Source organism: Dysidea avara, chromosome 1, assembly GCF_963678975.1.
Source record: "Dysidea avara chromosome 1, odDysAvar1.4, whole genome shotgun sequence".
NCBI lineage: Eukaryota > Metazoa > Porifera > Demospongiae > Dictyoceratida > Dysideidae > Dysidea > Dysidea avara.
In genome coordinates this window covers 44602046-44674134 of record NC_089272.1, presented here as the reverse complement: position 1 = coordinate 44674134, position 72089 = coordinate 44602046, and the positions used below count along the sequence as shown (strand labels likewise).

The window sequence follows — 72089 nt, the reverse complement described above, 5'->3', positions numbered from 1 at the left end:
CAATGTACGTAACTACACTCACTAATATAGAGAACATGCAATGCAGTTATAAGTAGGGCTCAGCTTTCAAGTGCATTATTATTTATACAACATTGGATATTCAAATAATATGATATTCAGGATGCTGTTCAACATTCTACTACTAAATCATTTATAATCATTAAGTGAATGCAGTACGTAGGACTAAACAGTATATAAATCTATGGGCTGCTCACTGGCAGCTCCACCTTACAATCAAAACTGCATAGTGAGGCTTTGCTGAAAACATAACATCATCCATAGCAGTGTTGTTTTAGTAAGGAATTTTAGTTTTAGTTATAGTCATGGCCAGTTTCGTCAATTTATTTTAGGTATAGTTTTAGTAATCTTTCCTAATTCCTTTTAGTTATTGATTTAGTTAAGGTTAGCTATATTTCTGTGTCATTTTAGTTTTAGTTAAAAGATGTGAAAATCTTTTAATTATAGTTTTAGTAAAATTATAAAAACCCAATTATAGTTTTAGCTGTACATAAGAAAATCTTTTGGTTTTAGTTATCTTAATTCTTTTTAGTTTTAGATTTAGTACTGGTAAATTATTCTGTTGCGTTTTAGCTATAGATTTAGAGTTTTAGTTTAATTAATATATTATGAAGTTGCTTTTAGTTTTGATTAACTAAAACACATATATATATATGTCTTACTAAAAGTACTTCAGGTTTAGTCATAGTTAACTAAAACAACACTAATCCTTAGATATCCATCGGAAACCCTCAGTCTCCACCACATCTGGAGTTTGCATTCTTACAGCAAGGTATCAAGACACACGGTAGTGTGTCGTGCGGCCCAAGAAGCCGGCGCGTAACACCCGTGAGTATATTGACAGGAAGAAAGAAAACGCAATTTTCGCACCTCTGTAGCTCTGTGCTTCCTTGATGAAACAAGACGATTTTTGCTGTGGACATGCCCCCCAACTGCAGCACTCTACATTCCAAATTTGAGCGAAATCGCTTCGCGCGTTCCCGAGATATGCGACTTCAAAAATTGGCTCAGTTTCTTGGTTGTTTTTTTCTTCTTATTTTTCTTTTTCTTGTCGCACACTTACAAAAACTGCTATAAAACTCGCACGCCATATCCGATTGCCTTGAAATTTGGCACACAGAAGGGGGATATAAAGGCGCATCTCGGTACCAACTTTGGCTGGAATACGATAAACAGGCAAAGAGTTATGAGCGATTATTCACGAAAATTAACACCAATATGTTGTCACGCCTACAGGGTAAACCGCGTATGGGAAGAAGCTGAAAATCGGTGGGTGAATAGGTTAACTATTGAACCTCAAACCTTTTGTGGTTTGAAAGAAATCGAGCTAAAAACCAGGAAGATACAACGAAAAAACCAACAGTGTGTAACAATTACGCAATCGAGATTAGCTAATAAAAAACGACTGCTTGCCACGCCTACCAGGTAAACCGCTTGGGGTAATGCTTTGAAAATCGCTGTACAGATGGAGTTATCATCTTAGAAAGGCTCTTCAATGGTGTAGAAGAATCAGACTTAAAACCACGGAGTTATAACACGAAATCCAACTTAGTGTAGCGAGATCGAGATACTCTAATAGAGCAGTCATCCTAATAGAGCAGTTATCCTAATAGAGCAGTCACCCGAAGAGAATTCAAGAGATCAGCTAGAAACAAGTAACCTGTATAGAGATCAGCTACAAACAAGCCACCCTGTAGAGAGATCAGCCACAAACAATTCACCCTGTAGAGAGATCAGCTAGAAGAAGTTACCTTGTAGGGAATTCATGCAACTATAGAAAGAGATAATTCAGCTAGAAGAAATCACCTTGTAGAGTTCAGCTACAAAGAAACCACAATGTAGAGAGTTCAGATACAAAGAAACCACCATGTAGAGAATTCGTTTACAAACAAGTCACCCTATAGAAAGATCAGCTAGAAGAAGTTACCTCGTAGAGAGTTCAGTTACAAAGAAACCACCATGTAGAGAATTCATTTACAAACTAGTGACCCTGTAGAGACATCAGCTAGAAGAAGTTACCTTGTAAAGAGTTCAGCTACATAGAAACCATTCTGTAAAGAGCTCAGCTGCAAACAAATCACCTGTACAGAATTCAGCTACAAACAAATCACCCTGTAGAGAGATCAGCTAGAAGAAGTTACCTTGTTGATAGTTCAGCTACAAAGAAACCATCATGTAGAGAGTTCAGCTACAAACAAATCTCCCTGTAGAGAGATCAGCTAGAAGAAGTTACCTTGTAGAGAGTTCAGCTTCAAACAAATCACCCTGTAGAAAGATCAGCTACAAACAAATCTCCCTGTAGGGAGATTAGCTAGAAGTTATCTTGTAGAGAGTTCAGCTACAAAGAAACCATCATGTAGAGAGTTCAGCTACAAACAAATCTCCCTGTAGAGAGATCAGCTAGAAGAAGTTACCTTGTAGAGAGTTCAGCTTCAAACAAATCACCCTGTAGAAAGATCAGCTAGAAGAGGTCACCTTGTAGAGAGTTCAGTTACAAAAAAACCACCATGTAGAGAGCTCAGCTACAAACCAGTGACCTTGTAGAGACTTCAGCTAGAAGAAGTTACCTTGTAGATAGTTCAGCTACAAAGAAACCATTCTTTAAAGAGCTCAGCTGCAAACAAATCACCTGTAAAGAATTCAGCTACAAATAAATCACCCTGTAGAAAGATGAGCTAGAAAAAGTTACCTTGTAGAGAGTTCAGTTACAAAGAAACCACCATGTAGAGAATTCAGCTACAAACTAGTGACCCTGTAAAGACATCAGCTAGAAGAAGTTACCTTGAGAGAGTTCAGCTACAAAGAAACCATTATTTAAAGAGCTCAGCTGCAAACAAATCACCTATATAGAATTCAGCTACAAACAAATCACCATGTAGAGAGATCAGCTAGAAGAAGTTAACTTGTAGAGAGTTCAGCTACAAACAAATCACCCTGTATAGAGATCAGCTAGAAGAAGTTACCTTGTAGAGAGTTCAGCTACAAAGAAACCACCATGTAGAGAGTTCAGCTGCAAAGAAATCACCCTGTATAAAATTCTGCCACGAACAAATTGCCCTGTAGAAAGATCAGTTAGAAGAAGTTACCTTGTAGAGAGTTCAGCTACAAAGAAACCACCATGTAGAGAGTTCAGCTGCAAAGAAATCACCCTGTAGAAAATTCTGCCACGAACAAATTGCCCTGTAGAAAGATCAGTTAGAAGAAGTTACCTTGTAGAGAGTTCAGCTACAAAGAAACCACCATGTAGAGAGTTCAGCTGCAAACAAATCACCCTGTAGAAAATACAGCCACAAACAAATTGCCCTGTAGAAAGATCAGTTAGATGAAGTTACCTTTTAGAGAGTTCAGCTACAAAGAAACCACCCTGTAGAGAGATCAGCTAGAAGAAATTACCTTGTAGATCGTTCAGCTACAAACAAATCACCCTGTAGAGAGATCAGCTAGAAGAAGTTACCTTGTAGAGAGTTCAGCTACAAAGAAACCACCATGTAGAGAGTTCAGCTGCAAAGAAATCACCCTGTAGAAAATTCTGCCACAAACAAATTGCCCTGTATAGAGAGATCAGTTAGAAGAAGTTACCTTTTAGAGAGTTCAGCTACAAAGAAACCATTCTGTAAAGAGCTCAGCTGCAAACAAATCACCTGTACAGAATTCAGCTACAAACAAATCACCCTGTAGAGAGATCAGCTAGAAGAAATTACCTTGTAGAGAGTGAAGCTACAAACAAATCACCCTATTGAAAAATCAGCTTGTAGAAGTCACCTTGTAGAAAGTTCAGTTACAAAGAAACCATTCTGTAAAGAGCTCAGCTGCAAACAAATCACTCTGTATGAGAGATCAGCTAGAAGAAGTTAACTTGTAGAGAGTTCAGCTACAAAGAAACCATCATTTAGAAAGTTCAGCTTCAAACAAATCACCTGTAGAGAGTTCAGCTACAAACAAATCTCCCTGTAGAGAGATCAGCTAGAAGAAGTTACCTTGTAGAGAGTGAAGCTACAAACAAATCACCCTATTGAAAAATCAGCTAGAAGAAGTCACCTTGTAGAAAGTTCAGTTACAAAGAAATCACCATGTAGAGAGTTCAGCTACAAACTAGCCACCTTGTAGAGACATCAGCTAGAAAAGTTACCTTGTAGAGAGTTCAGCTACAAAGAAACCATTCTGTAAAGAGCTCAGCTGCAAACAAATCACCTGTACAGAATTCAGCTACAAACAAATCACCCTGTAGAGAGATCAGCTAGAAGAAGTTAACTTGTAGAGAGTTCAGCTACAAAGAAACCATCATTTAGAAAGTTCAGCTTCAAACAAATCACCTGTAGAGAGTTCAGCTACAAACAAATCTCCCTGTAGAGAGATCAGCTAGAAGAAGTTACCTTGTAGAGAGTAAAGCTACAAACAAATCACCCTATTGAAAAATCAGATAGAAGAAGTCACCTTGTAGAAAGTTCAGTTACAAAGAAACCACCATGTAGAGAGTTCAGCTACTAACTAGCCACCTTGTAGAGACATCAGCTAGAAAAGTTACCTTTTAGAGAGTTCAGCTACAAAGAAACCACCCTGTAGAGAGATCAGCTAGAAGAAGTTACCTTGTAGATCGTTCAGCTACAAACAAATCACCCTGTAGAGAGATCAGCTAGAAGAAGTTACCTTGTAGAGAGTTCAGCTACAAAGAAACCACCATGTAGAGAGTTCAGCTGCAAAGAAATCACCCTGTAGAAAATTCTGCCACAAACAAATTGCCCTGTATAGAGAGATCAGTTAGAAGAAGTTACCTTTTAGAGAGTTCAGCTACAAAGAAACCATTCTGTAAAGAGCTCAGCTGCAAACAAATCACCTGTACAGAATTCAGCTACAAACAAATCACCCTGTAGAGAGATCAGCTAGAAGAAATTACCTTGTAGATAGTTCAGCTACAAACAAATCACCCTGTAGAAAGATCAGTTAGAAGAAGTTACTTTGTAGAGAGTTCAGCTACAAAGAAACCATTCTGTAAAGAGCTCAGCTGCAAACAAATCACCTGTACAGAATTCAGCTACAAAAAAATCACCCTGTAGAGAGATCAGCTAGAAGAAATTACATTGTAGATAGTTCAGCTACAAACAAATCACCCTGTAGAAAGATCAGTTAGAAGAAGTTACTTTGTAGAGAGTTCAGCTACAAAGAAACCATTTTGTAAAGAGCTCAGCTGCAAACAAATCACCTGTACAGAATTCAGCTACGAACAAATCACCCTGTAGAGAGATCAGCTAGAAGAAGTTACCTTGTAGATAGTTCAGCTACAAACAAATCTCCCTGTAGAGAGATCAGCTAGAAGAAATTATCTTGTAGAGAGTTCAGCTACAAAGAAATCATCATGTGGAGAGTTCAGCTGCAAAGAAATCACCACTGCCCAAATTTCAAGGCAATAGCTCTTTCCATTCTGAAGTTATCAATTGTCAAAGTTGGCAAATTGGATGTGTATGGAAGGCCCCTTTTCGCAAATCCGGTCCCATATGTATTATATATATAATTTGTACATTTACTGATAAAATATTTAAAGTACATCTACTTCATCTTTTCTTCTTCCTGTAGTAAAGAAAAAAAACATAGGTTAAAAAAGTCCCAAAGCTGGCCATAGGCCGGCTTTGGGGTATACAAATACAAAAAGAAATGAAATCTAATCCAAAACAACCAAGCTGTAAAAAAAGTGTGCGGCCCTCAGAAAGGCTATGGTGAAAAAAGATGTGAAATCCAAGGTGGCGGCCAAGAAATGGCTGTGATGGTAGGTTAATGGTAAAAATTTTAATAATGACAATTCAGGTAAATTTTGTGAAGCGGCACAAAAATTCACCTGAATTGTCGTTATTAAAATTTTTACCATTAACCTACCATCACAGCCATTTCTTGGCCGCCACCTTGGATTTCACATCTTTTTTCACCATAGCCTTTCTGAGGGCCGCACACTTTTTTTACAGCTTGGCTGTTTTGGATTAGATATTATTTACTCTAATAAAGCAGTCACATTGAAATGAAATACTCTAGTACAGCAACCATCTAAAGAATTAAAGACTATTTTTGAAGCTTAAACATCATTGAAAATGGCATGATACAGCAATAAACTGGCATTATTAACCAATTACGGTGGCATATTTTTGGGAATAATGGGCAATTCTCAAAAACATAATAGGTGATTTTCTGAGCACTGCTCAAAAGCATAATGCTCAATTTTTGGAGCATAATAGCCTCATGCCTATTTGTGTATAGGTTAACCATCATAGCTTAAACCTTTTGTGATTTAAAAGAAACCACTTTGACAACTATAGAGTTACAAGGCAAAAACCAAACAACTGTAAATCATGGGGTCAAAATACTCTAATAGAATAGTCACTGCAGAATAAAATAGTGCATGAAAAAGTCCAAAAAAACTTACCAGCATTTGAACCAGGGACCTCAATACTGAACACCCAAATCCTTAAGCATCAAGCTGCTGCTTTCATGGCTGTCACTTCACTTAATTTCTACTCTATAAATGAACATTCTGGCTAAAATCTACTCAATAGTAAAAGTTAATAATTTCATAGATCTACCAATGAAAATCTAGATTGTTCTATTAGAAATCCTCAAAAGTAATCAAACAAACTCTGCAATACAGTACCATTATAACTTTTCCAGTATTTCATTGAATCATAGCCGATATCATAGCCATTTTGGTACAGATCGGCGGAGTAGTACACTACGAACTATTAAGACCTACTACTGCCAATCATTATAATCATCATAGTAAGTGCTGTGCTGGTAAAACGTGTGACAACAGGTTGGAAATTGCGTAGAAGGTGCAGGGTTTTCTTTGTTAAAAATTGAGAAACTGCAACTTATCACGTTTGCATATGAGATACTCTAATAGAACAGTCACTGCAAAATCCTAATAGACAAATAGCTAGTACAATCATGCATGCCTAACTTGGAAATTTGTTTTGTTATAAAACACTATTGCAAATAAGTACAGGCACTATATTATAACTTGTATTATCGGCCACCATGAGTTTTCGGATGTCATATTTCCTACAAGAGCAATGAGAGAACATCATTGATGGCACTACTATGACTACAATCCCCATGTATAATATTTGAAAAAGATTTGGTTATATTGAGTGGCTGCAGTGACCTTCGAAAGCCACTGTCCAAAAAGTATCAATGCTTGGACAAAGTAATGTTCGTTGGGAGTCTTCATCTCTACCCTTTCAATGTGACTTATATGTCATTGTGTGGTAGTGATTGGTAGAGCTATCCTTGAGCTATCCCATGATATAAAGTAGTTCAGGTATTCTAGACCACCACACACATTTTTGGATGCAATATTTCCTAGGAGACGGGACACCATTATGTATGACTTTACATCATGTAATAGCCATGACAATCTCCAAGAAATATTGGAAATCGTGTGAAAATAATAGACTTCCGGAAGTGTGAATTTTTGTAGCTTGACTTCAGCAGTAGTTGTTAGAGATTTTTTAAAAAACAGTGAAGGATGGATGTTTGTCAGTATGCTTACTATGGTAAACAAAGATTATCGAAGAAAAGTTATGGACTAAGTATGTTTTTGTCACCAAGAAGCTTTTGGCCAAATGCTAAATTCGTCCCACCAGCCACAGTTAAGCAGCTTTAGCCATTATACTCCACAGACAATATGGGCATAGAGTGATTAACAACATATTCATTCAGTAGCCAATTCACACTGGTAGTTTTCGAGATGTTAATATAACGCCACATGTTTTATACATCCATAGTGACCTACTGTAGGTTCCGTAAAACATCATGGCTATTACATGACATACGTAAGTTCAGACATAATGGCTTTCCATAAATATACGTGTTTTTGGATTCTTTTAATAACCTCTATAGAACAGTCACTGAGGAAATAAGCAATGGCAACCTTCTATACATTGTTGTGGTACCTCCCACATCTCAAATATATAATTATAAGATTATTGAATTTGAGATACTTATGCAGTAGTATTAGCCTAATGTATTGTAGCTACACACTGTAAGTAACTACTATCTCCATCTTTAATTGATGAAAATTACTCTATACAGATGCCTAAATAGCTGTTTTCGAATGTTCCTAACCTTGTGCTATACTTAAATTAAAATATGCTAAAATAATTATAAGAGGTTACTGCATCCAGAATTTTATAATTGCAATTTGGTGTCCAATGATTCATCAAGTTACGACGTCTGGGAAACAGGCAATATCTGCAATTCTATAGTGCTAGTTGATAAAAATCTAACCTGCTTATATCACAGGATAGCACAAGGATAGCTCTAATCACTACCACACAATAGCATATGGACATTACTTTGTCTGAGCACCGATCTTTTGGACAGCAGCTTTCAAAGGTCACTGTAGCCACATTGTAGCTATAACCAAACCCTTTCAAATTTTATACATGGAGATTATAGTCGTAGTTCCTCAAAATAATGCCATAAATGATCGGCCCTCATTACTCTTCTAGGAAATATTGCATCTGAATACTCATGGTGGTTGATAATACCTGAGCTGCTCTAGCCATGAACAAGCAAGCACAAAAGTATGAAGCAATTATCAGTATTAATACATATATCCTTTGACTTTGGTATTGAATAGGTAGGTATTTTTTTGTATTGGTAGAGCACTAATTTGCTTTGCATCATCATCATTGCATCTGTAGATAAGAAGAACAATGAATGACTGGCGTAAAAACAAATCCAACTACAGTGGAACCTCAGTTATCCGGACCCCACTTATCCGGATTCTTGGTTAACCGAACTACGGAAATGACTGCTCTATTAGAGTAGTGACTGTTCTATTAGGGTAGTTGATAATATTGATATTTAAAAAAATGTTTTATGCTATTTTAAAGTTATTTATACACAGTTTCAGAGATACGAACTTTTCATGCTTATGGACCACCCCTGGTCCCAAGGGGTTCGGATAACTGAGGTTCCACTGTACTTGCTCTGACTTCTTTCTATCATATTGATATCCTTTTGTGTGTTGGTGCCCAAAATTAATAATAGTTATAGGCTTTACCATCGCTTTGTAACAATTACTTTTAATTTCAAGTGGACAGTTATGCAAGTTACATTGCAGCAAACCTTTGGTTCTGTTAGCCTTGTTGGTAATTTGCTTTATATGTGACTGTCTCTGGGAAAACTGGTCTGATCGCCCATTTAAAAGTATTGAGAAAAGTTGGTTTTAAATATTGTAGCTGGCCAATGGCGGTAGGTACGCATACAATATTTTGACAAGTTTTACACTAATTGGTTACCTTCCAGATAATCCACTGAAGAAGTAGTAAACAGCCAAGTTTCTTGCCATTCAGTTTAGATAGTTTTTAAACATGTATCAGGTGAGCTCCAAAAAGGGTGGGAAGTGGGGGCCCTGGACGGTGGGCAAGATTGTGTTCAAAAATTGAAAAGGAACATGTTGGGATGAATTAGGCCAAGTTATGGGCCATTCAGGGCTCAGAACTGGCTAAAATGAAAGGACATTTACAGCACAGGCCATTGTCCAACACCACAGAGCTGTACAGCCATACACAGCCATCTCCTGGTTGGCCAGGGTTCCATCAAGACCCCAGACCACTCATACGGCTTGCCATTGTGCTTTAAAAAGCAGCCAGCAATAGCAGACCACTTTGCTCTGGTCGACTGTGACAGTAAAATTTGATAGTGCATTCATTAAGCTTTGTGTTTGTGTGAAAAAAATCAAACTTCTTGTCTTGGGCGATTAAACTGAGATCCAGTCACATTATGTTCAGTCCAAGTAAGATTATGACTTATTGCTACATCTAAGTACTAAACATAGGCAACTTCCTTAATTTCTTTTGTACTTGGTTACAAAAGCACAAATACAATCAAACTAACCCCACCAGTGGATAGCTACACTATCGTACTACTAGTTTTGACACTCAGTACTACTCAAAGTACTCAAGGCTGGTTTTAACAGACGTCTTTTTTGGGTGGTGGGAAGAGCTTGTATGGCAGTTTCAGGCCTTGTGATTTTTTTTTTGTTGATTTTGCTGCATATCAGCCACTAAGAAACCAGCATAGCCCTGTAATCTTGTGTCTGGACTACAATCTTAGTGTGCCTCCATTTTGAAGTCTATCTCTTTCCCAACCCGTCACCCCTCACTCTCTTCCCCTTTGTGAGCACTTTTGATACTACTTCATTCGTACAACTGCTCAGATTTTCTATCTTATTTGGTGGGAAACTCTACAAGTAGCTACAAGTACTTGATCTGAAAGGTAATAGGCTGATGCATATCTTGTGGAAATTTTATATTTTTTATATCTTTGGCAAGTTATGCTGACTTGGATTCTTTAAGTGTTTATCTTGAAACTTCTAATGTGCAACGTTTTTCAAAAATTCAGTCAGTATTGCACTTCCACAGAGGATGGGTTGGTGGCATTTCCCCATCCTGTATCTGCCATTAGTCATTAAACAATGGTCATGTAATTTTCAGCGCTAATCAAATCTTAACCATTTTCCTTGGCTTTATTTATAATAAATTAACAGAATGCAGAAAATCTATCCCAATACTGAGATACTGTATGACCTGTTAAATATGTGACATGGTGTGGCCTGTGCTCACATGTCCTGTTTTTGCAGGCCTGGTCCTTAGGTCCAGTCAGAGAATCATGACAAATTAAAGATACTTGCAGCTTGTATTCATTAGTATCAAACTTAAAAATGATTTTTCAACTAGCATTAAATCTTCACTATTGTCATCAGTACATATGTAACATTTATTTCAGGTAGAGGGTGTGCAGGGATGGATATAGGATTTATGGGGGAGGGAAGGGGTAAGTTAGGAGCATCTACCAGTGTGAAAAGCACGCTCAGCATGAGGAGCACGTTTATCTAGGGGGTCTACAGGCATGCCCTCACAAGAATATTTTTGCAAATTTAGCTTTCTGAGATTGATAATATTGACTGAACTTAATTGAATAGCATTATGAGTCACTTTAACTAAGTGAAATCATAGAAATGATAACTAAAGGGCACTACCTTAATGATTAATGTTCTATTAGAGTAGTTAACTGTTTTATATGACTATTTCAATGTTTAGCACCTTTTAAAGCAGTTTTACTCCATTTGATCCCCTCTTGTAGATTCTTAGAAGAGATTAGCTCTTCTCTTCTCACTCTTTCCACGGTTTCATTGCTCATGTATGCTTTAGATGCAACTGCACCTGTACTGTAGCTTCTACTATCTTTCTAGCTAGCAAATAGTAAAAATTTGGAGGGGTGCTTTGGACCCCATGCACCCCCATAAATCCACGTGTATATCATTGCAATGAGGGTGATTATCAGGCTACTTAAACTGGTTAATAATGTTTCTGGTCCTATGAAATTCAGTTTTAAATGTGTGGCTGGAATACAGCAACATCACAGCAATGAAATGACTGCTCCTTGGATTGGTTTACTGACTGTTCTGTTAGAATATACTTACAGTTTTATCATACCAATTTCTTACATATTTTAACTGATAAAACAAGCCTATTATGACACTCGGTAAACAGTAAAATTTAGATACTTTTTACAGCTCAATGATGTGTATTTCTGAAACATCAAGCCAGATTTGATTTTTTCATGCATGTATTACTGAAACTTCAAATTCTCAGAGAAGGATGTAGGCAGTGGAACAGAAACATGATTACCAAATGGAATGGCTGTATGCATTGTACTGCACATCAAAGTGTTGCATATACATAAAAATTCTAAATACAAACCAACTTGACACACCTTTACCCCACAGTAGAGGATGTTGATTAAGTTCATACAGTGCAGTGTAGTTAGCCTTGTACCATCCACTGTCTTCCAGCAGGGCAATAGTGAGCTCACTCAATATACTATAGTCACTGTGCATTATATGATAATAAAAATTGTGTACGTATATTCTTAATACGCCATATTTACGCTATACAAAGTACACTTACGGTGATAATAATCCATTCATCACTTCATGATAAAGTGTTCTCATTTCCCAGTGAGAGCTAGATAAGAAATGGACAACAGAATCTACCAACATTCAAGGATTTCGTCCCAAGGGGTGCTAAGCTAGGGTCATCTATAGTGGGAACTAAGAAAAGTGGTAACTGGTTGATACAACTAGTAGCTAGAGTTAGTACTGTGTGGAGCATGGGGACATGCCTACATGGGAATTTTTTTGCAAAATTAGTTGATAATTTTGACTAAACTTTATTGAATCATACAGTGCAGTAGTAGTACTGTATATTAGGGATCATACAGAACTGGGCTTTTCTAGCCAAAAGTATCACCCTAAAACCAGCCTCAGTTTCCCTTCAACAACTTGGCAGCATTAGTTAGGTACAGCCAAGCCGAAAAATGTCTTCAGACCAACCGCTAACCCTTCCAAAAAGTTTCTATGGAATTTTAAAATTTATCTATTTACAGAATTTTATTCTACCTAATTAACTAACTGATGCCTTCATCCAAGAATATCTTGACAATGGATATACAATAGCTATGGGCTTGATGTCTTCACTGTCTGACATCACTCAACCTGAGATGTGCCTTTTCACCAACTGCAGTACATACAATACACGCATCATGGACTTGCCTTTGTCCTCCACAAGGTGTTGATTCGCGATAGCACGATGCAGCTTCCCTATGGCTGTGTTAGTATCTCGCCCATAGTGACTGGATTAATTGCAGAGATGCTTCTTACAGTGTTCTTCGGTTGTAGCATTGTGTAATGGACCGAAATAGGTGAAAGCCAAGTGTAATGGCCACCATTCATTTTTGAGGAGCTAGTTGGGGCTTGCGAATTGTCTTTTTTCATGGTGACTGGATTGATTACAGAGGTGCTTTTCCTACTGTTCTTCATTTATAGCACTGTATAATGGGGTGAACATAGCTGATACCGAAGCATAATGGCTACTTCACTTTCGAGTCAGTAATTGATACCCGGGGCACGTGTTCAGATGAAACATTATCTCTGGCACCATCCCTTCTTCTGATGTGGTACGCGTGGGTTCACCAGTCACAATAATGTTACAAAAGAAGTAAACAAACAAGTATAAGGAAAAATTAGGAATGTTATGTTCATAGAAATAAAAGTAGGGAAACAAGGGAGGTTGCCTACACCTGCAGACATACTAGTGGACATTTAATCCCTGGTTCAGTCATGGGTATAGGCTGAAGTAGGGATTAATAATGTCCACTAGATATCTGCAGGTGTAGGCAACCTCCCTTGTTTCCCTAATTTTTATTCTATGATCCCTAATCAAACTAAATTTTTCCTTATACGTACTTGTACCACTTTTAGCTAAATTAATCAACAATATTTTTCTAGCTGGTAGTGGTATATTACTAGCAATATAAATGGCACAGCATAAATGCTGTAGTGCAGTTGGAGTGAATTTCAAGGGGTCTAGCAGAAACTTAATTATATATTATATTAATTTAACATTAAGTAGAGATCCAAACAGTAAAAGGTAGTGAAACAAGAGATGAATGATGGTATTACAGCACAGCTCTGTGAGACAATCTCTACACTGGCATGATAGCGATTGTTTTGTTGAATGCCAAAGTAGGGATTTTCCCACTGAGCTATGCTGCAATACCATCATTCATGCCTTGTTTCACTACTTTTTATTTCTTAGATCCCTACTTCATGTCAAGTTAATGTATAGCTTGTTCAGTTTGTCTTTGTTATAGCATACAGCATAACACATGTGACTGTTCTATTAGGGTGACTGCTGTGTTAGAACATCACAAGTCTGGCACTATTATTATACTAAACCAATAAGGGTGTGATTATTGTGTTCGATATGTTTGAGACCATGCCCATTAATGATCTTGGTTGATTAATAACAAGACAACTGCACTCCTCTTAACAATCTATTTCTCATGAAGTTACAGCATCTACCGGGTGTCCAGTATCTTTTACAGTAGTGTATAATGTGCTTTGAATAATTTTTTGGTACCTAAACATACTGCTCAAGGAAAGTGTTAATACAGAAAATTAACACCTGCATTATGGTTTCATTACATGAAGAACACAACTAAGGAAATACAAGGTGCAGCTATGCAGAGGGAGCACACTTGTCAGAACACCAAAAGGTACTTCCCACTAGTCAGTTTGTTATCGTGACATGTATATACGCTGCTTCATTTGGCCTCCAGTCTTGCAACTGTGGTCAGGAAGGCAGACAGGCAGGCAGACAAAATTTGAATTTGGGAAATTTTTTTTTGAATTCTATATCCAGCCATCTGTAAGTGTTTTCTTGATTGTAATGCTGTGTTAAATGGGTAATATTATTTCGTGAAGGTGATTTTCCTCATGTAAGATGTTTCTAGGATCATTTTTATGGAATTTTAGGCAGGGTGCATCATTTTAGGAGAATGTAGTAGCCTACATTGATGTTAATAAGTAATACCACTAAAAGATGAAATCACAACCAGTGAAAATGTATCTTGCACCTGCTTCTCAAAGAGTTTTCAATTTATTTCATCAGGGTAAGTGAATTTGTAGTTGGAAATTTCTGATAGTTATAGTAAAACATCTCTCCTTTGAATAGTAGATGACGATCTACTTTTTTGTTTATATTGATATTAATAATACTTTACTAGCTACTGTATCATACAATACTATAGTAGAACAACAAAGGTGTGGGCATGGCCTGTGATAAATATCACCTAAAGACCTGCCTCAATTTCTCCTCATGATGACGTGACAGTATTGGTTGGGTAAAATATAGTCCAAAATGCCTTCAGATCGACCAACTCACAATATTTTTGTCAAGTTGCTACAGAATTTAAGACATATATTTAATGGGATTTTTTTATTGCCTGCCTGCCTGATGCATTGAGTCAAGCGTAGCAGAAAAGTGGCTACAGCTATGGCCCTACTTCTTTCACAGAAACACTTTGAATTCACTTAAGAAGAAACCATATTGATAGCCAAACAGTGCATGCACTATTGGCTTACTCTTATCCTTCCTGGCAGCCATAGCACAGTTATGGTTTTCATCTCCGGATATGCATCTTTCACAATGTTATTGCACCAACAGAATTATTGGAATACATGCATGTATATCAGTTCCAGACGGGTGGCCATGAAGCTGGAATGACCGCAAACCTTGTGTATAATTATCCCTGAATTATGCAATCATTCCCAGTGGAAAGACGAAAAAGCATAGTCTTACACAAATAATAAAGTACAAGCTAAACTACAAAGGAAAAGTTGGCTACATATAATTACATACTTCAATTATGCTACAACTATACATAACTAGCTACTAATACAGTACATACAGGGAGAATACTATAACTAGGGTAGAGTAGAGGAAATGTTCATCATCATCACTATCCTGAAGAGCTCAATACCTCAAGATCATCTTTGAGTTACTTTCCACAGTGCAACGAAAAGTTGTTGGAGCAAATTCTTTCTTGCCAGCTTGGGAGTGACACTACTTCAAGGGGTAGTAATTGGATTATTAGATTCATGATTGCTGCAGATCATGACCTCACTCATGATTATGATTAAAACTAGAATCGTATTACATAATTATGTGAGGGTAGTTAGCTATTCAATAGTGATCATGAATTGACAAAAAAATAGTTCACAAACAAGTATAAGAAAAACATTAAACTAGAGTAGGGACAATGTAGTACCATTGCAATAAAGAGTACTGAAACAAGTTTGATCAGAGTAGTAATATTCAGATACAGTAAAACAATAAGAAGTTAATGTTCCTACTTTGCATTTTGATTGTGGAATATCTCTGCAGAACAGTAGGGATATTCACTTCCTATACACAGCAAAATAGAAAGGTAGAAACAACTTCAATAGTAGCAACTACCTAGATATACTACTAATATGTACACACAAAGCACCAAAGTCTGGCATATCCACCAGACTACACTTGTAATTCACCTACATGCAGCTAAGCCGGACTAATTCATTTACAACAGTAGTCTACTTTCATACATACGCTTTGTGCATATGCGCTTTGTGCATACCATTCTACAAGCAGTCCATTCCTGGTGGCAGGCAACATCTTGTCTACAACAGAGGACAGCTCACTTTCTATTCTACAAGCATTCTACTGTACCTCCTAGTGGCAGGCAACTTCTCATTTACAATGGAGCACAGCTCACTGAGCATGTAATTGCAACATTTAGTGGGTTAAATCTACTTTCCTATATATGTGTTTTGTGTATACTTTTTACCATAAAACCTTTTTGGCATTGTTTAATTTATAGATTTATTTTACTTGATTTTTAGTTATTTCTACCTACAAAATTTTAGTTACCGTACTGTACTTGAGTTTCCACCATTATTGGGTTACATAAATCTTCCTATTATTTTTTACTGTGTAGCTTTACAGTATCTGGACATGATCATTTGCATTAGCCATGAAATTCTATAAAGCTATCTGCTCTTTTGTAATTTACACCCCAACGACAGATAAATAAGAATTTTTTGACTAATAAAAGTGATCATAACTTTTATGAGCTAGAATGAGCTATTTACTTCAAACACATGTCAAGTTGTTTCTTAGTTCAACATCTTTAATTTGGACAATGTTTAATAGTGTAAAATAATGCCTAAGGGAGACCGACAATTTTTTAGTATAAAAATGATTGCAAAGGTCACCAAAGGTTAAATCTGTGATGGCACTGTATCAAAAATGAATGCCATTAGGAGTACAAATGATATGGAAAGTTTCTCACAAATGATGCAACTTTCACACTACTACGTATGAAGAAGAAGAGGTGAATTTTCAGCATACACACTAGTCTTAGTTCCTCATAAGTAGCTTACAGGTATTATCTCTGCAATATAATTTTAACCCCTTTTGCTGATTTCTAGAAGAGATTAGCTCCTCCCTTCTTGTTATTTCCGTCTTTCCTTTGTCCATGTATGCTTCAGGTGCAATTGCACCTGTGTATTGCTAGTACATAGTAAAATTTTGGAAGGGCTTGTTTCAGCATCCCATGGCAATCCCCCTCCATAAATTCACTCTTGTGCCATCAAGCACATCCACCATAAATGGTTATAATAAGCATCATTTATATCCAGTATAAACTGTATATATGATGCTTAAAGAGTATTGTTAACTTTAACTATGACTAACCTAGCTGTGAGATCACCTCCTTCATTTTCCAAGTATACAGCTTCCAGAGAATCGCATGCATAGTATGATCTTGCAAATTCTAGGGTCTAAAAAAAAATATCAGCAAAGTGTAGAGATTGTGTGGTCAAATGTCATTACCTTTAGACCAGCAAATGCACCTGTATATCCATAAGGACTAGAAATAATCTTAATTGGATTATAGCTAGTGCCATTGATGTCAACAAACCTACATGAATGATTTCTGATGTACAAAATATGTATTCTAACACAAACTTACCATGGAAATAAACTTCTAGAAAAGCCAATAGCATGAAGTATTTCATGCAAAAGCAACCTATAAGCAGTTTCACTGTTGTCAGCTGAGTAATTCAACCCCTGTGCATGACAAAATTTATAACCTATGCAACAATTGTACAACTTAAATATATTAAATTAACAAAATGATAATGGTGGTCGGTGTGTAGCTACAAAACATCTGCACTATTTCAGCACACAGTGTGTATACAGTATAGGTGACCTGGTCTGCAAAAAAGGGGTCTTTTAGCCTTTTCAATTGCATGTACTTGGCAACCTGTAACTTGATTTATGATTATGGTATCACCCTGAAATGTGGTACCCGTATACCCCTAACACAGCACTGTGGATTTGTGTAATATGAAGGTGATACGTAGGTTGAAAACATGAGGAGTTATGATTAGTCAAACTTGACAATTTGGATAGGCTATAAGACCCCTTTTCGCAGACTGGGTCTCAGGTAACCTTGGCTACTAGATGTAATTATATGACCCAGTGTGTATATATACTGTACTCAGTGTATGTATGTACTCTCTTACCAATGGACAAATATTAATAAATCCTGCCACAGGTCTATTATTATCACTCACATCCAACATGCAAGTGGAAGCAAATGCCAAAACATTTCCAGTACAAAATTCTAATAAAATGAAAAACACAACTTAAATTAAACTCATTAAGCATACATGATCAGCATAGATATTGTATTCTAGGTTATAAGGAACAAGTTGCGTTTGAAGGAATGAGGCTATTATGCTCACAAAGTTCAGCATTATGCTTTTGAGCTGTATTCAAAATAATCACCTACAGTATTACCTTTCAAGAAATGCCCATAATACCCAAAATTTTGCCACCAGTTTGCTGTGTTATACAATTACAATGATGCATCAGCAATTATCTTCCATTCTTTCTGCTAGTTGCTATATTAAAGTATTTCATAATTCTACGTGACTGCCTTGCTGGAGTGCTACAATTGTGTGACTGTTCTATTAGAATTTCTGACAACTCTATTAAAGTCAATTTTCTCACCATTAACTTCAAAATGCCAGCATAATTCCAAATTCCACACATATCCATTAGTCCTGAAATAATGATAAAATTGTTGCATCCCTAGTTTAATGCTTCACCAAAAATTTTACAATGACAAGTGCTACAATTGGAGCCATGTGGATGAAATAGATAGCTCAAAAGAACTAAATATTACAACTCTGTGTTTAATGGACTTCACTTCTGCAGACAATGACAATGAGGCATTTAGAACTTTGAAAAGCCACATGTTGATCCTTTATACGCACAAGTCTCTGTAACCAGATCATTATTGTCTGCATGGTACCATATTTCTATAAATATAAGCTGCGAGAAATTTCACGAGTTAAATTTTCGTGCGTTTCCTCAAGCGACGAAAAATGTTTAACAGTGAATTACGTGTATGTAGCCTTATTATATTAATTCGTTAGGATTGTACTGTCCTTTTTGTATATAGGAGAAGCAGAATAACAAGCAGAGTGAAACTTAAGTGTGCCATCTCCGTTCCATGGAGGCTGCACCCCAGATTGAGCCTCAGACAGTTGTTGTATTGTATTGTATTGTGTACTGTGCAGGAATCATGTATGATTATAATGCACAAGTGTAATTATAAAAGTGTCCAAATTATTACAAAACTCAGTGTATGTGGGAGCATTAACAATGTTCTGGGGTAGATTATTCCATAGTTTAATCACTGAAGGGAAGAAGGAAAATTTAAAACTGTCCACTCTAGTATTTATTTGATTAAAATAGCCACTTCATAGAAAGGAGGGAATGGGAGTTAAACAATCATCTGGAATATCAGCTAAATGATGAATGATTTATACAGCATTTGTAATTTTCCTTCTGCTCTACAGGGTGGGTAGATCGAGATCAGCTATCATTGTGGAAACACTAGAGAATCTAGAAAAGTCTTTATAACACATTCAGAGTTGTCCGTCACGAACTCAAGCAGTGAATGTGGAATTGCTGTAGTTAGAAGCTCATTCCATGCAATTTGCATATTTGTATACATACTTCATTTAATGTGTCCTGTCATATGGCATGGAATCATTGCCACTGAACGCTATCGCTGGCGGTGAAATAGACGAGGACAGCTATCTCCTGGGATCCACTCATGATTTATATATTAAAATACTGAAACAAATACATACTCTTGAAATGCCAACGGCTAAGCTTCGATCCAGGTGGCCAGAAAGCAGTTAACTGAATTCATTCAACTTCTCTAATATTACGTTGGCAAAAAAAATTTTGCATGATTAATTTTCGTCAGATACTAGCTTCGACAAAATATTTTTAACAGTTTATAAATATAGAAACATGATACTTAACTCCAAACATTTGTATAATAAGGTAGCGTAGTGTACTAAGCTTAAAATTGAGTATAATACAAAATGTATCAGGATGCTAGTTTGATTCTAATTTAATCCTTCAATGAAAGATCCTAATTTTCAAGTACTGTAAATAACTTGCTGCTACATGCAATGGTTGCAAAATTAGTTTGCAGTGGTCATGGTAAGAAAACTGTACCTTGAGTTAAACACAGAACATTGTTGCTACTTGTATCGTACCTGTAATACAATATGTAGGAAAGCTCTGCCCTAACATGTAAGAGACAAGTGCATGCCACACTTCATCCAGGTAACTAAGTAAACTTTAATACACAGTACAGTAGTACTATTATACTGCTTTAAAATGAATAGATAAAACTCATCAACATGTACAGTTCAAGAAATACTGTAAGCTTACCAGAAGATATTGTAGACACAAACAACAAATAGTCAGTATTTGGAATTCCAGTACCATTAGGGCCTTGTAGAGTACATGATGTTGTTGAATTAGGTGATGTGCAAACTTCTCTGACACCAATGTATGATGGAGGAATTGCATCAAGAAAGTCTCTACATCTATAGTCACTCTGAGTTGGTAAAGGTGATTTACATTTACCCTCATTGACTCCAGAAGTGTATTCAGTACACATTGGTGGTATGATGAAGTTGCCCTGCACAGGATGTACCATTAAAATACTCTCTAGAGTTTTAATACTGCGAAACAGTATTCTATCTGTTCCTTGTAAAATTGTGGTAGCTGAAGGAGTAACATTTACAAATTCTGGATGTATTCTGATACTGGAGTGGTTCATTGTTGAAGTCTGTCTCTTATTCAATCCTCCATACTGATTGGAAAGGTCCACAATGTATGGATCTGTTTCAGCAATCTGCAGTGGATAAATATTTTTCCCTATTACTTTCTAAACTTGTAGATGGTGTGTTTAAGGCAGTGCAAACAATTTTTTCAATTGTTAGGTGTAATTCTGTTCTGTAAATGCTATCCCACTAGGGACCCATGAGAAGGTGTAAAGCCTGTGAATACAGGGAGTCAGAAACATGTGACTAAAATACAGAAAAACTTTCCAGACCCAATGGTGACTTGGTCCCCAGCAACATGCAGCCACAACTTTATTCACATGATTTTCAAAATTATAAACTCAATTGTTGTATACTATACCATAATATTATTACAGTACATATTAATCTATAGTGGCACATTATTCCTCAAAAGCCACTCAAGATTTGGTTCCAGAAGCTAAACATAAGCTGTAGATTCAGAAACAGCTGAAATAATAACATTTTCATAGCAGTCTCAAAATAATTTTTAGCAAATATTACCAGAATTCTACTATGTCGCAAAATCCTGCTTAATGCCCATCACATGGTCATCTAATTTTCAAATGGCACTTGTCCCCTTTTGCCGCTGACACCTTCAATTGTAAATTGAAGATACTGTTACTTTAAGATATATACAGTAGTTGCGGATAGTGTTCCTTTCTTTTGAACCTCCCCTGGATCCGGCACCCTTGCCCTGATATTGAGGTGGGACTTCAATTCGGTCTATCTAGCCTACTTTCAACTATGCAAGCAACTTAGCTTAATAACTTTCATTAAACACAATGAGATTATGGAATTAGAGGTAAAAACGTGCAAAGCTAGGGCGAGAGAGACAAACAATAAGTGGCCTTAGCTAGTAGCTATACTGGTATGCATAGTACACACATGTGAACATTGTGTGCTAGTATCTACGCAATTTTTTAAAGCAAGCATGTAACAAGATGATTGATACACTTTCATATAGCTTATGCATAGGGATAAAAGGAAGATGAAATCCACTGGAATCTGTAACTTGTTAATTATCTCTGAAGCCCGGGGGGTTACTCACTGAGTCATGGAAAGCTATTTTCACACTTTGATAACAAATTGTCTATTAGCTAGAACTGTACCTCGTCATGTATACAAGTAGGCTTCTCGTCTAATTCCTCCTCTCCACAGTTCAGTGTAACTCCACTAACAAGGATCAACAGCTGAATAGTAGATAGGCTAAACATAGTTTCCTTAACCCTTCACTCTCGCTCACTCTTCACACTATAGGCTCAGTAGAACAACTATACAGTATAATGCACACGTCTCGCAACACTAACTAGCCACTTGCATCACGAGGTAGCTAGCTAACTATAGACGTAGCTACTCGCAGTCGGTTTAGCTAATTGCTCAGCTACGCATTTGTAGCTACCGCTCACAAGTGTAAACAATTTAGTTAATACCGTTGTCACCACAAGCACTAATTGTTATCACTTTTACACTCATTGACGCCTGTGGCTACACTGAACAGAACCCGGTAATTTACTAAAATGGGATTTGTAGTCGGGTCGATCGACGATTCATCTGTTAGTAAACTGTAAACAGATATTCTCCGTACGGCTAAACTAGCAGGCAAATGGTACAAACTGGTCGTTGGCTTAATAGTGCAGAGTATATTCGGTGTGTGACTAAAAAAAACTCGACTGATTGCTTGGTAATTTACAGTGTTGGGCAAGTTACTTTGTAAAAGTAACTAGTTACATATTACATATTACTTGCAACTGAACTATTTAGTTACAGTTACATATTACCCATAAAATAAAGTAACTGTAATAATATTACATATTATATTACTTTGTGTCCACAGCCTTAAGCTGTCACGTGTGAAACTACCACCTTATCAGGTGACATGATTGCGTTGTTGGACAATATGCAAATTTTGGTTATAAGTAAGAAGCTGGTGAATAAGCTTCATTCAGTAGGCCTCGTTACTTCGTTGTGGCTAGGCGTTACTCAGAGGATAACTAACGAGATTAGTAACTTCGTTACTTGTAGTAATAATATTACGTAATATTAGACTCGTTACAGTAACTATATTACTTAGGTAACGCGTTACATTTGTAAGCAAAGTAGCTTGCGTTATATTACCTGTTTTTATAGCGTATTTCGTTATATTACTTTGTTACCACATAAGTAATAATATTACGTAACGCGTTACATGCGTTACTCCCAACACTGGTAATTTAATAATTTAATGGACCGAAACGAATCTAATTCAAGATTTCTAAATGTATAATGGATTTCTCACCTAGTGCGAGCGAGAACACGCGATACTGACACCACATGCCTTCAGTAGGGAATATATAATCTATGTCAAAACGATCTTCTCACTCTGAAAACTTCAGCAGGCGCATAGAAAAGGAAATTAAGTTTAATTAACCCTCAATCAAATCACTCTGAAAATTGGGCGCATGCATGCATCATGGCATGGCTATAACTCGATACGTAAAACATTGTTAGCTACCAAATTTATGGTCAAATATATATATTATATAATATTCCCACACTGTCATTTTCATTGCTTCGGTCAAATATGGTCAAATTTATGGTCAAATATATAATAATGTTCCCACACTGTCATTTTCATTGCTTCGTTCTGCTAGCTACAATGTGCATCCGGGGAGCACGATCCATCCTTCATTGTTCCAACAATGCTTCCCCGGAAATGGGCCATATTGCTGGCCCTAGGGACTTTTAGTTGTCTCCTTTCAGTTGTCCAGCACACTTAAGCTTGCTCCTTGGTGCTGGGGGTGGTAGGCAAGGGCAGTACATCCAGCCCGGGGGAAAATATATATATATATATATATACGGTTCATGCTGCCCGTAAGTTTTTGTCATCAAGTACTCACAGTCATCCACTAGTTCTACTCAAGGTGGACTACCGCAGTGCTTTCAATAGCGTCAGGCGTGACCGCTTTCTTCACGTTGTGAGGGAGAAGTTTAGTTGTTTATTTCCCTTTGTCTGGCTTGCTTATCGTACCTCAGCTCACCTGTTTTTTGGTGATTCCATCATTCCATCTGCTACTGGTGTGCAGCAAGGTGACCCCTTGGGTCCAGTTCTTTTCAGTCTAGCCATCCATTCCTTGGCTAGTGAGCTTGTATCAACTTTTAATGTTTGCTATCTTGATGATGGCACTCTCGGCGGCTCACCACAGTCTGTTCTAGCAGATTTCACAAATATTCTGGAACAATCTTCTTCCCTGGGACTCTCCTTGAACCTTTCCAAATGTGAAGTATGCATTGCAGGTGCATCTTCCACCCCCTTTATTGATGAACTACAATCTGTTGCACCTGGGGTCCGTTCCCTTGGTTCTTCAGAGGTGACTTTGTTGGGTTCCCCTATTACTCTTGATGCACTACCTTCAAGTTTCGAATCCAAGTTTGGATGTATTCAGACTCTTAGTTCACGTCTGGAGACTTTATTTGCTCATGATGCCTTTTATCAGCTGCGTCATTGTTTTGCCATCCCCAAACTCCTTTATCTCCTGCGCCAGCGTTGAAACCGGGTCGGGTCATCCGGGTCACATTTTCTCCGGGTCATCCGGGTCTGACCCGGTTTACAAATTATCAGGGTCTGACCTAGTCTCGCGTAGCCAGACCCTATTTCTCCGCACGGCGCTTATCGATTGGAAATTATAAGCGCCTGCTCCGCTTATCGATTGGAAATTATAAGCGCCTGCTTTCGGAGCAGGCGCTTATAATTTCCAATCGATAAGCGACGTGCGGAGAAATAGGGTCTGGCTACGCGAGACTAGGTCTGACCCGGATTGGATCACGTGAGAAACGAAATTGATCGTTTGACGACGTGGAACTTATAAACGCTAGTCGCTTAGCTCTTTCGTGAGCCACGCCCACTTATCACGTTACAAACATATGCTCAGCCACGCCCATTTATTAGTAAGTACAGTCTGTAGCATGAACTGTGTCCGTTTCTGTCTGCAAGCTTACGTGGGGCCACGCCCACTAATCGATTAATGTATGAGTTGTATATAGTCTAGGTCTAGTCTTGCAGCAGGATAATTACTTTTGTGAGCCACACCCATTTTAATATATTGGGAAATTGCAATACTAAGTATGTACGAAGCCACACCCAATTGCTGTCTGTAAACTCACAGTAGCTACGTGGAACCAAACCCACTGACTGATTTTAAATTATAAACTTACCGGCTTAGTTATAACATAACTACTCGTTTACTCAACACGAATCGAACGCTCAAAACGTAGTCTCGCCGCCTGAGTCGCTCGAGAATACCCGAAACATAGCTCTTATTGCGCGCCTCGGCTTAATTTAATCCGGGTCACATCCGGGTCAAATCCGGATCATGCTCAGCAGTAGTGACCCGGTTTCAACGCTGTCCTGCGCGCTTCTCCATCCTGGAGGGTTCCTGGACTTTTAGAGAAGTTTGATGAGTTAATCCGCACTTCCCTCCAGACTATTACCAACATAAACATCAGTTCTTCTGTGTGGGCTCAGTCTATTCTCCCTGCTGCCAAAGGAGGTTTGGGAATCCGTAGTGCTATTGATTTAAGTCTGCCCAGTTATCTTTTTTCCCTTCATAGTACCTCCGAACTAGTTTCTTCCATCTTGACTCCTTCCGGTTTAACTTTTGAATCTTCTCTCCTCCACGAGGCTCTTGACCAATGGTCTGCTGAATATCCTATGGCTCCTGAAGACCGCAGACATTATCAACATAGTTGGGACGAACTGCTTTACGAACACCATTTTTCATCTCTTTTGGACTCTGCCTCTGATGTTAGAACAAAGGCTCAACTACTGTCAGTTTCCTCCTCAGAGTCTGGTGCATGGCTTGGTGCTCTACCTGTACCTTCCTTGGGCACTAAGCTGGACAATGAGTCTTTGAGGACTGCTCTTGGTCTACGTCTCGGTGTTCCCATCGTTGTCGAGCATACGTGTGTTTGTGGCAGTAAAGTTGATGTTTTTGGAACTCACGGTTTGTCATGCAGGCTAGTAGAGGCCGTATTCCTCGGCATGCTGCAGTGAATGAAACTATTCGTCGTGCTCTGGTGTCTGGAGGTGTTCCTGCTGTTTTGGAGCCAGTCGGTGTGTGTCATATGGTAAGAGGCCAGATGGCATGTCATTGATTCCTTGGTCATGGGGCTTACCCTTGCTCTGGGACTTTACTACCTGTTCAGACACCCTGGCCCATCTAATTTATCTACTTTTGCAAGTGGTGCCAGCTGGCTGGCAAACTCTGCAGAGTCAGCTAAGTGCAGAAAGTATTCTTCTCTGATTCCATCATTTCACTTCTCCCCTTTATGTGTTGAGACCTTGGGTGCTTGGGGATCATGTGCACACTCATTAGTGAGGCGGATAGGTTCCCGGGTGATGGAACAGCCTGGTGATAATAGGGCCACCCAATTTTTGATTCAGAAGGTTGCCATTGATGTTCAACGTGGCAATGCTACTTCTGTAATGGCAAAAATACCATCATTCCAGGACTGGTTGCCTCTCTGCCCACTGTTTAAGTGTTTATTTATATTATCATTGTCTCTCAATATATATATATATATATGATTAGGCCTACTTCAGGGGCGGATCCAGAGTTTGGAAAGAGGGGGGCACCTTGCTGAAAAACAGTTGAAGACAAAAAAAAAAAAAAAAAGGTCACTACAATAATAGCTAGTGATCCTTTACCAAATATATCACGTCTGTTATGTAAAATAAAATCCTATTTATAGCTTCATAGGTAAGCTACACTGCCTCATGAACATTGTGACTGCTTTATTAGAGTAACTGACTGCTCTATTAGAGTATCTCGATCTTGTATGCAATTTCTTGAAGGGGGGGGGGGGGGGGGGGCATTTGCCCCAAATGCCCCATCCTGGATCCGCCATTGTACTTTATTCCACGGACTGGACTGGACTCGCGGACTAAGCTGGAAACAGCTTTAAACAATAGACAATATGCATACCGAAAACATTCTAATAAGCACGTGATCTTTTGACGGTGAATTAAGTGCGAATTGATTCATAGCGTGGCAGTATCAGCGATTCTTACAGAGCGGTGACTTCTTCTACCCAGGAGATAGTATAACTGGCGAGCGAAAGGTTTCCCGTAGCATTAGTGGTGAGTTATAGTCCTAGCGAAGTTATCAGCGTTTCTTACGGAGAGGTGATTTCTTCTATCTAGGAGGTAACACACCTGGCGAGAGAAAGCCTGCCTGTAGCATTAGTGGTGAGTTATAGTCTGAGCCGCATTAGCTACCCATACTTATGTATAGTCTCGCGTGCCAGACGGTTTTTGTGGGGGCGGTAAATAAACCGTCTGGTCACTGTTGCACACTTTCCGTGAACTCACTGGAATGCAATTAGATTACATCACGGCATTGTTTTGCGCCAAGGATGATGCAATAATCGTTCCAATCACCTCTTTGAGCAGACTAAGACAATAATTGTACTGGTAATGTCCTGGTGACGTATTCGAAACATTACTGAACGTCTTCCTCGACAATTCTGTCGTTTCACAAATCCGTAGCGAACCACGATCGTTCTTATAGACGGGTTGCCTTTTTAAGGCGTGGTCGTTTTACCGTAAATTTTCCACATACTTTCCGAGTTCGCTAAGTCAAAAATGTATTACGGCTATTGGAGAAAATGAACGTTTCGGTTAACTTTAGCAAGCAGGAGTTAGCCAGCCTTCAGAACAGAAAGTATGTTATAGAGAAAGGTTCGAGCTATAACATATCAAGCGTGTAAGGTGAAGGCTGAACGAGAAGATGATTTTCTCTCAATCTCGGGTTTTTGGAAAGCGATAAAACTCGCTGAAAACATTCTTTGTAAGACTTTGCTACTACTTAGAATGATAGACTGGATGATTTTAACTTACCTTGTACCTTTGAAGAACCAAAAACGTTTGCCTAACTATTTTAAAAAATGGGTTTTTTGTTGACTTCTTGACCAACATTGTAATCATGCGTAAAACGGAAAGTCGCGTTTGTTCGAGTTACACAAGGGACACGCCCTAAATAGGCAACCCGTCTATACGAACGCTTTTAAGAGCCCTGTACTAGGGAAACAAAGATCCTAAGCCCATGGCGTTGTTAAACTTTCGAAAAAGTGATCTGTAGCCGAGATTCAGTTCTTTATTACACTAAGAATTTGAATTATTAGTGGTTGTTTCGTCACAGAGTGCGCGAAGCGATCTGATTGGTTCTGCCAACATTCCGGCAGTGGTCCCGGAATGTGTGCAACAGTGACCAGACGGTTTATTTGCCGCCCCCACACAAACCGTCTGGCACGCGAGACTAACTTATGTATGGGATTTTCACAAAATTTCGGTAGTCGTTCACCGTCAACTTTTTTTGGAAAGCGTCGCCGCACTACTGTAATTGATCATTTTTCTTTCGAATAATATAGCACGCATATCCTCTATAATCCAGGCATTATCCATCTCTTGCATCACTGGAGACACTACAATCGAGCTACAACTGCTGGTACTGCTCTTCCTTACAAGTCAGATGACACTAGCGTATGCACTAATCAATTAGAATACACTTACGATACACGTGTACTCCGCCTCGTACTGCTCTTCCTTACAAGTCAGATGACACTAGCGTATGCACTAATCAATTAGAATACACTTACGATACACGTGTACTCGCAGTGATAAAGCGTGACAGAGGCTATTGTTGTAGCGTACATGTTTTCCTTTGTTGCTTCAGTACTTAACACTAGCGTTAGGGTTGTAGTGATGAGCCAGATTATTTGCATAGCCCCAGCACCTCGCCCCGTGGTGCCACCTCGCTACCTGCTAAGAATAATTACTGGCTCATCTCTACAGCTGTAACACTAGTGCTAAAACAATAAAGGAAAAGATCTACGCTACAAGAATAGCCTTTATCACGCTGTATCACTGCTAGTACGGCATATATCGTAAGTGTATTCTAATTAATTAGTGCATGCGCTAGTGTCTTGATTTGTAAGGAAGAGCCAGCAGTAGCAGTTGTAGCTCGATAGTGGTGTCTCCAATGTTGCAAGAGATGGATAATTCCTGGATTATTGTTTAAAAGCTGTTTCCAGTCCAGTCCAGTCCAGTCCGTGGAGTAAAAGTAATCCATTTGATTATGAGTTTTTACAGGCTTTTTCCTTCTTAACTGTAACTTACACCCAATAATAATAACAACGAAGCGGATATTTAACCAGTCACCGGTCATGGTGCAAATATTTATTTATTTATTCATTTGTTGTAGAAACATTACTGGAATTTGACCCTACAGTTAAGAAACACAGATTAGGAACAGCACCCTTTTGATTAGGAACAGCACTCCTAGGATTAGGAAAAATGCTTGGCCGGCATCTGGATTCAGTGGAATGGAATTGTGGACTGGAATGGAATGGTAATTAAGAAATTTCACGTAGTGTTCACTTCACCTCTTTATAAGACCACCTTCTAACAACAACCTCTTTGTGAAGACCATTTTATTTTAGTGTCTAAATTGTTGTTTTAGGGTGTATCCCCATAGGATGGTCTTATCAATGTATTGTGTGCCACATGTCATGCCTAGAAAAACCTGAGTAATATCTGATTTAAACAGCTTGGCTGTACAAAAAGATTTGTCCACAAAACTAAAAGAAACTGGCAGCTAAAGGAGCTAATGTCTGGTGAGGCCCAGAAATTAATGAATGTTAATACTGGCAACTATGTACCTATAATCAAAAATCTATATAACATTGATTTTTTGTCATTGACTTGTGCAGTCTGACTGCATTCCTCAATTTGGTTAGTACCTTTTTCAATAGTCATTGTAGAGGAGAAAAACTGTGGCCAAATTGCTTGCCAATTAGTCTGAAAGATCCAGAGAATTAATTAGAAATGCAGCAAGACTGCACGAATCAATGATAAAGGACCAAATTTTTATAAATTATATAATAGTTAGTTGCCAGTATTAACATTCATTTCTTGGTCTTACCAGATATTAGCAGTAGTGTAGCCAGACCCGGGCAAGCCAGCATACCAAATGAAAAAGAAAGAAAAAAGAGGTCTGGCTATGCGAGACTACTATAAACCCCAAGATATATCTATGGCCAGACGAATTCATGTACTACGCAATGTTCAAATTAATTATAACACACGTGCAATCGACTGTACTATAAGCGCTCCATGCTTTCATTCAAATTCCCTGCTAGTCTGGTATTAAGGCACATTATAATTAGCTAGTGGTTGCAATATAGTATAAGGTCATAAGCTTACAGTTAGTGTAGGTAGAATATATATACGTAGGTAGTGATGCACAGCACATTTTAAAATGTCTATTCAGTGTTATCCATATGAAGATGGACAAGTGTATGTGTGTTGCACAGAGTTGAATGGCCTGGCTTGCCCGCCTAGTGCTCGGGCATGGCAAAAAGTCTGGCTATGCCACTGGATATTAGCTCCTTTAGTCATCAGTTACTTTTAGTTTCATGGACATGTTGTTTTTTGTATGGGGCTGTATTACAAATCAGATAACACTTTGACTTTTCTAACAGGTGGCACACAACTGATCAATAAGACCATCCTATGGGGATACACTCTAAAACAACAAGATAGCAGCAATTTAAACATTAAAGTAAATGGTCTTTATAAAGAAGTGCTGTTTGTTAGAAGGTGGACTTTATAAAGAGGTGAGTACTGGGTGAAATTATTTATTACTGTTCCATTCCAGTTCACCATTCCATTCCACCATTCCAGTCCACCATTCCACTGAATCCAGACATCCTAGGATTAGAAACAGTGCTTCTAGGATTAGGAACAGTGCTTCTAAGATTAGGAACAGTGCTCTTAGGATTAGGAAGACACGCAACTAGCCGATTAGGGTACAGTTTTTAGCCATTAGGTAGGGTTAGGCTATATAGTACAGTATTTTGTAACATTAGATAGTACTAAAACAAGAGAAGTAGCCGGGCAGCAAGCACCAGTGGTACAGCGGTAAGGCATGGGTACTGGTCCAGGACATCCTGGTTCTTTTTTTCTTTGTTTCTTATACCTTTTCATGTCACGGTTTTTTTAATAGCAATGACCAGCTAAATATCAACAGCCAAATAATAAATGAATTTATTGATTTATACATCTTATGGTTCAAGACAAATGTACAGAAAATTGTACATTGTTTTACTGGAGCTGTGATATTTTAGCTCCCCAAGATACTATCAGCAACAAGCTGCCTATACCTGTTACAAATCAATCAATCAAGGAAACCAGCAAAATAAATCAGCCAAGTACCTAGGAATTATAACTGATGAACATCTAACATAGAAAGAACACGTCAACGAAGTATATGTAAAGCCATTATAACAAAAGCATTTTTACAGCAAAAGTTTTTTAGGTGCCCTAGATCAGTTAAATCCAACTGTATTATATCTCTTGGTAGGCCTATACTAGAATACACAGCTACTGTGTGGTCACCACATTTACAGTATCAGATAAACCAGATAGGAAAAGTGCAATGGAGTTCTGCTCACTTTATTATGAATTTTTTCTACTACAGCAGTATAACTAACATGTTATAAACTTACGTGGCCATTACTTGACCAAAGAACACTTTTAAAGCTAACAATGTTCTTCAAAATATTACATGGACTTGCTGGGACCTCTACACACTGTCAGTAGCTATAGCAGCCGGTTGGCTATCCCAACCTTGGTTATCAAATACTTATGATCAACAGCTACAGAACTCACTGTGATTCAATGTGTTATTACTGTAAAAACCATTCCTTAATCTACAACTACAAGAAAGTATGCACAACATCATTAACAATCACAAGGTAAGGTTATCCCAAGGAATAATAAGTACAGAAAACCATAACTACAGTATGTTATGTAAATGTATGTACTGTTATTATGACATCTAGAACTTTCATTAGGTTACAATTAGCTAATGTATACTAAACTTTAGTGGTACGCTTTCCAATCAGACTGTCTTGATAACGTGAGGATCAATTCATGGAGGTACACTTTGCTGTGACTTAACAAAATATTAAATCCTAACTATTATATGTACTGTATAATTATCAGTATAATATCAATAATCAAATCAAATTTAATATAGAGTATACATGCATACATACAGTCAATAGTTATACAGTATTAAATACATTGGTCTTCTTAGTGCTCAGTTTGTAGCTACTCCTTACAAAAATGACTTTGCAAACTTGCTTGCAAATTTAACAGTATGTACAGCATCATCAGCAGTGATGTTAGGCATTTGTGCTGGCACACTTGGCTGTTCATTCATTATCACAGTCATAGATGGCAGTGATCCATTTGAGATTGGATGCTTTCTTCTTTTAGACCTACAACAAAACATAGAGAATAGCAACCCAAATTTAATATGCATGCAGCTAACATGTAATGGCTATTGTGGCTATATTAGTGTACATCATAATAAATTATTAATATTTCCTTAGCAATATACTTTTGATTGCTGAAAATTAGACACCAATCTATGCTATAATAAACAGTTGAGTTAGTAGTCTAAGAGTGCCTAACTCACATGTGGGTATTGTGGATAAGTCATGGGTTCAAATCCTGCCAATAGCATAAGTTTTTCATTACTATAGCACACCATTTAGTGCATACTTTTTTTAAAAGTTGGACTTTTTGGTTACAGGTACTGTAAGTGCATAATATCCTGGTACAGGGCTTAAGATAAGAATTTAAATGTCAGGTCAAATTTCCTGACAAACTTACAAATGATCAGACAAACATAAAGTTGACTGGACACACCAATACGCTGTTAGTGCTGTACTAATACCTGTTGTGCTGACAAGTAGTTGTTTGTCACAGCCATAAAACTGCTGCATAGCTACTTTATGTGGTTTCAGCACAGCAGAGGGGTTGGCATTGGTATATTTGTGGTCCCTCCTTGGTTTGCAAGAATGTAGCAACCAGCTGGTAGTTATTGTTAGTAGTAATGCACAGCTCAGACACTTACACTTTGAAAGGAAGGCCAAATCCAATATTATGGTCAGAATATGGGAAATTTGTTAGGAATTTGTCAGTTGTCAGACTATTATCATAGGCCCTGCTGGTACAGCATATGGTTTCTTAGGAACACATTTTCTTGGTGTTAAAATCTTTCTTTTGACATACATTTTCACAGGCCTATCATGCAAAGGCATAGCAACCTTGGGGGCTGCAGCTCCCCTATAGATTTTTTTGATACTTGTAAAATGATCGAAATATTCTAATACAACAGTCAGTTTTTCTAATAGAGCAGTCAGATGAGTCAGTGTGGAAAAGTTCCCTCTGAAGGCTAAAATTTCAAAACTTACCTGTGGAGGGCATGCCCCCATACCCCTTAGAGAGATAATACTTTGCATGCTGAGTATGCTTTACACACTGCTGGAACAGAGCCCCCTACAGTGTATCTAAAAATATGTTGCTATGCCTATGCTATCATGGTAGCATTGTGTTTGATTTATCAGGGCATCTATTCATAATTATGCTCCAAGAATAATTGTTGGTGAATTTTTTCAATCTAAATCTGATTCCCCTGTGTGATGATGCAACTTTAAATTGTCTTCTGGTCATATTTTCTATATTATGCCTGAGTGTATGTATCAGTGATACTAATATAAGTTTAAGTATAATGCAAATTAAAAACAAAGCTACTGTGAAACGCAATCACACACACACACACACATACACACACACACACAAAGTAAAAAAGCAAGCCTTTGGTTACCTAGCTAGCAAGGCCACCTACCCAGTGAACCAGCACTGTGATACTTGTATGATACCCACTGACAGGTGCTGTGAACCAGTATAGGCAAACCTCTTGGGGAAGGGCTAGTAACTTGCGGGAGACTGCACCACATCCCACAGGTCAACTCTCACCCATTATGTAATACATGGACAGGTGGTACAGGCTTCCCTGGTAACTGTCAATTACCCATTGATGTTACAGCTGAGAAGACAACTTTTGTTTTACTGTTGTAAAATGATGATTTGTTGAGTATTTATGCAGGTGGAAATGTGCAGTGCTAAAACAAGCACAAATAAAAATGAAATTGAACTATTTTTATTAGCAATGCAAACTTTGTTTGTGAGCAACTTTATCGAGCTTAAAATTCTTGTTTCTGATACACTTCAACAAATAATTACATGTATGAACAACCCATCAGTATTTCAGCAACTTCCAGTTATAATTGTGTAGACTGTACATTCCTTACAGCCGTAGTACAGTATATAGAGAGACACACATATTAAAGCACACAATACCTTCTGCAACAGCATCCACAACATATCAAGCAGCAAATTATTAGAATGGTAAATATAACACCTCCAGCACCTCCACCAATTATAGGAATTCTAAAAAACAATGAGCTAGTGTCATCTCCACAACTACCATCTCCACCAGAACTCACAGCTTTAAAAAAAAGCAATTTGAATTATTACAGTATTATGTATTGGGCTATTAAAACATGATTGTATAAAGCTTTGATTATTGCTCATAAAACAACTGCATTATAAACTGTATGGGTAAATACTTACCTACAGGTGTGCTAACTTCGTATATATACACTCCTGGTATTCCCACATTACTGGTCTCTGCAATATTTATGATGTTAGATGTTCTTGAGCCAGTAATAGTTTCAGAAGTTACTCCATTACCAACATTGATTCCTGCTAGAGCTTCAGTTCCACCAAGTCCAAAAAGTCCATCCGATGCATCACCAGTAGTCCATTGTATTCTCCCATGAGCATATAGGAATATTACAAATGACTCAACTCCATCAGTGGCTAGTACACACTGGAATGTGTTGGTCTAATGATGTGAAACATGTTCAAAATGACAAATTTGTCCTTGTATACACTTTAATAATTAAACTTACTTTATCAATATTAAGGGAAAAATAACCAACAGCATCCCATGTTGCAATCACTAAATTTGTAATTGTAACATTTATAGATCTAGGAAAAGCTGCTCTTATTTCACTGGTTGCTCTAGCAAGGAGACTAGGATCAGTGGTCTGACGATAAAATACATTTCCAGTTCCTCGGGTGTCAACATCAGCCCAGTATGGTGCAACCATCCGTGTTGAACAGAAATCTCCTTGTAATGGTAATGCAACTGGAGTATGTTCTTCATCAAAACTGCTACCAAAGCTGATTATTCCATTATCATTGATCTGTATGTGTTTAAATACTTAAACTTAATTCATAAAAATATCCAACATACATATGCAACTGTAAAATTGCGACCATAAAAGTTGAAGACTTCAGACATAGAGATAAATGAACTTCCATCCCCACGTATAATATCAGATGGTACTGTCCTGTCATTTACTGATAACCCAAACTCATAAAACTGCATAAACAAAAATATTAAAACATTATAACAACCTTTATATAAAACAAAAACATACAAAAGTAAGATTATGAATAAATATCAGACAATATCTTACCTCTGATAAACATGTATGATTTCTTGGTATGCAGGCAGCTGAAAGTAACAACAAAATGTTAAACAAGGAAATTGAAAACAGAATTATTATGTGCATGACTTAAGTTGACACCACTTCGAAAATAATGATTTGTCCTGTGAGTATGTTAGCAACTTGAAGCTTTGCAAACTTAGAGCACGATGATGGGGACAAAGTTCAAGAAGATTAGCTAATAAATGGAAAGTTTACAGATATCAATATTGAATATCTAGAATCCAGATACTCAATTTTGATAACTGCCGGGAAAGACTGTACTGATTTTGTCATACCAGGTCACATATTAAAACAGTGAGGTGAGACCAAGTGCAGACAAATTGTCAATAAAACACTTAGGGTTATTATTTAGTTTGTGTTTGTTACTAGCTACATGAACATGGATGACAAACACTTATACAAACGTAATAAACATCAGGTGTTTCGGAAAAGTTACATGTACTGCTGTCTAGTAAAACAAACTACAGTGAAACATGTCTAATCTATTTGTATCTCAAAATGTATCATTTGTGTACAATACACAACCTGTCTTCAAATAATGAGCCACTATCAGAAAACCTGTTGTTATTACAGTATTTGTATAGAAACAAATTACTCCATGCAGTGTAGGGTGATTGTACATACACTGTACATACAGAAAGAAGCAAATACGTACACAGTGTAGCCATAATGGTTGTATCTACTATATACACACATACTGATGTGCATATAATTACCTGGATCAACTCTGTATATATACACTCCTGGTATTCCAACATTACTGGTCTCAGCAATATTAATGATGTCAGGTGTTCTTGAGCCAGAAATGGTGATGAAAGTCATCCCATCACCAGCATTGATTCCTGCTAGGGCTTCAGTTCCCAAAAGTCCGAGAAATCCATCCGATGCATCACCGGTAGTCCATTCTATTCTCCCATGCGCATATAGAAATATTACAAATGACTCTACTCCATTAGTGGCTAGTACACACTGAAATGAGTTAGTCTATAAGGATATGAAAACATGCATATCAAAATTATATCAAACTCCGTGTGTCTATAGAAAGCAACACGGGTGTAACTAATCACTGGACTGGACTACTGGACTGGAACACTGGACTGGACTACTGGACTGACATATTTTTGGTTTTTACACATTCTGAGGTTGGTTTTATTGAGTCTTGCTAGCCAAGTGCCTTCAGAAAACTTGCAGTCTGGTACTAAAATGATGAGTGTGAGGAGTGGAATAAGCAAAAACTTACTACTACATCTATTATGTTCTTCTACAGTACATACTATACTCCTTATCAGTATGCTGCAGGGAATGTGCTAGTTACGGTTAACCAACGATAGAGATAGTAGCAAGCTTGTACAATGCTAATAAATTTGGTCACATATTATAGTACACCAACCAGCACATGTAAGAACTAATCACGATAGCAGAAAAACCCTACAGTTGTGCAATGAGTTTGTATATTGCATGTAGGGATGAATTTAACTACAATAGATTATCCTAGGAAGGATAGGTTGTGTCCAGGGGACTGAGCTATTTAGTTCAAGGATTCATAGGTAGCACAAATATAGTAAAATGATTTTTGGTCAGCTATTGCTATATATGTTACAATCTCCAAAACACAATACTAAGAAGTGTATAAATGTTGTAGAGCATAACAAGTAGTGGGAAGTCAGTTTTAGCTTACTCCACTCCTCACACTCATCATTTTAGTAGCAGACTGCAAGTTTTCTGAAGGCCCTTAGCTAGCAAGGCTCAACACTTTAAACCAACCTCAGAATGTGTAAAAACCAAAAATATATCAGTCCAGTGTTCCAGTCCAGCAGCCCAGTCCAGTGATTAGTTATACCCAAGCAACACTGTGGCAAATCTGGTTTGATGAATAATGAGTTTCTTCACAAATAGGAAAGTCTTAACCTTAGAAAACATTGTAGTAGTTAAAAGCTTGACGATTTGCAACAACTCATAAAGTTGAAGCATCCCCAGAGTTGAGTTTAATTATTATTATTTTTCTATTGTGTGGGGGATGTTGATGGTGTTGTAGTAAACGTATGAAGTGAATTTATTTAAGCTGTTAGCTGTTGAATACACTAAATCCATTACAATGGAGATTTTTGCCTCTGGCTAACATATGCACAATAGATCTCATTACCAAAGTTACAACACAAACACTTCATTATCAAAATTATGTACTTTAGAGTATAACTTACTTTATCATCATTTATTTCAAAGTAGCCAACAGCATCCCATGTTGCAATCACCAAATTGGTAATTGTAATGTTGTTCTGAAAAGCTGTTCTTATTTCACTGGTTGCTCTAGCAAGGAGACTAGAATTAGTGGTCTGACGGTAAAACACATTTCCAGTTCCTCTGGTGTCAACATCAGCCCAGTACGGTGCAACTATCCGTGTTGTACGTAGAGATCCTTGTAATGGTAACGCAAGTGGAGTATGCTCTTCATCAAAGCTCCTACCAAAGCTGATTATTCCATTATCGTTGATCTGTATGTGTTAAAACTTCTAACATATAAACCTATACAATATGCACCCTACATACATATGCTGTTGTGGCATTGTAGCCATAAAAGTTGAAGACTTCAGACATGAAGATGGATGAACTTTCATCCCCATTTATAACATCAGATGGTACTGTTCTGTCATTTTGTGAAAACCCAAACTCATAAAACTGCATAGACAAGAATATTAAAAGAATAAAACAACCTTTATATAAACATATAAAAGCAAAATAAATTATGAATAAATATCAGATAATATATCTAAGTTACCTCTGATAAACATGTATGAATTCTTGGTACGCAGGCAGCTGAAAGCAACAACAAAGTTTTAAACAAGGAAATTGAAAATAGAACTGTACGTAACCTGGTCTGACAAAAAACCATCTCCATTTGTACCACTTGGCAAAATATAATAACTTGCAATTGTCTGTAGCATTTTAAACTTAAAACCATTCCATAGCACATGCAGTGATGGGAACAAAGTTCAGTTACTTTTTTAAGACATGGAAAGTTCTCAGTTACCAAACTCGGATATCTGAAAAGGCAATAAAACTGGTTTTGTCATACCGGGTCACATACAGTATTAAGAAGCTTAACTAAAATAAAAGGTGAGACATAGTGCAGACAAATTGTCACAAAGTGTATTATTTGCATACAAAACAACCTGTCTAATGCTGTTACTAAAATAATGATTCAGAACCATTATCAGAACTGCTGTTATTATTGCAGTATTTGTAATTATTACATGTGGTATAGGATCATTGTACATATTAATTTATCAGTGGATAACAACAAAATTTTAAGTGAGAGAGCTAAGAAAGTAGTTGGTGCAATTAGCATAGCTTGCATACACACTCAGCATACAAAGCATATATCTAGGAGGATCTGGGGATATGCCATCATAGACAGTTTTTGAAAAATTAGCCTACTGAAATTGAATTTGGTTACAGTTTTATTTGAAATTGCAACTGAAGGTTTTATTTGAGTACATGACTTCCCGATTAGAGTAGCCCCAGGAATTATAGTAGAGCATGTAGCTACTATGAGAGTAGCTACTATGCGAGTAGCTACTATGAGAGTAGCTACTATGAGAGTAATTAGAGTAGTTCTACTAGAGTAGCTCCAAGCTGAAGGGAAGTTCCAGAAATTTGGGTGACAGGTTTCCAAGTTTCTGTTAAATACATCTAGGGACTCTGGGTGCATGCTCCCCAGAAGAATTATGCAATTCAGCTGAGATTGAATCTGGTAACAATTTTCTCCAAAAAGCTTTAAAGCTGCATTATACTTAGTAACTGATTGATACAGGTTGCTTTTGCTTACATACTTTATGTTGGAGTAGGCTAAAGAGTTGAGAGATGGAGCTACGTGAGGTTTTAAACATACAACTAACATGGATGGGATATTTCAGGTCTTACACACTATTTTTACTGTGTTGGTACAGATGACTTTTAAAAACATGAAATGTGACTGCACATTCACTTACGGCAGGTGACTGCTCTATTAGAGTATTTTGGTCTGAAACTTTGAAAAAATTAAAAATCCAAAACAAAAAGGAATGGAAAACAGAATTATATCTAGAACAGTAACTAAATAAGAGGCGAGAGATGTACATTATAGAGCTAGATTGCTCTGATTGCACTTAGCTATATTAGTATAGTTCCACATTTCAGAGTATAGTATATCACATGTGTGTGTGTGTGTGTGTGCGTGTGTGTGTGCGTGTGTGTGTGTGTGTGTGTGTGTGTGTACGTGTGTGTGTGTGTATGTGTGTGTGTGTGTATGTGTGTGTGTGGTGCATACGTGCACATGCTATGTATGTGTGTACATGTGTGAGTATGTGAGTGTGTGCGTTGCAATTCTGTTCTGATTAAGATATACAGCAAATTTAACTTTATGAAGCCCACCTTGACCACTTTTGAGAATCCACATTCCTGGAATATCAACATTACTAGTTTGAGTTATATTAATGATGCTGGGAGTTAGTGATCCAGGAATGGTAGTAGAGTTAGCACCATCACCAGCATTAATTCCTGCTAGGGCTTCATTTCCACCAAATCCATCAATTCCACCAGAGTTATCACCAACACAATCTAAAGTGAAGTGGGAAAATCTATTATCTATTTTTGCACTTGCAAAAATAGGGCAAAATGCCACAGATTTGCAATACCATGATAATGAAGTACAAAAACATACAGATTTTGCAACCAACACATTTTAAATGAATCCATTTTCTGCCAATACAAATAATGCATATTAAATGTACAGTGATATCATGCTGTTTGTAGTTACGTCGATTCTTGCTGTGTAATTTGATCATCTTCTGTTTTCTTTCCTAGCACATCCACACAGGAGATCTTTCCATGAATGTACCGGATACTGGAATTTTCGACCGTCATACAGTTCCTTCCCATCTCCAAACTAGCAATAATAGGTGTTCCTGAAATGAAAACAAAAAGAGATGAAAACTGCAGTTGATTATATACAAAAGTAAGAAACAAGGTTCTGAAATTTCAGAACAAAAGAATTTTAAAATTTCAGAACAAAAAGAGCTCTGAAATTTCAGAAAATATTAGTTTAAGGTTTCTGAAAATTGAGAGCAATTTCAAGACAAAAAGAGTTCTGATATAAAACAAAAAGGCAAAACTTCAAAACAAAACAAGCTCTGAAATTTCAAAACAAAATGATTCTGAAATTTCAGAACACAAAAGATTTTTGAAATTGCAGAACACAAAAGATTTCTGAAATTTCAGAACACAAAGATTTCTCTGAAATTTCAGCACACAAAGATTTCTCTGAAATTTCAGAACAAAAAGATTTCTGAAAATTCAGAACAAAATGATTTCTGATTTCAGAGCTCTGAAATCTTGGACAACAAAAATGGCACTGAAATTTCAGAACAATAAGATTTCTGAATTTTCAGAAGAAAAAGAACTGGGCTTAGAAATTTTGTGAACAAAAAAATTGAAATTGATCAAAAGTTTCTGAAATTTCAGATGAAATACAGCTTTGAAATCCTGGACAACTAGATGGGCTCTGGAATTTCAGAACAATAAGATTTTTGAAATTTCAGAAGAAAAGGCTGAGCTGTGAAGTTTGTCAGCAAAAACAGCTTTTGAAATTTAACCAAAAGTTTCTGAAATTTCAGATTAAAAAAGAGCTCTGAAATCTTGGAAAAGGGGATCTTGAATTTCAGAACAATAACATTTCTGAAATTTCAGAAGAAAAAAGCTGGACATTCTGAACTTTGTGGGCAAAAAAAGCTTCTGAAATTTAACAAAAATTTTCTGAAATTTCAGATTAAAAAAGCTCTGGAATCTTAAGACAACAAAAAGGGCTCTGAAATTTCAGAACATTAAGATTTCTGAAATTTCAAAGGAAAATGATCTGGGCTCTAAAAATTTCACAGCACAATATATGAATTTTGAAAAGTTTCTGAAATTTCAGGTTAAAAACGATTTCTGAAATATCAGAAGTAAAAGAGCTCTGAAATCTTGGGACTAAAGAGCCTTGAATTTCAGAGCAAAATGATTCCGAAAATACAATGCCATGAATGTCTTTTTCAGTAGGACTCAAAGGCTGATAACACTTTGTAAAACCGAGCCTTGTCTTGACAGCATCAGGCAGTCAAGTTAGTAGAAAATTTAGTTAAGTGGAAAACTTTAATGTGTTGGAATGGTTTGGAGTCAGGCTGAAGACAGATTTAGGCTTGGTTATGCCTAATCAATACTGCCAAGCTATCATGAAGGAAAGTGAAGCCGGTTTCTGGATAATATTCGTGGCCTGAACTAAACTTTCATGATCCCTAATATACGATACTACTGTACTGTATGATAAAAAGCAGTAAAACAAGGGAGGTCAAGCTATACTAGTGCTCATTTAAGTTTTACTTGGATAGCATACAGCCTGTTAATAGTGTACTGTAACCATAACTGAAGTAGTTCACTAGTATAGCTATACAAGTGTAAATGACCTCCTTTGTTTCACTGTCTTTTATTTCTATATGATTCCTACTTCAATCACTTTGTCCAACCTTTATTTTCAGCAACCTGACTGATATCGATGGCTGGTGAACTGACACATACTGGACCAAAGGAAAGAATGAAGCACTGGCAAGACACATTATAAAAATCAAGGCTGGCTATTAGGTGATAATTTTCAGAAAAATACAAACCTTCATGATCCTTTTTTACAGCACTATCATACTGTATGCATGATAGTTTAACACTGGGAAGTTGAAACCCTCCTCAGTTGTCACTGTATATGTAAAAAGCCTGTATAGCTTACCTTGTAGAGACTTGTGCTATGCACACAGGTTCGTAAATACAAAACTATACATACACTATCTATGCATCTAATCATACATCATGCAACAGCCATCTCATTGAGGTACGTTCATACATTTAAGTGTGCAGCAAGATAGCATTCTATTCACAAATGTGCAACCACATAGAGAGAAAATTTTGCAGCTTCTGAACTGAGCAGACTGTTGTGAAACTCAGACATCGCTCTAATGACTACCACATATGGCAAAATTTAAAGCCGAAAGCACATGTGAGGTATCTGCTTTATAATGTAATTTATTGTAACATCCATTGCACTGCTGACTCACTAGTGTGGGGCTCGCTCAAGCTCACTCCAACAACAACATTGTAGTGCAGTAAAATGAAACTTGATACATGTGTAAACATCATGAGCGCATATTTCTAAATGCACACAATAATAATTTTATGTATCTGCATGCTGCCTTTTTTCATTGTGGTGCCGATCCGATACCGATATACCAAAAACAACAAACTGATATATGATTGTCAGTGCAGCATTATTGTATACTAGATAATTCAATATACGTTTTCCTTCACTGTTTACTGAAATGATTAAAACATACATGAAATGATTTACATAGCATACAGTTTTTACCTGATGTACTTCAATGGAATTTATCACAAAAACAGATTTATGCAAACAAGTCAGGTTTCACTCAGTGGGTCACAATTCAAAATGGCTTAGACCACAAAGTGGTTGTAAGCTATTTAAAATTGTACGAAGTGGATGAAGTTGAACTAATCATTGTTCCTACCCTTCTACCCAAACTAATGCATTGGTTCTCAAGCTACTCATAGACCGAGGTGGGATCGATGGTTCTTTCTATATTACTGTACCAGAGTGTGCAATAATAAGAGCTGTGAAAATTAGCTGTTTGAGAATGGAACTGGCCATACACCATTGATATGCTTCACCCTCTTCATACAATTCTAAATAGCTTGCAACCACTTCATGGTCTCAGCCATTTATAAACTAAACAGCACAGCAGCATGTATATACAGCTGTCAGCTAAACAAATAAGTACCACCATCGAGTTAAGACATGTGCAGCCTATGTGGTGCTAATAGTACCTGTCCTGTCATGCTAGAACTGAAACATGGTCAACAAAGAGAAATGAATCAGTACAACTGCCATATAGTACTATATACAGCAGTCCATATGCTGTGAAGCAATATCAGCATGCTGACTTACTATGAGCAAACGTAGATGCAATGGCACCTATCTATGTGCAGAACCATTTCAGATTACACAGAGCTTGTTATGGTCAGACATCTGCCACTTTCCAACCATTTTTGGCTAATGTCTAAACAATTTTTGTACAGTACTATTAAGTATGTCTGACCACATAACAGGATTGGTTAGATCATTTCCAAAACGTAATTTCAGGCCCTGAATCAATGTATTGGAAATGAAGCATTACAGATCATTATACTAAAGTGTAGCATGTATGGTCATAGTTTTATAGCTTTAATTTTTTTAATCTATCAGCCTAATAGTAAAATGATGGACAACTAAACAGCAGAATGAATCATGTGTAATCTAAAGCAAAAATTATGATCAATGATCAACACATGTCCAAACTATGTGGCTGTTGTAGTACATACAAAACTGTAGAATGGTCAATTGCTATATTACAAGCAAAGATTGACTTAACATACTTCCTGACACCCAGGTTAAGTAATTTTAAACCTGCTCACCTGGTTTACTGAAATTCTTTTCATAAAAGTGTGTGTGTATGTGTGTATGTGTGTATGTGTGTGTGTGTGTGTGTGTGTGTGTGTGTGTGTGTGTGTGTGTGTGTGTGTGTGTGTGTGTGTGTGTGTGTGTGTGTGTGTGTATCTACCTATCTATGTTAGTCCATATTCACCCACATGAGCAAAATCGTTAAATGGTAAAAAGCAACCAGGATGTAAGAATTAAAAGCTAAATTAAGTTTTTATTAACCTTCCATACACATAAACTTTGTTCCGCAGGGTTTCAACTCGGAGGTCTGAAATACAGGAATGGCGACTCTTCGTGAACAGTCTTCCCTTTTGGTTTTATAGACATTTAATAACTTCAACATTGAAGGCCTCTTAGGCTACCAGAGATAGTGTTTCCTTGGAGTTGAAAGGAGGGAGTTACGTACCCTTACTTACACAAATGAAAATGAAAGGTAGCCTCAAGGCTTTCTCTAAATAATTAGCATGAGAAAGCATAAGACACACTATAAAGCTGTTGAAAAGATACTCCTGTGCATGAGTTGTGGTTTAACATGGTTATGCTTCGTTAGTAATGTATAGAAATGTAATTACAGATTACAAAATAATTTACAACTTACAAATGTACTGAATTACAGTATTTACAAATCCAATTATCTAGCTGAATTAATAATAGCAATAGCATGAATAAAATCTACATGATTGATTCCTTGCCTATTTAGCTAGAATTGGAAAGTATTAATTGCATGGCCACCTGGCTTTTACAAGTAGCATAACATCACCTTGTTATAATTTAGGCAAGCAGTTCATGTCATCAAGTTACAAAAGAGATGGTACTTACTCTAATAGAACACAAGGACAAACATACACACAGACAAATCAACATGCACCCAATTCTCCAGCCCAATACCAATACTTTTCCAACAGTCTATATGCTATGAAACAATACCACAACGCTATGAACGTAGTATTACGAACAAACAAAAAAAAGTTAAACTAGAAGAAGCATGCACCAAAAAGGTAAAGCTATGCCTGTGATATTAACCTGCAGCCTATACGCTGCCAGTAACCACAACAACTTCAGGGAAGTGCTATATCAGCCCATCCAGCTGAGCTGGTTGTCCTGTGGTTTGCATGGAATGCAGCTGAATTTTCCATTACATCATGGCCTTCAACATGCTATAGTGGACTAAGGAAAGCATGTAAAAGCTTGAATTAAACTTTGTGACATAGTGTAATGATGAGCATTTTATTTCATGTTGATATGTGTACATATTAATGAGTAAGCATCGTCAACAGCTGACATAATTACAAGTGAAGGTATACAAAATGGGAGGACAACTAATAGAAAAAGATGACGGAAAGCCAGTTGTAAAATATAATGTTATCAGTGTAAATAATGTTCACATCGCACAACATTTTCAACATATTGATTGATAAAGCATAGCCAATAGGTGATAATTTAGCATCTGTAAAACTTAATTGTTAGTTCACAAATACTGCACAGGAGCAACATGCAAGTGACCACATAATCTTTCTACTACCAACACATATAAACTGATGTTGATCCACAAGTTCATGATCAATTGAGAAATGATCGTGGACTCTATAGGTTTCATCAGTTTAGTAATTCCCATACGTATTTATACTTTTTAACCTTGCTATTGACAGATATGTGAAAAAACTGAAAATGTTGGTGGGCTAGATATATATATGCGCCAACGTTAATAATAGTGGGACCAGCTAGTGAGAAATATAATATGTTAAATAAATTATAATGTACAGTATACGGGGAAGGTAGATAAAAAGTGAAAGTCTAATGTGCAGTTGGTGTAGCTCAGAACAGTAATGTATCCTTGGCCCTTTGGGGCTATTTAGTTCTTTATCTGATGCATACATATAATGGCGCAATATAATTGATAAAGCGCATAAGATGTGTAATATCTACTGAACAAAAACTAAATCACATGGACCACTCTATCTCACTAGTAACAAGGATTGATAATATATTTTACCATTTTGGTGGAGGTTTCAGCTGTTACAAAGAGTAACAATACTTGTGCAACTAGTTAACACATCGGTATCCATGGTAATGAAACTTTGAAAGGATAAAGCAGTAGTTGAATGTGAATAAAGTTTCAAAGCCTAGAACCACTGTTACAGGTCATGCTTCTGTTTAAAAAGAACAGACAACAGCAAAGGTGGATATACCATTGTTACAGGTCATGCTGATGGGACCTTCTTTTTGAAAAGAACAGACAAACAGTAAAGGTGGACTAGTATGCATCAGTGCACACCTGCCTTTTGTAAAACAACAAAAGTCCATGTACAGCTAGATTTGATTTAGTTTTACATCATGCAGTATCTACTTGAAACACAGTAATAACTTGTGTATAGAAGCCTACCAGAGATAGTTAGTAGTCTTATTCTGCTCTTGTGCTGGTTAAAGGGACTGTAAACAAACAGTAGTGTCTCAGTTTATTTCTTGGATAGGTTTAGTAGCCCAGTACAGCAAATAGAGGTAGAGAAAAATGAGGAAAAACAAATGCGATGGTGCAACTGGTATGCACAAGATATTATCTCTGTTAGGTGGAGAAGTGACTCAGGGAAAATGTAACAGCTATACCATTGTTTGTTTCATGGTACTGCTAAACCAGCTTTTGTAAACAAACTTACTTCAGAGAAGCTTTGATAGCGGAAAGCATGCACTACAGGCTGAGCTACAGACAGCAATTCAACTATTGTTCTATTGTTTTCCAGCAGAAATTTCCAGCAATCTTGGAACACTACGACATTGAAAGGAGAACAGCTTGGTATTTATGAGCATGATGGTTACTAAACTGTTTAGTTTCCATTGTTCTTGGCATCTAAACACACTACAATATTTTCAAAGTACACTGAGATCAACAGCCATGACAAGATTATGGCAAAAGAGTATTAAAGAGTTTCTTAGTTTCTGGTGTTGAAGTTCATACTGTACCGACAAAAAATAAGTATTTAGCAGCTGGGCAACCAATATAATACTATAGCTAGGTTATCAGAAGTTTGCTAAATGCCTATCTCATTTTAAACATTTAACAATTCAAGTGATTACCTATTTTGCAGAATGCAGTAAGTGTACCAGCAGTGGTACGGTAAGACCAATGAACTTGTTCATGCACAAAATGCTGAAGTGTCGAATATAAGACATAGATAGGCATGAAGTATTGTAGTGGCTTTTTCTGTACTGTAATTTTTACTCACACATCCACTGAGGCAACACAGGTCATGTGTAAATGAATAAGTGACTTATGCAGTCAACCCCTAAACGACCTGTACTATAATCTAAACTAATCTAAATACTATACATAAATATTATTTAAATTATCAACATACCTGCATATATTAAAAGTGACACTTGCATCCATTGTCGACAACTTTCCAATGTTGGGTCAATGAGGAGAAGTTCTACATAATTACATACGTATATGCATAGTAGTGAAACATATACACTTACATACATGCACAGAATATATAGCATATTAATTGTGTATATAAAAGTAGCCCTTTGAACATGATATCAGATTATTGGATACAACAATCTGTACTACTTAGGTCCTTCAAGTCCATTGTAAACTAATCCTTTTTGGCAAGCACATGTTTGGAACTTTCTTACCACCTATTTGTAGTTGCATTACACACTACATGCAGGATTTTGAAAACTAAAAGCAAAGCAAAAACATTATACTGATACCCTTCCATTCAAAACTTAAACTGAAACCTGTTTTAGTTGCCATTTGTTCTCACTTTAAAGGCCAACTTAAAAGAATATGCTTAGTACAGATGCCAATCCACCTGTCTAAAACAGCAAAGGCAAAAATTAGCCTGTTTACATACAAACAGGTTCCATTGCTAGGCTTGGGATGAAGTACATTGGTACTTGTCTTGAGTGCACTTAAGCACACCCTTTAGAGTGCAATGAAGCCCTTTCATATATGTGCATATACATGTGAAATGCAGAAGCTGACATTGGAATTAATGGTCAAAGTGCAATAAGGTCTGACCTTAGTCCCTTTACTTCTGAGGCAAGTACACAAAAAATTAGGAATTTTCAACTAGACTAGGGACCATAGCACATCGATAAAAAGAAGCACAGTAGGGCTATAGGCTTTAATATCGTGCACTATTCCAGCTTGTTTCAGTACTATTTATTGATGTGCGATGGTCCCTACTCTAGTACAAAGCAATGTCGAACAGTGAAAAAATCCAGCCCGTAGCTTTAGCCATTATCAAGTTACATTTGTCTGAAGGCATCAATCAGTCAGTTACTCAGTGAAAATTCTGTTAATAATTTTAAAATTCCGTAGCAACTTGTTGAAAGTGTTTCGGGTTGATCTGAAGAATTGTTTGGGCCTAACCAATACTACTTCATCATCATTATCAGTTGCTACATGCTTATGGTGAACATAATATTCCTGGTTATGCAGTCAGGGAAACCTCAGTATGCTATGTCAATGCAAATATTTTATCATACCAGCACAACCACTCTCAATCTACTAACTTCTTTGTGCATAACGAGCCAAAGGTACACAAAAGTACAATGAATAGTTGCATTCTTTACAAGGATCAAAGCGTGCTAAGAATGTCAAGGATATTTCATTGAATAGACAATAAAATTGGCTTCCTGCATGTACAGTGTTTGCTGATTAAGCTACCTGTATTTAACACTCTCTTTTTATCTCATATCAACACCTTCCCCAGACTGAACTCCTGCTACTATCCAAGGAATTTCAACAATGGGGATGTATTCTGTGTCCAGCATGAATGCAATAAAAAAATAAGATAGGTCCTTGATCCCATACCAGCATACCCATGGTCTAAGTCTTCAGACTCTTGTCTGAAAGACCACTTCATACCAGAGGATCTTCAAGTTCTCTTCTATCAGTCTAACCCATTAATAGTGTAGGTCTTGCTAGGGCTCCTATACTGTGCATCCAGTGCATAGTACCCCTGAGTCGAGAGGGGCGCTTACACGCCCCTCTATACTGAATCTATGCTATTACGCTACTAAAATACTGAGTGAGATGCTATCATTTCATTTACAGTAGTTAGCTTATCGTGAAGCAGATAAAAAACAACAACAAAACAAAACAACATACCTTCAGCCGGTTCAGCACCACTACACGACTTATCCACGGCTTCCACGCCAACAACCTCTGAGTCATTACGTCTTTGTCCCTCACCTCGCCGAGCTAAACCCAAATTAGCTCACGTGCACCTTAATTGCATTAACTAGCGGCGCCAGTCTTTTGAAGGTGGAGCCATACTAGTGTCAAACGAGGTGTCAACCAAGGTTCAGTCTTTATTTCAAAGTTCTGCAGCTTAATAAAGCCACTCACTCACTCTCACTCACTCACTCACTCTCACTCACTCACTCACTCTCACTCACTCACTCACTCTCACTCACTCACTCACTCTCACTCACTCACTCACTCTCACTCACTCACTCACTCTCACTCACTCACTCACTCTCACTCACTCACTCACTCTCACTCACTCACTCACTCTCACTCACTCACTCACTCTCACTCACTCACTCACTCTCACTCACTCACTCACTCTCACTCACTCACTCACTCTCACTCACTCACTCACTCACTCACTCACTCACTCACTCACTCACTCACTCACTCACTCACTCACTCACTCACTCACTCACTCACTCACTCACTCACTCACTCACTCACTCACTCACTCACTCACTCACTCACTCACTCACTCACTCACTCACTCACTCACTCACTCACTCACTCACTCACTCACTCACTCACTCACTCACTCACTCACTCTCTCTCTCTCTCTCTTACTCACTCATCGAGTGTGAGTTATTTATTTTTAAATTTCACATTAATTTTTGTTTAGCTACAGTCACCCCTTACTGTTGATAGATAACAGTTCTACTGTAAGCTCTAAAAAAATTTACAGTTTCACAAGTTTACCATTTGCTATGCTAGCAATATTCATGAACAAAAGCCCCTCAGATGTGTTGCTACAGGTTAGCCCACTCCAAATAAATTCTCTGTTTCACGTACTGGACTCAAACATATTTGCATGTGGGTGGGCAGTCCATTTCCATAGCCATTAGTTACCTGGCACAATCATAGAAAAAAACTGCATAAAAGCATGTTTAAGCTTGTTCCTTCCTTTTTTAGGCTGCAAAAATAGCAGAAATGTGAAGTTTGTACCAACTTGATAGTACTGCTGACACGTGAGCTGAAATGGTTTCAAGTAAGCCTGTCAGTATGCAATAATAACCGGATAATAATGGAAGAATACGGAATAATGGAATCTTTAGAGCTGACAGTAACTAGATGCAAATTTATTTGGAGTCACCTTACAGTGTTACCACCAACTCAAAAATATTACAACTTCATGTTTGCTACTTGGTACAGTAGTAATGATCATGTACACAAATGTGTAGCTACAGGCAACAGTTGTATAGTTGCAAACTTACAACTTCACATTTATTTATCGTTCACTACGCTAGCAACGGTTATACACATACACCCTCTCAAATGTGTTACAGTATTATCATCAACTCAACAATTTCTTTACATTCTATATTAAATTTGCTATGCTAACAATGGTTACGTACGCACCTCCCTCACATGTGCAGCTTTTGGCTACTGTGTTACCACTAACTCAAAGAATTTGTAATTAAATTTTAATATTTTCCATTTGCTAAACTGACAATGGTGCACCCTATAATCTGTTGCTTTAGGCAACAGTGTTATTGCTTACTTACAGTTGCACATTTTCCACTTGCTACACTAGCAATCATTATACCTCCATTAAATGTGTTGCAGCTATGAGGTGCGCTGCTTTTACTACTGCTAACTCAAAGAATTTACATTTTAAAATTTGCCATTTGCTAAACTAATAACGGTCACATACATAATAATTATGCACCTTAATGTTGCTATGGGCAATAGTGTTACCCACACCTCCCTCACATGTACTACTTTTAACTTAATCAATACCACTAACTCATGATGAACAAGAATTTTAATTGGCCATTTTCTAAACTAACAGTGGTCACATACATATGCACCCCAAAATCTGTTGCTATGGCAACAGTGTTATTGCTAACTTGAAAATCTTACAATTTCATATTATTTGTCATTTGCTGTGCGTGCTAGCAATGTTCACGTACACATTCCCCCTCAAATGTGTTGCTATAGGCTACAGTGTTACTGGTAACTAAAAAAAGCCCTCACTATTTCACATTTGCTATTTGCCACACTAACAATGGTCACGCACACATTTCCCTCACATATGTTGCTTTGGCTACATTATTACTGCTAAATTTTATTTGTGATTTGCTAAGCTAACAATGATCACATACATTCATTGTTAGTTCAGCAGATGACAAAAAATAATATTAAATTGAAAAGTTCTTTGATCATGTGTTAGTGGTAACAATGTAGCCAAAAACAACACATGTGAGGGAGGTGTGTACACGACTATGTGACTTTTGACAATAATGTGAAATTGTAAAAGCTTTGTTGATTCGGAGGTAATAGATCATAGCCAACACATTTGAGGGGACATGTGTGCATTACTAGTGTAGTAAATGGAAAAGGTGAAATTGTGTAACACTGTAGCACATTTGAGGGGGCATGTGTATGTATCCATTGCTAGAGGTGCATATACGTGACCACTGTGCCAAAAGCAACACATGTGAGGGAGGTGTGTATGTGACCATTGCTATGGCAAATATAATCAAATGCAAAAATTATTGATTTTATTATTAATGATTTACAGTGACCAGCACTGAAGGTCTGACAGCAACTTGTGCTGCAAAATGCAGCCTCAGATTACCTAACCTAGTTACAAGGACTCAGACTTAAACAATAACTTTATAGCAAGTTGTAAGGTTTTTGAGTTAGAAATAACATTGTAGCCTATAGCAACACAAATAAGGGGACATGTGTAATGGAACGGTTCTCCACCTTTTAAACACACTTTATGTAACAACTTTAAACAGGCTGTAGGACTAGGTGACCTACAGACCTTCAGCACTTGTGCCTTATAAATTAAAGTAACCATTGTTATGTTAGCAACTGGCAAATGTGAAATCATATTTTTAATTAGCAGTCATATTTGAGGGGGCATGTATAAGTGAACATCACTAGTACTGCAAATTTTCATTAGCAGTAACACTGTTGTCATAGCATCAGATTTTAGGGTACATATGTATGTCACCATTGTTAATCATGACAAAATATCAAATTGATAATTCGTTGATCATGAGTTAGTGGTAACACCGTATTTAAAAATAGCACTTGTGAGGGAGGTGAGTATGTGACCATTAAAATCAATGTGAAATTGTAAAAATTTTATTGAGCTGGAACACATTTGAGGGGGTTACATGTATACACAACCATTGCTAGTGTGTATAGTAAATAATGAAATTGTGTAACACTGTAGCACATTTCAGAAGGAGTGTGTGCATAACCATTACCAGTGAAAAAAGTTACAAATGTGAAATAATCAAGTTATCAGTAACACTATTGTCTGTAGCAACAGTATTTAGAGTGCATACATGCTGTTTAGCTAATCACAAATAGTAATTCGTGATTTCTTTAATTTAGCGGTAACATTTAATGTAGCCAAAGCAACACATGTGAGGGAGGAGTGTACATGACCATTGTTAGTGTGGTAAATACATAGAAAATGTGAAAATGTAAGGTTTTTGAGTTAGCAGTAACACTGTATCCTATAGCTACACATTTGAAGGGGCATGAGTGCGTAACCATTGTTTTGTTATTGAAACTGTAAAATTTTAATTAGCAGTCACATTTGAGAGAGCATGTGTACATCAACATTGCTAGTGTAGTAAATGGCAAATGCAAAATTGCAAGTTAGTAGTAGCATTATTGCCATAGCAACAGATTTTAGAGCACATAATATGTATGTGATCATTGTTAGTATAGCAAATAGCAAACTAGCATAATTAATCTGAAATTGTAAAAATTTTGTTCAGTTGGAGGTAATACTGTAATGCATTTGAGAGGTATAATATGTGCATAACCATTGCTAGCGAGTAGTAACTGGCAAATTCCAAATTTGTGTAACATTGTAACACATTTCAGGGATGTGCGTGCATGATGCAAATGGGAAATTGTAATTTTTTAAAGTTAGCAGTAAAACTGTTGCTATAGTAACAGTACTTAGTAGTGCTGAAACAATTATTCAGTCATTTGACTATTCGGTCGGAATGACACTATTCGATTCATTAACACTTTATTCAAATAATTGTTAGCACTTCGTACACTGTATTCAGATGGAAAACCCACTTAAGATTGTGAATGAAGAGATGTTTCTATGTTTTAAAAATTCTATTTTAGAAAAGACACTGTTAGAAATAGCGCTTAGGCTTTAGCTACCTTGCTCCATAATAAAAGGTTTCAATACTTATTCTATAGAAGTATAAGCTTAAAGAATAATCGAATATTTGGTCATTTGTTCACAACTATTCGAATAGTAAAAATTGCTATTCGTTTCAGCACTAGTATTTAGGGTGCATAATTATAATATATAATGTATGCACACTAAAATCTATTGCTATTGGCAACAGTGTTACTGCTAACTTAAAAAAATTTACAACTTCATGTTTGCCACCTGCTCAAATGTGCTACAGTGTTACTGCTAATTCAAAAAAATTGCAATAAAATATTTGTCATTTGCTACCATAACAATGGTTACATACACATGCCCCATACATGTGTTGCTATAGGCTGCAGTGTAACACACCCACCCTCAAATATTTAATGTATTGCTATAGGTTACAGTGTAACACACCCACCCTCAAATATTTAATGTGTTGCTATAGGTTACAGTGTAACACACCCACCCTCAAATATTTAATGTGTTGCTATAGGTTACAGTGTAACACACCCACCCTCAAATATTTAATGTGTTGCTATAGGCTGCAGTGTTACTGCTAATACCATAACAATGATTGCATAATCACGCCCCCTCAAATATACCATAACAATGGTTATGTACACATGCCTCCCTCATTTTTGAGGGGGCATGTTTATGTAACCATTGTTATAGTAAATAGCAACATTTTTTACACTAACCCAATGGTCACATACATACCTCTTTCGTATGTGTTGCTGTGCACGTGGCTACAGCTCGAAGGTCCATTTAACATGGGTGACTGATGTGACCAATGTATCACACTACCTGTTGGTCAGGCCATTATGTGTGTGCATGTTGGTCAGGCCATTTCTGTTGTTCAGGCCATTATATCCCTGTCTAGATCTGGTAGCTACAAGAGAAGGCTAGGATTAAAAAACAAAGATACAATAGTGATCTGACTCAAGTGTAAGCACTGAGCAGAATACGTCTGCCGGTACTGGGGATGCATCAGAAAGTGAAATTAGTTGGACTAGCTAGTTATCATTCTAGCACTGTCCCGTATAGGGTTTTGGAGTATTATTACTAATTTAATATTTGCCATTTGCCAAACTAACAATGGTCACGTATCATATATCTGTTGCATAAGAAACAGTGTTACTGCTAACTAGCAAAAAGTTGTAATTACATATTTGCAACTTGCTCCACTAGCAATGGCTATGTATATGACCCCTCTACAGTGTTACACAATTAATTTTCACATTTTGCCATTTACTACACTAACAACAGTTATGTACATATGTTCCCTCAAATGTGCTGCTATAATAGTGTTACCTCAACTCAATAGCTTTTTTTTACAATTCACATTAGTTTTGCTATTTGCCATGCTAGCTAACAATGGCCACATACACAATGGCCACATACACAATGGCCACATACACAATGGCCACGTACACAATTCCCTCACATATGCTGCTTTTAAGTACAGTGTTAATTCATGATCAAAATTTATATTTGCCATTGGCTAAGAACGATCACATGCATTTGTGCTCTAAACTCTGTTGCTATGGGCAACAGTGTTACTGCCATATGTAACTCAACATGCAACAATGGTGACTTACACATGTCCATTGTTATAACGGGTGTGCTATTCTACGCTATAGCTAGCATCTCTCTCTCTCTCTCTCACGCACACACACACACTCACACACGCACAAGTACGAACGCACGCATGCACGTACGCACGCACGCACACACACAGCACCTGTGTAGTGCACAGGTGTCCCAGTATTGGTTCACTGCTAGTATGGCAGCAGTGAAAGTTTTGCTTGCATTGTGCTTTTGCTCGAGGGTGCATAGGAGTCAGCTCAGGAAACTCCTCCTGGGGCAGGACTAGGAGGCGGTACCATGTCCTTCATGGACTCTGTGTGACACACACACACACACACACACACACACACACACACACACACACACACACACACACACACACACACACAACACACACACACACACACACACACACACACACAACACACACACCAGGCCTGCCAACTCTCACGGGTTTACCGTGAGTCTCACGGTTTCACTACCCTGCTCAAGGGCAGCAGATCGAATCTCACGGTTTTTGAGAAAAGTCGAGACCTTTTTTTTTTTTTTTTTTTTTTTTTTTGGTCTCAGCATAGCATCTACCAGTTTTTTTTTTACTACACACTGCAATACTACAATAAAGGTACAGAAATCTCAAGATTTTTTTACTTTCCAGGTTGGCAGGCCTGACACACACACACACACACACACACACACACACACGCGTACTCACGCACGCCCTCTCCAATGTGTTGCTATAGTAATAAAATAATTATCATGAGTTGACACCTCCTTTGACGCTAGTAAGGCTGCATTCTGTATTGTAGAAATATACGGGCGCCGCCAGATTATATTGTAATCTGGCACCATAGCACAATACATGAGAATTTGCGTGAGGCGAGCAAAAGAGCTGGGCGAAAGGACCAACGTTCCTACCAGATGTAGTGGAGCACAGTGGTATATTCTCAGCGTGATCAACTAACTGGAAAGAAGCGCACGTAGTCACTGCCCACAAATCGCCAGGGACGCCGACTCGAGCCGGATTCGCCAAAGTTGCCGGGACCGGCTTGTTGTGAACTACTGTAAGGTAAGTGACTCGATAAGGTAACTACTGCATTATGTAAGCGAAATTATATCGCCTCAGTTTGTAATAGCTTATTAAGTTTATACGTTTCACTTTGTGAAGACCATTAATTTTGAAATGGTCATGATGTAATGGGAACTGACGCCGGATGATGACACCTCTTTATTATGAATTGCATCCATTCTGGCTATATACATAAATCCTAATGTTGGGTAGCAGCATGAAATCAGTCTGTCAATCCAGCTCTGGTAGCTATAGCTAGGTGTCAATTTTAGCTGAAAAGATAGTGTTAAATATCAGTATAGCTTAATCAGCAAACATAGGAAGCCAATTTTATTGCCTGTCTCAGTAGTTAGAGGATACATCCTTGACATTCTAACATGCTGTGATCCTTGCAAGGATGACCATTCAGTGCTTGAAATAGTGGTCAGACATCTGACATTTTCTGACCAAAATTGGTGTATGTCTGAACATGTTCTATTTTGGTTGGACATCATGCCGGTCCAACAAAAATTTACTCAGACAAATAATTTTTCATGGTAAAAGTATCCAATGTCTGAACAAGTTTTACAGATGTCTGATCAAAAATAGTTTAGTTTAGGTACTATGTCCTAGCATTTTTGTCTGCTTATTTCAAGCACTGCTATTCACTTGACTGTTGTATACTGTTTGGCTGCTTGTATATGCACAAAGAAGTTAGTATTGGAAACACCGAGTAGTAGTATATTTTCCTGACTGTGTTATTGGAAATAGGCAATCAGGAATTTGACCAGCATGATACTGTATATTTCTTGTTATGCACAACAAACAGTTTATAAAATATGTTACTTAACGTTTGATATCAATAGTGTGTATTTAATGTTTAGTCCCCACTATATACAGCATCAGAATAAAGTTAACGCAGTATTATCAAGAGTTTATAATGTGTTAGGAAGAGTATCAAACTTCGCTATACGCAATGAAAAATGAGTCTTTAAGGTAGTCTGTATACTTTTGTGTCCTCTCGTAAATCTGACCGCTGTTGATTGCCAAAATTTAACACCTTTGTTTGGTCGGGTAGTCCACATTGAATCCCTATGGCTAAAGCCCCATCTAGATGTGTCACTTTCACTATCAGAACTGTCGAGGCATGGACATGGAATGTGCATGCAATGCCGCCCATGCTCGAATTAAGACTTCGAATTAAGACTTCACACACGTGTGAAGTCAATATCTATGGCTTTCAAGGTTAGTTGGCTGCGCCTTTCTCTTTGTACTGAGTTCATCAGCGCATTGTGTCATACTTTTACAATGTTCTTTCACTCTAGCTTCAGTCTCTCAACCTGTATGCTCACGCCCATGTACTTATAATTAGTCACCAATCAATGCAAATCACCGAGTTGTTTGAACGATGCCATAGGAATTTACAAAAATAAGCCCTTGTCAAATTCTGTCCCATCCATGATGAAACCTTCAACTGAGCTGTCACACTTTGAACACATGGACGTTGAGCCAATACCACCAGTGGTACAAGCTTCGGCTGTACAGTAGCTTCCACTTCAAGGCAATCATGTAGCTTACGGGCTCATATTTCACAGGATATAGCTTAGTTCGATACTCTCCCTACACCATTATAAATTCTTGGTATTATGGAGATGCTTTTTAGCAGCGTCCAGCTATATCATTAAACCAACACTTGTCAGGTGTTGGTTTCTGTTACATATGTCTAGCACTTTGTACATATGTACAGTGTCATGGCCCAAAATGACCTCCAAATAGCATGGTAGCATGCTCCTAGACTGAGCCTTACCACTTTCACTTATACTCTGATAAACATGTAACTATGTTAACTACTGCATAGCCATAAGTTATGCTGAGTAACAAGCTGTACTACTAAGTATTCACTGTAAAAAAAATTGTAGTGAATTTCACTACTTATTTCACTGATTTCTGCCACAATGCTCACTATTTTTGTGTAGTGATGGTCACTACAAAAGGAGTATTTAAGCAGATCATGCATGCTGTGGCATTATCACATATTCTGTCACTGCAATTATTAAAAATTATCCAGGTTGCTTTGCCATAAGTTACTCTTATGTTAAAATATTTGTGTATTTAAACAGTTACTCTTCTTCATGTTATGCAAGATCCTGTGCTGTGCAATATACTTAGGTACAGAAGTTCTATACATGTAAATATATATAAATAAGCTTGGAGCTCTGATGTCATATTCTAAGGGTTATAGTGCATGCTATCATAAGTAAATTAATAAGTTGTAACAACTGACCCTTACACTACGTTTGATGGAAATCGTCCGGGTTTACCATTGTGACTTAAGAGATCCTTTTCCTAGTAGGCTATCAGCCTGCGAAACAGACGTGCTGCTGTTTGTATTAAAATATAGCCGGATAGTGTAGCTTTACTGATGGAAAATTTCATACAGTTATACACAATGACAGAAAAATTGTGAAATTTCAAAGGTCAAAAATTGGGTCAAAGTTTTTCTGTGAAAAGGTACTTTTTTATAAATCCAGTCTCATATGTGACCAAAACAGATAATTTTGCACAACGTTTGAATTGCTTTTCTGTTATCTATAGTAACAGGGAGTGGACAGCTACAATAAGACTTTAATCATCGATAGTCTTGAGTTTAAAGCACTAGACAGTTGAAATAGCAATAAACTTGATTTATATATATAGCAATGATATGGGAAATAAATTACAGGTGTTAAAATAATTCATCATGCACAAATAAGCATAGAATGCATATAACTACAGTACATATGTGACTGACTGAGCAAAAACTATTGCTTTTGCAAAAACAAATGTTCAAGAAATGTAATGAAATAAGCTGGGTAATAAATTTGTGAATAATATTATCTTGCTGTACAATTGCTTTGACGCACAATCAAATCAACAACAACTATGTCATTACGGATTTTCCTAGTAGAAATAAAGTTTACCCATAGTCATAGGATTTTCTTTGTCCTCTTCTTTTTCCATAGAGGAGCTTCTTTGTCTACAAAGAGGAGTACAGGGAAAGCACCATACCTTGGTGGATTGGACAGTTCATGGTGAGCAAATTAAGTTAATCCCATTATCGTAGCATATTTTAGCCGTGAATCATCTATTCTAATACTGTGGCATGAATGTACATGTAGTAGGCTGTAAGTTACTGTGATGTTGGTCACTGACATCTTCATGACACACTACAGAAAGAAATAAAATAAAATTATGAAAATATCATTTAGTACAGTGTGGTCTACTGTAGTGTGTGTGTGTGTGTGTGCGTGTGTGTGTAGTTTGTGAATAAACAGTAATGATTGGAGCCCAGCCCACCTATATGATTAGTAGCTTTGACTTGACAGTTTACGTATAGCATGGGAATTTGTTAGTATTAATAAGGATTAGTGGAATAATGGAATAAGCAAATCTTATTCTTTTCAAATTTTACAGGTAGTCATACACTCTATACCAAATAAATTTTGTTTAAAGTGGCAGTTACCTCACAATTTCTGGTTTGAAGGATAGTTTTATAATTCAGTTGTAAAAACATTTGGAGAGCTATGCTAAAACAATCATCATTACGTTATAGACCAGCTCTTCCTCTATCTACATGCTCCTTTGTATGGCCAGTGACTTTATAGAGTCAATTGTAAGAGCATGCGAAAATATTTTCGGTGTCAGTTTATGCAACATGTGTTGCATACTATTGTGAAATATTGTGAAATATATCTGGAATCTATTCTTTAGCAGCATAAGCAGGGTGAAATCAACACAACTTTAGCCTATGCCAGCCTGAAACACAGCTGGATTTTGAAGTCCTTTTGGCCACCGCGAAGGGACCTAAAACCTGCTGTGACATCAATAGGCAATGCAAAAAATTCTTTTTTCTTGACATGCAGCCCTACTACAAATACCACTCAGTTGTTTTACACAACTACAGAGATCTCCCTCACTAGTGTACAAGACACAATTGATGCAGAAAGTTGTACTAACACTTTAGCATACCATACTACATCCACAAACAACGTATGCTGCCAAAGTTATGTATGAAGTACTGGAATCCTGTAAACAAAGGTTCTAAACTACTCTACTACTTTAGTGAATGTCTTCTGGAATAATACTTACACAACAATAACAAATTACTTCTTGTTACAACTTACAAGGCAATGGCCTTAGTATGAGCAACTGCTACTTTAATCATGTTTTTACTAATCACATGATGCAATAAACGAATTTTTGTAGTGGGACATATGGCTTAGTTTGCAAGGCTTCAAAACCATGACTTCGAGGTAACTGCCACCTTTAACAGCTCTGCATGGCATGCAATTGCAATGGACAAACAACAGGTAGGTGAGCATTATTAAGAAAAGCCACAATAACCAACCATGTTTGGCCTAGTTAACTTGGCTGATTCTGAGCCTCTTTTAATATAATACATTTTAGCATTAATATTGTTACAAAACTAAGACCTAATTTTTGTAAACTAGACGACCTTCACGTGCATCTGACTGAATCAAAATGTATGGTAGTAGCGTTTAAATAGGGATTGCCTTGAAAATTTTGTGTGCTGCCCAAAATTCCACCTTTAAAAATCGCCCTAGAGACATTTTACACAATAAAAACCACCTTTACGGAATAGTACTAGTCCATATAATCATTACAGGTTTTTGCAATTGAATTTGGCAACTTTGCAATTGAATTCGTCCCGTTTGCAATTGAATTCGTCGGTTTTGCAATTGAATTCGTCGGTTTTGCAATTGAATTCGTCGCTTTTGCAGTTAAATTCATCGCTTTTGCAGTTAAATTCGTCCGTAACAAGAATGGCAGCTGGAGCAAACACGAAAACATGATATAGCAGCTGGTACAAGAACTTGTTCAAGTACAACGGTAGTAAACAACTCTTTATAAGGCAATAATTCTTCCTCTACAGCCTCTCCAGCAACATTCCAAACTCTACTACGCCATTCACGATGGGTGTGGTCACTTGCGAGCAAGCTAATTAACTTGTCAGACAGCTATCAGCTTCGCGTACTACCAGCTTCAATTACCTTCTAGTGTCTCAAGTGTAACTCTCCAAGGCATAAATAGTTCATCTCTTAATGAACGGGTTGGTTTCTTGGAGCCGTTTTGTTTATGACGAATTGTAATGCAAACGCGACGAATTCTATTGCAAAACCGACTAATTCAACTGCAAAGGTGACGAATTCAATTGCAAACCGACGAATTCAATTGCAAACGGGACGAATTCAATTGCAATACCGACAAATTCAATTGCAAACGGGACGAATTCAATTGCAAAGGCGACGTATTCAATTGCAAAAACCTATAATATAACAACACTTACAGGTGGCCGAATATAGGATTTTTTTAAAAACCGCCAAAACTCGAATTTTAGTCTTACTACCTCACTCACCAGGAGCGAATGCAGAGTTTGGAAAAAGAGGGGGCACCTTGCTGAAAAAAGTTGAAGAGCAGAAAAAAAGGTCACAACAATAATAGCTAGTTATCCTTTACCAAATATATTATATCACGTATGCTATGTAAAATAAAATCCTATTTATAGCTTCATAAGTAAGATGCACTGCCTCATGAACATTGTGACTGCTTTATTAGAGCAATTGACTGCTCTATTAGAGTATCTCAATCTTGTTTGCAATTTCTTGAAGGGGGGCGTTTGCCCCAAATTCCCCATCCTGGATCCGCCATTGCTCACTAACCACAGTCGCAAGGATAGAGGCCAAACAAAGCAGCACAAAATCACCATTTTATGCCACAATAACAAACTCACTAGTGGGATGTGGCTGGGTTCCAACAAGTATAGGCCCTCTGCGCCTTTTCTTTTATCTTCAATCAGGCTGCTTGTCTTATTCTTTATCCAATGAAACCATATTGAGACATTAATTTCCGTACCAACACATTCTTTCAGCAACATATATAGATGTCACAAAATTATTTCAGAGGTGGATTTCAGAAGTGCTTCAGTCCTGGCGCTACTATAAGACTAGATATGTGCAAGCATAGTGCAAGTTCGCCATTGGGATCATGTTTGCAATAGGTTTGTGACCACGCCCTTCAATTAAAGATCTAAGTAGAGTAGTAGCGATAGAGTACAGAGATCACACCTCTTAACAATCTAGCGGTTTACTTAACAGTAAACAAAATGACCTCATCCCTTATTGGTCTAGCTAGCTGCATACCTCTTGGCTGACTCGAGATATACTTGTATGATATTCTAATAGAACAGTCACAAGTTACTTTGCAGCTGGCTGTGCTACAACAAAACTAAACAAACTAGTATTTTTTTTTAAATTGTAAATTTAAAAATGAAGTAAGGATCTATGCAACAAAAAGTGGTGAAACAAGGGATGAATGATAGTATTACAGCATAGCTCAGTGGGAAAGTCCCTACTTTGGCACATTAGCTATATATAACAATTATTTTGCTCAATGCCAAAGTAAGGATTTTCCCACTGGGCTATGCTGTAATACCATCATTCATCTCTTGTTTCACTAATTTTTGTTGCATAGATCCCTACTTCATTTTTAAATTTACAATTAAAAAAGTACTAGTGTATTTAGAGTTGCACTGTCAAAGTTGTGTTTGTCTTTATAATGAATTTCAGAACTCTTTAGGTTGGTTTGCAACTATATCGATTAATCACAATAATTGTATCACCATACGATAGTTATCACGGCAGTAAATCCAAATGATAAGATACATAATGTAGCACTAATTTTACTTATTTTCTATGAATACGGGTAAAGGCACGTCCTGTATACCCGAATGTATATATGTCATGCCTAAATACAGCAAAATCCAATCTCAGAAAACATTTAGAATACATGATGGAATAAACAAATGAATGCTTTAATTGTTCGAGTAATTCTGGCGAGGTAAGAATGTCTAATATTGGTGCTCATGATACTCACAAGCTATTATCATATCACGATAGTGAACCACTGCGATACGATTATCACACTATCGATATTATTGCACATCACTAGAATCAAGGAGTATAGATCAACAAGTTTACTTGAGCAAAGTAGGATGGTTGTTTGTGTGCTCATCCTATTCAATACTTGCCCAGGTGCTGTTTTCCATTGCTGTTACATGCCATGCAGAACTGTTACAGGGAAAATCTATACATATATAAAGCTGAAAAGCCATCCATCTGTCTGTCTGTCATGCATTCCATGGCATCCAACGAGTATCTTACCAATTACTGCAAGAGTCAGTGCAGTTTTAACATCAAAGAAAGTACTCATCATCTTAGAATTGTATCGCTTTAAAATGGAGTTTCCAACTGCTGTCATTCGTCGTTTACAGCACATTGAATGCAAGGGTGTAACCTAAATCTTGTTGAAATTCTTTCTGTAAACCGCATGCAACTGCAGCTTTTATTCAACTTAAGCTGGTATTTATAAACAATTTATAGGCTTTGACCACATTTGGTCAAAGCAGTAGAGTGCCAAACTAGCGAGTGTTCAGTTGTCAGATCGAAGCTTGGTGAAAGCAATGTTTCTGTTTTCTTTTTACCTGACCTTTTTGATTACAAGTTGTTTTTTTTTACAACCTTTTAGTTACAATGTAATCATATCTGCTGGTTAGAGATCGATATCTTCCGTCTTGACTGATATATTCCCGTTCAAAAATTTTCTCCCCATAGTTTCCCATACAAATTTTACGAACTACCACACTACAGCGGCCATTTTTATGTCTGTTACGTAATTTAGGATAAGGCTAATAATTCGATACAGAAAGAGCCTCTTGTCACTGAAATTTCAGAAAGCATCTCTGAAATTTCAGAAAGGGTCTCTGAAATTTCAGAACAATTTAAGAATTTATATCTGCAGAAATTTCAGAAAGGGTCTCTGAAATTTCAGAACAATTAAATTTTTTATATTTCTGCAGAAATTTCAGAAAGGGTCTCTGAAATTTCAGAAGAGGCTTCTTATTTGCGAGAAAGTTTCTGAAATGTCTCTGGTCTTTGAAATTTCAGGACAATAGAAAGCATCAGTGAAATTTCAGAAGTGTTTCTGAAATTTCAGAACAGTCGCATGAAAACATTTCTGAAACTTCAGAAGAGGTATTTCTGAACACTTTAAGAAGGCATCTCTGGTCTCTGAAATCTCTGAAATTTCAGAATGTCTTATGAAAGCATCTCTGAAATTTCAGAAAGTCTCTGACGTCTGAAATTTCAGAATGCCTGAAGAAAGCATCACTGAAATTTCAGAAAGGGTCTGCAAAGTTTTAAAATGGTCTCAACATTATTATATTTGAAACTTTGGCTGTTAGTGTCATCTGTTCACCATTATTATGTCCCACAGGTGGAACTTGGAAAAAGGAAAAGCAGTGATACTGGTTCTACTAAAAAATCTAAAAAGCAAGCATCGATACAAGAACCAGCAGAAATTGCTTACCAACCAGGCCAGTTTGTGGCTATGTGCTGTGAGAAATACAAAAAAAAGAATACAAGCCACAAATAGCAAAAATAAATAAAGTAAATGGAACTGCAGGAAATGTGAATATAACATGGCTTGATGGAACCTATGACTCAAACTGGAAAGTTTGGAAGACCGGAGGAAGAATCATAAAAGACACAGTTCCCATACGCGCTATTTTGACACAAGTGGAGTTTTAAAGTGATATGTGTATATCAAAGAAAGAACTGAACAAAAAAAATACTCTTCCACTGAGTATGTGTAATCTATCTGCTGCTAATATTAACATTTTATTTATGCTGTTTTTGCAATTGGTAAATATTTTACATAAAGAAAGACCTAAATTTGCAACACTAAGATAATTGCAAATAACTATTGATTATACCTATATTTGCAAACACCTCATGCAAATTGTAGGACATTTATGCAATATTTGCAACTAAGGTCTGCAAAATTGATGTAATAGTGCCTTATTTTGCAACATTTTCCCCACATTAGATTTTCCCAAACCAAAATAGACTTTGTTAGTAGTCCATTGCATTCTCCCATCAGCATATAGGAATATGGCAAATGACTCAAACTCAGTGCTAGCCAAGACACACTGGAAACTGTTTGTCTAAGAAACATCATCACATACATTTTGCTATACAGTACATGCAGGATACATGCATTGATCATGCAATAAGTTATTAACAATACATAATATCAAAATTCATTATGTACATACCTTATCAGTATTCCGAAAGTAATATCCGACACTATCCCATGTCACAATTAATAAGTGCATGATGTCCACATTTGGAAAAAGTGCACTAATTTCACTGGATGCTCTAGCAAGGAGACTAGGTTTAGTGGTCTGACGATAATAAATGTGGCCAGTATCTCTGGTATCAACATCAGCCCAGTATGGTGCAATGATCCTGTCATCTCCACTCAGTGGCAAGGGCAAAGGAGTGTTTTCATCATCAAAGGAACTTCCAAAACTAATTACTCCATTATCATTAACCTGTGGCACATTATTTATGCTTTATTCTTGTAATTTTATTAATCTTAACATACGTAAGCTGTTGTCTCAATGTAATTTTGAATGTGGAAGTTGGTAGATAAATGTACTGATGTGCTACCATCTCCAAAAAATAAAGCTGGTGCCATAATTTCATCATTTTCAGCCACCCCAAAAGGGTAGAACTAATGATGTTGCAATGTAATTTAAAGTGCACATTATAAACTGGAGAAACTCACCTCAGATAGACATGTGCTGATCTGTGGATTGCAGTTTTCTAATGTGAACACAGAGAGGAATAGAATTATTCTTGCCTGTGTACACTAGGGCTATTTCATGTACAGTGAATACACTGCAGCTATACATGTTGTATCACTTACAATCAATTCGTATGAATGTTCTTGTAACTAATTTAGCTATCATAGGTACAGATATACACAACTACAAGCTACATTTTTGTGCTTACATTTTAGCTATTTCACTATCACGCTACATATGGAAGAAATATGTCTATATGTGGCCAGATTTCAGAAAAAGGGTCCTTCACACACATCTGATTCTATGAACTTGGAAGACCATAACTTGGTTTTAAACAAACATACAGTACAAGCCTGAAATTTGACCCATTCATCAATCTATGTTTGTGCTCACAACTGACCAAATTTCAAGTCAATAGCTTTTTCCTAGCTGACGTTATGGATTATTGAAGTTGGTAAACTGGATGTGCGTGGAAGACCCCTTTTTGCAAATCTGGTCACATTTGTATTGTATATGTATTATTGCTATCGCATAAGGTTCAGAAACACACACAAATGCGTACCTGTTCCAACTTGAAATACCCAAATTCCTGGTTTTTCTATGTTACTGGTTTGATCAATGTTGATTATATTTGGTGTTTGTGATCCAGGAACTGTAATGGAGTTAACACCATCCCCAGCATTTATTCCTACTAGAGCTTCATCTCCACCAAGTCCATTATCTCCACCAGCATTATCACCGGTAGTCCATTGTATTCTCCCATTAGCATATAGAAATATTACAAATGACTCAACTCCACTAGTGGCTAGTACACACTGGAATGTGTTGGTCTATATATAGTACAGTAGATAAAGCACATGTACAACTTTACATTTTTCTTTACCTTGTCAGTATTCTGACGGTAATAGCCAACATTGTCCCATGTAGCAATGAACAAATCTGTGATGTTCTTAACTGCTGGGAAGGCTAATTGTATTAGACTGGTTGCCCTAATAAGGTGAGTGGTATCATTAGTTTGGCGATAGAAAATATCTCCAATTCCTCTAGTATCAACATCAGCCCAGAATGGAGCAATGATCATATCATTCCTATTTAGTGGCAGTAGTTCGGATGAAGAATCAGTAAAAGGATCATCTAGACTAATAACACCATTGGTGTTGACCTAATAGTGTATGAGTAATGTTGATAATCAAATAAAAAGTTATCCTAATATTGTTCCTTAACTACAGTACAATGTCATTATTGTTATTCTCATGTAAAAAAATAATTTGAGGAGTAAAGACGTTTTGTTTGCTTTCACTTGGTTTGCTTAAACTATAATTGTGGTGCACCACTACTGTTGATTAAAGAGTGAAAATCAAGGTTATTAAATGACCGACAATATGTATGGAGTGAGGTAACCAATAAAGAACTCAATGCAAAACACAAAACTCACAAATAAAACAAACTCAAATATTGTCAAATAATGACTACTACTACTACTACTTTATAATAAGTTATATTTAACAAAATTATATACAATGTACTTTATGATGTACTTTATGTATTATTATTCATACATGTATGTGTAGAGAGAATCACTATTAGCTATACAATGCATTCATTGAAGAATGTACAAGCTTACATACATAAATTGTACTGCTTCTTTGATAATATAGTGTAAATGGTTTAGACAAGGTGATTGGTGGTGATCTACTATCATCAGCTAGTGGCAAACGGTCATCATTTTGGGAAATCCCATATGGAAAAAGCTACAATAACAATACCAAAAGTGCTGTACATATGTGTGCATGTGTGATGTAATAGAGTTACTACAGTAAACATATATGATCCACACAAAACAGCCAAGCTGTGAAAAAATGGTGTGGCCTTAAAAAGCCTGGGTGAAAAAAGTTGTGAGATCAAAGGTGGTGGCCAAGAAATGGCTGCAATGATGTTAATGCTAATAAATTTTAACAATGCACACATCCATTATTAATTTTTTTTAGCATTAACATCATTGCAGCCATTTCTTGGCCGCCACCTTTGATTTCTCAACTTTTTTCACCCAGGCTTTTTAAGGCCGCACCATTTTTTCACAGCTTGGCTGTTTTTGTGTGGATTTCACTCTTTTTGTACTTAATAAGGCCCCAAAACCAGCCTATGGCTGACTTTGAGGTTTGTTTTTACTCACATTTCTTCTTTTCTATGTCGATACAATGATGATTATTGAAGACAGACTTATAAATGTATTTCATTGCATAATTTAATTCAATTTTTGATAATATTATTGTAATACTCTAATATAGAGTGCACATTTTTTGAGGACTTCTAATAGAACTTACATAGAATGTTCTAGAACAATCTAGTACTTCTATTGGTAGATCTATGAAATTACAAACGTTTAATAATTATAAGTAGATTTCAACCGGAAATTTCATTTATAAAGCAGAAATTAAGTGAGGTGATCAGCCAAGGTAGCAATGGTTCAGTGGTTAAGGATGCAGGTGTTAGGTATGGAGGTCCCTGGTTCGAACTCTGGTAAGTTTTTTTCGACATTTTTTGCACACCTTTTTTACCCCGCGGTGACTGCTCTATTAGAGTATGTCGATCCGCGATTTTACACTTGCTTGGTTTTTGCTTTATAACTTTGTCGCTGTAACTCTATTGCTATTCAAACTATCAAAGGCACTGCTACGATGATCAGCCTATCTACACACCAATTTCAAGTTATTTCTACTGGCCCGTAACCAGGATTTGTCAGAGGGGGGTTCTATACTAGACTCGGTTTACCCTGTAGCAGGCCTGCCAACTCTCACGGGTTTACCGTGAGTCTCACGGTTTCACTACCCTGCTCAAGGGCAGCAGATCGAATCTCACGGTTTTTGAGAAAAGTCGAGACCTTTTTTTTTTTTTTTTTTTTTTTGGTCTCAGCATAGTATCTACCAGTTTTTTTTTTACTACACACTGCAATACTACAATAAAGGTACAGAAATCTCAAGATTTTTTTACTTTCCAGGTTGGCAGGCCTGCTGTAGCCGTGACAGAAGTTTGATCTTTTTTTACGAGAATAAATGCTCATAACTCCTTGAATATTCCTCAGATTCACAACACACTTGGTACGTGAATCCACCGTTACACGCTATTCATTTGTGCCAAAGATCGAGGCAATCAAGTTACACCGGCGTTTGCATTTTTGCAAAGTGTGCGAAAAGAAATCGAAGCCCCCCCCCCCCCCCGTACGGCATAAGAAGAAAAAAACAAAGTAATTAAAACGAAACTTTGAACGCTCATATCTCGCAAATGGCTGTTGTGAATTTAATCAAATTTGCTGTGTGACATACCCTACCTGGGGGACAACTATAACCAGGGCTGCCCAGAGAAATTGAGAGGCCCAGGGCAAAAATTTAAAGTGGGGCCCTAGGGGAAAGGAGGTTTCCACTCTGAATCACACAACTTCACCCAAGCTGTAAATCGAAGACAAAGACAAAAAAAAAAGAAAAAAAAAAAAAAAAAAAAAAAGGTCATTACATACTAACAATGACAATAGCTACTCCTCACCAACCATGTCTTCTTATTTATAAGCTTACTACACTGTTCCTCTGAAGAATACTGTGACTGCTCTAAGAGTATCTAGATCTGACTTCTCAATTAGAGTATATCAATCTTTTAAACAGGTCAAGGGGCCCTTTTCAGGCTGGGACCCGGGGCAAAATACTCCAGTTCCCTCCCCCCCCCCCCCCCGTGGGCGGCCCTGACCATAATGCAAAAATGGTGTGCTTTGGAGAAGGGGCCATACTAGCTATGCACGCATGAAAAGGCTGTTTTCTTTCTTCCTGTTAATATACTCACGGTGTGGTTGCCGTCTTTCTTGGTTGCACGACACACCACCGTGTGTCTTGATATTTCTAAATTTTGTTCAACCATTATGTGCTGTAGAGTTTCATTTTGTGTTTGCTTGTGTGTGAAATTAACAAAATTCTTCTTCTGTCACATATTGACACAATGCTATTTTAGCTTTTAATAGTGCATGGATGTTGGAATGTCATTATACAGATACATAATTATGTAACTGTAATTATATATAATTTTGTGAAAGTAATACTTCACTTATACTCACTCTTTCTTGTATTTCACAGTTTGCTCCAGAGAAGAATTCGCTGCATGTACAATCGAATGATCCAATACTTTCAACACAAGTACCACCATTAATGCAGGGATTTGGAATGCAAACCTCATCTATGTACAGATGCTTGCAATAACACAGTGATATACAGTATATCTGTGCATAGACACCCACCTTGAGATATTGCAAGTACCAGGTCACTTTGTCCATAAAGATTAACAGCAGCTACAAAAGCAAGAGTATCATTGAAATAGAGTAGAGAAATTGTGTTTTGGTTAGCTGGAACATGATGATAAAATTTCCCACTAGAGTTGACTCTCTGTACAATGTACTGGTAAATGATTCCATTAGGAACAACTGAAGGTGTCCATGTGACATTGATCATTCCATCAACTAGCGTTAGTACTGCATCTTGAACTGGTGAAGGAGCTGGAGAAATTAAAATACTTATAATTTACGATATGTTTAATATGATAATTATGTACCTTGTGAGGAAAGGTTAGTAGCAACATCAAGACTCATTCCAGCTGGCAATGCATAAGTGTCTGAGCCACCAGACCCATATAAGACAGCTCCAAACTTAACACCACCACCTGAAATAGTAAGTGTATGTCTGCCAGAAGAAACAGTAAGCACGCCATAATATAATGATTGATCATTAAGGGTTATTAATCTCCAACTGACAACTGCTGGGAAGTTATTAAGTAGAAGACTGTTGATGTTTGGATCTGTAGCTGTCACAGTGAGAGCAACATAGTTAGTGAAATTGTTGTAGGCACTGAACACATAAAAATCATCAAAGTGGTCAAGTGATGGGACAACAGTCATGAAGGTGTCTATGGATCCAAAATTGCTGTCTCTAAATTGAACAATCAATATATTCTCATCAGAGTCAACTCTGCAATAGTCATGAACAATATCCATAACAAGATGTTGTCTAAAGCCAAGATGGTAGTTGTTACTCTCATAGTTGATTCCATCACTAGTACAGTTAATTGACACACTAGCACCAAGATCAGATGATATCAACTTGAACATGTTTCCTATCAACCCACTGACATTGGTGTGTAATATGAAACTGTTACCCCATGAATTGAATGGAGGAATTTGCTCAATGAGAACTGAACAATTGTCAGTACTACCTGTAGCACAATAGTGACCAGAATAAAATGATATTGCTTTATTAGCAGTTACTCTAGAACCAGAAAGATCTTCACTACTGGTAATCATCACTGACTCTCCAATATCTAGTGTTGTAATGTATTCCTCTCCATAACGCACTATCATTGCATTTATTATGATATCCCTAATTGGAGCTATCCTGACCTCTGCATTGCTTGCCAATGCAGTCACTCTGAAGATGCTACTATCATTAGAATGGATATTTTGTAAATAATTGTCTACAAAGTCAACAGAGACTGCGTAATACACAAAAGAATGGGTCACAAATGGATTGAGCATTAGTATTAGACTATAATCAGTTGATTGTGTTCTATCATCACTGGAAACTATGCTAGCTGTAAGCAGTCCAGCAGCTGCTGAATACAAGATGCTAGAATTTAACACTGATGTGATGTTATCATCAACCACAACTGGAGAAGTACATGTTGTGCAGCCAAGCAAATGACAGAGTGGTGCTGTGGTGTTGTGATGTACGTTGACAAGTAATTGCACCGTGGTATGATCATCGTAATACAAAGATCCAAAGGCAGCGAAGTCCAGATTGGTTGCTAAATTCACACAAATTCTACCCAGTTATAAGCAACATGAATTACTTACAGGTCACAATGTTTTCAGAAAAGTACAAATCAGCTGTAGCTGCAGCAAAATATATGAACACAAAACTAATGAACTCAATGCTATTACGTATCTCAAAGTGCACATACTAATGTAGTTATGATCTTAACATAATTATACACATTATATTCGCAGATGTATTGATGTTTCATACTGATTACACTCATAATGTTATTGCATAATAAAATAATATTATACATACCAATTTCTTTGACATTTGCTAATGATGGTAGTGGATCCTGAAAGATCTCTTGAGACCGGATAGCTACCTCATCAGTTGGAGGACATGAAATTAGCCACCCCTCGTCAGTTGTTATAGAACAATTATGTCTACAGCCATATGCTGTCCCTACTCAGTGAGAAGCAAATATATAGCACAAGTTAAAAGTATGCAAGATATTCTTGACATACCATTTAGATGTATCACTGTCTCATTTGTGTCATTTACATTGTATGTCTCTTCCATAACACAAAGTGGTAATAGTGAGCCATTGATGTAGGTACCACAAGAGTGACAAGATAATGTCTGAACTCCTTCAACACAGACTGAGGTACTGCCAAAAATTTCTATGCTTTGAAGTTGCTGTATAGAAGCATACAGATGATGTGTATAATACAGTGCCAGTACAGCAATACAGTATGTAGCAATAGTATTGGGCATGCTGTATAAACAGATACATAGTACTACACACTGTACAGATGGATTAGCATTGGATTGAAGGTTTCTGCTAAAGTAGCTAGTGTTGCTGTATAATGTGGGTCACCATTATCATGCCTAAATGCAGTA

At 37.1% G+C, this 72089-nt stretch overlaps 3 protein-coding genes and 2 long non-coding RNA genes across 7 annotated transcripts; 1 reads left to right on the top strand and 4 right to left on the bottom strand.

The window, feature by feature from the left end:
- Positions 1 to 31734: 31734 nt before the first annotated feature.
- On the bottom strand, positions 31735 to 34699 carry LOC136246986 (sushi, nidogen and EGF-like domain-containing protein 1). Its single transcript, XM_066038587.1, has 4 exons — positions 34499 to 34699; positions 34158 to 34431; positions 33885 to 34032; positions 31735 to 31954 (listed from the first exon to the last, which is right to left on the bottom strand). Exons 1-4 carry the CDS (start codon positions 34697 to 34699, stop codon positions 31792 to 31794), a joined length of 786 nt encoding a protein of 261 aa, XP_065894659.1. The 3' UTR covers positions 31735 to 31791.
- A 691-nt stretch (positions 34700 to 35390) lies between these two features.
- On the bottom strand, positions 35391 to 37786 carry LOC136246981 (sushi, nidogen and EGF-like domain-containing protein 1). Its single transcript, XM_066038576.1, has 4 exons — positions 37652 to 37786; positions 37306 to 37596; positions 35821 to 36088; positions 35391 to 35473 (listed from the first exon to the last, which is right to left on the bottom strand). The coding sequence occupies exons 1-4, from the start codon at positions 37784 to 37786 to the stop codon at positions 35391 to 35393; spliced, it is 777 nt and encodes a 258-aa protein (XP_065894648.1).
- Positions 37787 to 39767: 1981 nt separating this feature from the next.
- Positions 39768 to 49013, bottom strand: LOC136250619 (uncharacterized). The gene is made up of 3 exons (XR_010698602.1): positions 48772 to 49013; positions 47009 to 47080; positions 39768 to 40047 (listed from the first exon to the last, which is right to left on the bottom strand). It is a non-coding gene; the product is annotated as an uncharacterized lncRNA (long non-coding RNA).
- Positions 49014 to 57849: 8836 nt separating this feature from the next.
- Positions 57850 to 64665, top strand: LOC136250608 (uncharacterized). 3 transcript variants are annotated; one of them, XR_010698592.1, is made up of 3 exons: positions 57865 to 58765; positions 64026 to 64583; positions 64638 to 64665. It is a non-coding gene; the product is annotated as an uncharacterized lncRNA (long non-coding RNA). The 3 variants fall into 3 exon arrangements; XR_010698596.1 differs by having other exon boundaries at positions 57873 to 58765; positions 64026 to 64394; XR_010698595.1 differs by lacking the exon at positions 64638 to 64665 and having other exon boundaries at positions 57850 to 58765; positions 64026 to 64475.
- A 90-nt stretch (positions 64666 to 64755) lies between these two features.
- Positions 64756 to 69306, bottom strand: LOC136246974 (sushi, nidogen and EGF-like domain-containing protein 1). Its single transcript, XM_066038571.1, has 7 exons — positions 69232 to 69306; positions 66284 to 66562; positions 65982 to 66230; positions 65382 to 65456; positions 65199 to 65327; positions 64867 to 65145; positions 64756 to 64782 (listed from the first exon to the last, which is right to left on the bottom strand). Exons 1-7 carry the CDS (start codon positions 69304 to 69306, stop codon positions 64756 to 64758), a joined length of 1113 nt encoding a protein of 370 aa, XP_065894643.1.
- Between the last annotated feature and the right edge of the window lie 2783 nt (positions 69307 to 72089).

What these genes read in the sequence shown, in the direction of transcription:
- LOC136246986 (XM_066038587.1), bottom strand. Translation starts at nt 34,699, where the DNA reads ATGGTTGCACCATACTGGGCTGATGTTGACACCCGAGGAACTGGAAAT. An exon ending in CGAAGTTAGCACACCTGTAG is followed by an intron (nt 34,033 to 34,157) that starts GTAAGTATTTAC and finishes TTTTTTTTAAAG; the next exon opens with CTGTGAGTTCTGGTGGAGAT. An exon ending in TGTGGATGCTGTTGCAGAAG is followed by an intron (nt 31,955 to 33,884) that starts GTATTGTGTGCT and finishes GTTTTGTTGTAG; the next exon opens with GTCTAAAAGAAGAAAGCATC.
- LOC136246981 (XM_066038576.1), bottom strand. Translation starts at nt 37,786, where the DNA reads ATGCAGTTTTATGAGTTTGGGTTTTCACAAAATGACAGAACAGTACCA. An exon ending in ACAATGCCACAACAGCATAT is followed by an intron (nt 37,597 to 37,651) that starts GTATGTAGGGTG and finishes TAACACATACAG; the next exon opens with ATCAACGATAATGGAATAAT. An exon ending in TATATACAGAGTTGATCCAG is followed by an intron (nt 35,474 to 35,820) that starts GTAATTATATGC and finishes ATGTTCATGTAG; the next exon opens with CTAGTAACAAACACAAACTA.
- LOC136246974 (XM_066038571.1), bottom strand. Translation starts at nt 69,306, where the DNA reads ATGGTTGAACAAAATTTAGAAATATCAAGACACACGGTGGTGTGTCGT. An exon ending in AGAAAGACGGCAACCACACC is followed by an intron (nt 66,563 to 69,231) that starts GTGAGTATATTA and finishes ATACACTATTAG; the next exon opens with GTCAACACCAATGGTGTTAT. An exon ending in TAGAAAAACCAGGAATTTGG is followed by an intron (nt 65,457 to 65,981) that starts GTATTTCAAGTT and finishes TAGTGTACACAG; the next exon opens with GCAAGAATAATTCTATTCCT.